Below are 72089 nucleotides of genomic sequence, written 5' to 3'. Positions count from 1 at the left end.
GGACGATAATTGTTTATTTTTTGCGGAGGCATCAGCCCTGTCTCACCAGTGAGACGGAGAGCCTCGCAAAATAAATTCCAATTTTTCTTTATCACGTCGTTCTCCGACGAATCGAAATACCCTTTGTGGATGGTCGCGTATTCTTCGAACGGGTCCATTTCTGCTACGGTTGCAATACGATATCCTGCGCGTGGTTCCACTCTGTCTTGGTGCAATATTGGGCTCCACAGCTTAATTCTCAGGGTTCGCAAGACCTATGGTGATATTAAGAGCTTGCAATTCTTCGAATCCAAAAGCTCTCACTTGTGCTTTACAGCAGTGCTCCCCAAACTTTTTATAGTCGCGAACGGGTCAACGTTTGATAATTTTACCGCGTCCCGTTGAGGACGGGGACGATAATTGTTTATATTTTTTCGGAGGCTTCGTCCCTGTCTCACCAGTGAGACGGAGAGCCTCGCAGAATAAATTCCAACTTTTCTTTATCACGTCGTTCTCCGAAGAATCCAAATGACCCTTTGTGGATGGTCGCGTATTCTTCGAACGGGTCCATCTCTGCTACGGTTGCAGAACGATATCCTGCGCGTGGTGCCACTCTGTCTTGGTGCAATATTGGGCTCCACAGCTTAATTCTCAGGGTTCGCAAGACCTATGGTGATATTAAGAGCTTGCAATGCATCGAATCCCAAAGCTCTCACTTGTGCTGTACAGCAGTGCACCCCAAACTTTTTATAGCCGCGAACCGGTCAACGTTTGATAATTTTACCGCGCCCCGATGGGGGGCGAGACGTTAATTGTTTATATTCTTGCGGAGGCTTCGGCCCCGCCTCGTCAGTGGGACGGGGAGCCTCGCAGAATAAATTCCAATTATTCTTTATCACGTCGTTCTCCGACGAATCGGAATGACCCTTTGTGGATGGTCGCGTATTCTTCGAACGGGTCCATCTCTGCTACGGTTGCAGAACGATATCCTGCGCAAGGTTCCACTCTGTCTTGGTGCAATATTGGGCTCCAAAGCTTAATTCTTAGGGTTTGCAAGACCTATGATGATATTAAGAGCTTGCAATTCTTCGAATCCCAAAGCTCTCACTTGTGCTGTACAGCAGTGCTCCCCAAACTTTTTATAGTCGCGAACCGGTCAACTTTTGATAATTTTACCGCGTCCCGTTGAGGACGGGGACGATAATTGTTTATATTTTTTCGGAGGCTTCGGCCCTGTCTCACCAGTGAGACGGAGAGCCTCGCAGAATAAATTCCAACTTTTCTTTATCACGTCGTTCTCCGAAGAATCCAAATGACCCTTTGTGGATGGTCGCGTATTCTTCGAACGGGTCCATCTCTGCTACGGTTGCAGAACGATATCCTGCGCGTGGTGCCACTCTGTCTTGGTGCAATATTGGGCTCCACAGCTTAATTCTCAGGGTTCGCAAGACCTATGGTGATATTAAGAGCTTGCAATGCATCGAATCCCAAAGCTCTCACTTGTGCTGTACAGCAGTGCACCCCAAACTTTTTATAGCCGCGAACCGGTCAACGTTTGATAATTTTACCGCGCCCCGATGGGGGGCGAGACGTTAATTGTTTATATTCTTGCGGAGGCTTCGGCCCCGCCTCGTCAGTGGGACGGGGAGCCTCGCAGAATAAATTCCAATTTTTCTTTATCACGTCGTCAACCGACGATTCGAAATACCCTTCGTGGATGATCGCGTATTCTTCGAACCCGCCCATCTCTGCTACAGTTGCAGAACGAGATCCTGCGCGTGGTTCCACTCTGCGTTGGTGCAATATTGGGTTGTACAGCTTAATTGTCACGTTTCGCTGGACCAGTGGTGATAATAAGAGCTTGCAATTCTTCGAATCAAAAAGCTTTCACTTGTGGTTTACAGCAGTGCGCACCAACCTTTTGGAGGAGGAGGGGGACGATAATTGTTTATTTTTTGCGGAGGCATCAGCCCTGTCTCACCAGTGAGACGGAGAGCCTCGCAGAATAAATTCCAATTTTTCTTTATCACGTCGTTCTCCGACGAATCGAAATACCCTTTGTGGATGGTCGCGTATTCTTCGAACGGGTCCATTTCTGCTACGGTTGCAGTACGATATCCTGCGCGTGGTTCCACTCTGTCTTGGTGCAATATTGGGCTCCACAGCTTAATTCTCAGGGTTCGCAAGACCTATGGTCATATTAAGAGCTTGCAATGCATCGAATCCAAAAGCTCTCACTTGTGGTGTACAGCAGTGCTCCCCAAACATTTTATAGCCGCGAACCGGTCAACGTTTGATAATTTTACCGCGCCCCGATGGGGGGCGAGACGTTAATTGTTTATATTCTTGCGGGGCCTTCGGCCCCGCCTCGTCAGTGGGACGGGAAGCCTCGCAGAATAAATTCCAATTATTCTTTATCACGTCGTTCTCCGACGAATCGGAATGACCCTTTGTGGATGGTCGCGTATTCTTCGAACGGGTCCATCTCTGCTACGGTTGCAGAACGATATCCTGCGCGAGGTTCCACTCTGTCTTGGTGCAATATTGGGCTCCAAAGCTTAATTCTTAGGGTTTGCAAGACCTATGATGATATTAAGAGCTTGCAATTCTTCGAATCCCAAAGCTCTCACTTGTGCTGTACAGCAGTGCTCCCCAAACTTTTTATAGTCGCGAACCGGTCAACGTTTGATAATTTTACCGCGTCCCGTTGAGGACGGGGACGATAATTGTTTATATTTTTTCGGAGGCTTCGGCCCTGTCTCACCAGTGAGACGGAGAGCCTCGCAGAATAAATTCCAACTTTTCTTTATCACGTCGTTCTCCGACGAATCGAAATGACCCTTTGTGGATGGTCGCGTATTCTTCGAACGGGTCCATCTCTGCTGCGGTTGCAGAACGATATCCTGCGCGTGGTGCCACTCTGTCTTGGTGCAATATTGGGCTCCACAGCTTAATTCTCAGGGTTCGCAAGACCTATGGTGATATTAAGAGCTTGCAATGCATCGAATCCAGAAGCTCTCACTTGTGCTGTACAGCAGTGCACCCCAAACTTTTTATAGCCGCGAACCGGTCAACGTTTGATAATTTTACCGCGCCCCGATGGGGGGAGAGACGTTAATTGTTTATATTCTTGCGGAGGCTTCGGCCCCGCCTCGTCAGTGGGACGGGGAGCCTCGCAGAATAAATTCCAATTTTTCTTTATCACGTCGTCAACCGACGAATCGAAATACCCTTCGTGGATGATCGCGTATTCTTCGAACGCGCCCATCTCTGCTACAGTTGCAGAACGAGATCCTGCGCGTGGTTCCACTCTGCGTTGGTGCAATATTGGGTTGTACAGCTTAATTGTCACGTTTCGCTGGACCAGTGGTGATAATAAGAGCTTGCAATTCTTCGAATCAAAAAGCTTTCACTTGTGCTTTACAGCAGTGCGCACCAACCTTTTGGAGGAGGAGGGGGACGATAATTGTTTATTTTTTGCGGAGGCATCGGCCCTGTCTCACCAGTGAGACGGAGAGCCTCGCAGAATAAATTCCAATTTTTCTTTATCACGTCGTTCTCCGACGAATCGAAATACCCTTTGTGGATGGTCGCGTATTCATCGAACGGGTCCATTTCTGCTACGGTTGCAGAACGATATCCTGCGCGTGGTTCCACTCTGTCTTGGTGCAATATTGGGCTCCACAGCTTAATTCTCAGGGTTCACAAGACCTATGGTGATATTAAGAGCTTGCAATGCATCGAATCCAAAAGCTCTCACTTGTGGTGTACAGCAGTGCTCCCCAAACTTTTTATAGCCGCGAACCGGTCAACGTTTGATAATTTTACCGCGCCCCGATGAGGGGCGAGACGTTAATTGTTTATATTCTTGCGGAGGCTTTGGCCCCGTCTCGTCAGTGGGACGGGGAGCCTCGCAGAATAAATTCCAATTATTCTTTATCACGTCGTTCTCCGACGAATCGGAATGACCCTTTGCGGATGGTCGCGTATTCTTCGAACGGGTCCATCTCTGCTACGGTTGCAGAACGGTATCCTGCGCGAGGTTCCACTCTGTCTTGGTGCAATATTGGGCTCCAAAGCTTAATTCTTAGGGTTTGCAAGACCTATGATGATATTAAGAGCTTGCAATTCTTCGAATCCAAATGCTCTCACTTGTGCTTTACGTCAGTGCTCCCCAAACTTTTTATAGCCGCGAACCGGTCAACGTTTGATAATTTTACCGCGTCCCGTTGAGGACGGGGACGATAATTGTTTATATTTTTTCGGAGGCTTCGGCCCTGTCTCACCAGTGAGACGGAGAGCCTCGCAGAATAAATTCCAACTTTTCTTTATCACGTCGTTCTCCGACGAATCGAAATGACCCTTTGTGGATGGTCGCGTATTCTTCGAACGGGTCCATCTCTGCTACGGTTGCAGAACGATATCCTGCGCGTGGTGCCACTCTGTCTTGGTGCAATATTGGGCTCCACAGCTTAATTCTCAGGGTTCGCAAGACCTATGGTGATATTAAGAGCTTGCAATGCATCGAATCCCAAAGCTCTCACTTGTGCTGTACAGCAGTGCACCCCAAACTTTTTATAGCCGCGAACCGGTCAACGTTTGATAATTTTACCGCGCCCCGATGAGGACGGGGACGATAATTGTTTATATTTTTTCGGAGGCTTCGGCCCTGTCTCACCAGTGAGACGGAGAGCCTCGCAGAATAAATTCCAACTTTTCTTTATCACGTCGTTCTCCGACGAATCGAAATACCCTTTGTGGATGGCCGCGTATTCTTCGAACGGGTCCATCTCTGCTACGGTTGCAGAACGATATCCTGCGCGTGGTGCCACTCTGTCTTGGTGCAATATTGGGCTCCACAGCTTAATTCTCAGGGTTCGCAAGACCTATGGTGATATTAAGAGCTTGCAATGCATCGAATCCAAAAGCTCTCACTTGTAGTGTACAGCAGTGCTCCCCAAACTTTTTATAGCCGCGAACCGGTCAACGTTTGATAATTTTACCGCTCCCCGATGGGGGGCGAGACGTTAATTGTTTATATTCTTGCGGAGGCTTCGGCCCCGCCTCGTCAGTGGGACGGGGAGCCTCGCAGAATAAATTCCAATTATTCTTTATCACGTCGTTCTCCGACGAATCGGAATGACCCTTTGTGGATGGTCGCGTATTCTTCGAACGGGTCCATCTCTGCTACGGTTGCAGAACGATATCCTGCGCGAGGTTCCACTCTGTCTTGGTGCAATATTGGGCTCCAAAGCTTAATTCTTAGGGTTTGCAAGACCTATGATGATATTAAGAGCTTGCAATTCTTCGAATCCCAAAGCTCTCACTTGTGCTGTACAGCAGTGCTCCCCAAACTTTTTATAGTCGCGAACCGGTCAACGTTTGATAATTTTACCGCGTCCCGTTGAGGACGGGGACGATAATTGTTTATATTTTTTCGGAGGCTTCGGCCCTGTCTCACCAGTGAGACGGAGAGCCTCGCAGAATAAATTCCAACTTTTCTTTATCACGTCGTTCTCCGACGAATCGAAATGACCCTTTGTGGATGGTCGCGTATTCTTCGAACGGGTCCATCTCTGCTGCGGTTGCAGAACGATATCCTGCGCGAGGTTCCACTCTGTCTTGGTGCAATATTGGGCTCCAAAGCTTAATTCTTAGGGTTTGCAAGACCTATGATGATATTAAGAGCTTGCAATTCTTCGAATCCCAAAGCTCTCACTTGTGCTGTACAGCAGTGCTCCCCAAACTTTTTATAGTCGCGAACCGGTCAACGTTTGATAATTTTACCGCGTCCCGTTGAGGACGGGGACGATAATTGTTTATATTTTTTCGGAGGCTTCGGCCCTGTCTCACCAGTGAGACGGAGAGCCTCGCAGAATAAATTCCAACTTTTCTTTATCACGTCGTTCTCCGACGAATCGAAATGACCCTTTGTGGATGGTCGCGTATTCTTCGAACGGGTCCATCTCTGCTGCGGTTGCAGAACGATATCCTGCGCGTGGTGCCACTCTGTCTTGGTGCAATATTGGGCTCCACAGCTTAATTCTCAGGGTTCGCAAGACCTATGGTGATATTAAGAGCTTGCAATGCATCGAATCCAGAAGCTCTCACTTGTGCTGTACAGCAGTGCACCCCAAACTTTTTATAGCCGCAAACCGGTCAACGTTTGATAATTTTACCGCGCCCCGATGGGGGGAGAGACGTTAATTGTTTATATTCTTGCGGAGGCTTCGGCCCCGCCTCGTCAGTGGGACGGGGAGCCTCGCAGAATAAATTCCAATTTTTCTTTATCACGTCGTCAACCGACGAATCGAAATACCCTTCGTGGATGATCGCGTATTCTTCGAACGCGCCCATCTCTGCTACAGTTGCAGAACGAGATCCTGCGCGTGGTTCCACTCTGCGTTGGTGCAATATTGGGTTGTACAGCTTAATTGTCACGTTTCGCTGGACCAGTGTTGATAATAAGAGCTTGCAATTCTTCGAATCAAAAAGCTTTCACTTGTGGTTTACAGCAGTGCGCACCAACCTTTTGGAGGAGGAGGGGGACGATAATTGTTTATTTTTTGCGGAGGCATCGGCCCTGTCTCACCAGTGAGACGGTGAGCCTCGCAGAATAAATTCCAATTTTTCTTTATCACGTCGTTCTCCGACGAATCGAAATACCCTTTGTGGATGGTCGCGTATTCATCGAACGGGTCCATTTCTGCTACGGTTGCAGAACGATATCCTGCGCGTGGTTCCACTCTGTCTTGGTGCAATATTGGGCTCCACAGCTTAATTCTCAGGGTTCACAAGACCTATGGTGATATTAAGAGCTTGCAATGCATCGAATCCAAAAGCTCTCACTTGTGGTGTACAGCAGTGCTCCCCAAACTTTTTATAGCCGCGAACCGGTCAACGTTTGATAATTTTACCGCGCCCCGATGGGGGGCGAGACGTTAATTGTTTATATTCTTGCGGAGGCTTTGGCCCCGTCTCGTCAGTGGGACGGGGAGCCTCGCAGAATAAATTCCAATTATTCTTTATCACGTCGTTCTCCGACGAATCGGAATGACCCTTTGCGGATGGTCGCGTATTCTTCGAACGGGTCCATCTCTGCTACGGTTGCAGAACGGTATCCTGCGCGAGGTTCCACTCTGTCTTGGTGCAATATTGGGCTCCAAAGCTTAATTCTTAGGGTTTGCAAGACCTATGATGATATTAAGAGCTTGCAATTCTTCGAATCCAAATGCTCTCACTTGTGCTTTACGTCAGTGCTCCCCAAACTTTTTATAGCCGCGAACCGGTCAACGTTTGATAATTTTACCGCGCCCCGATGGGGGGTGAGACGTTAATTGTTTATATTCTTGCGGAGGCTTCGGCCCCGCCTCGTCAGTGGGACGGGGAGCCTCGCAGAATAAATTCCAATTATTCTTTATCACGTCGTTCTCCGACGAATCGGAATGACCCTTTGTGGATGGTCGCGTATTCTTCGAACGGGTCCATCTCTGCTACGGTTGCAGAACGATATCCTGCGCGAGGTTCCACTCTGTCTTGGTGCAATATTGGGCTCCAAAGCTTAATTCTTAGGGTTTGCAAGACCTATGATGATATTAAGAGCTTGCAATTCTTCGAATCCCAAAGCTCTCACTTGTGCTGTACAGCAGTGCTCCCCAAACTTTTTATAGTCGCGAACCGGTCAACGTTTGATAATTTTACCGCGTCCCGTTGAGGACGGGGACGATAATTGTTTATATTTTTTCGGAGGCTTCGGCCCTGTCTCACCAGTGAGACGGAGAGCCTCGCAGAATAAATTCCAACTTTTCTTTATCACGTCGTTCTCCGACGAATCCAAATGACCCTTTGTGGATGGTCGCGTATTCTTCGAACGGGTCCATCTCTGCTACGGTTGCAGAACGATATCCTGCGCGTGGTGCCACTCTGTCTTGGTGCAATATTGGGCTCCACAGCTTAATTCTCAGGGTTCGCAAGACCTATGGTGATATTAAGAGCTTGCAATGCATCGAATCCCAAAGCTCTCACTTGTGCTGTACAGCAGTGCACCCCAAACTTTTTATAGCCGCGAACCGGTCAACGTTTGATAATTTTACCGCGCCCCGATGAGGACGGGGACGATAATTGTTTATATTTTTTCGGAGGCTTCGGCCCTGTCTCACCAGTGAGACGGAGAGCCTCGCAGAATAAATTCCAACTTTTCTTTATCACGTCGTTCTCCGACGAATCCAAATGACCCTTTGTGGATGGTCGCGTATTCTTCGAACGGGTCCATCTCTGCTACGGTTGCAGAACGATATCCTGCGCGTGGTGCCACTCTGTCTTGGTGCAATATTGGGCTCCACAGCTTAATTCTCAGGGTTCGCAAGACCTATGGTGATATTAAGAGCTTGCAATGCATCGAATCCCAAAGCTCTCACTTGTGCTGTACAGCAGTGCACCCCAAACTTTTTATAGCCGCGAACCGGTCAACGTTTGATAATTTTACCGCGCCCCGATGGGGGGCGAGACGTTAATTGTTTATATTCTTGCGGAGGCTTCGGCCCCGCCTCGTCAGTGGGACGGGGAGCCTCGCAGAATAAATTCCAATTTTTCTTTATCACGTCGTCAACCGACGATTCGAAATACCCTTCGTGGATGATCGCGTATTCTTCGAACGCGCCCATCTCTGCTACAGTTGCAGAACGAGATCCTGCGCGTGGTTCCACTCTGCGTTGGTGCAATATTGGGTTGTACAGCTTAATTGTCACGTTTCGCTGGACCAGTGGTGATAATAAGAGCTTGCAATTCTTCGAATCAAAAAGCTTTCACTTGTGGTTTACAGCAGTGCGCACCAACCTTTTGGAGGAGGAGGGGGACGATAATTGTTTATTTTTTGCGGAGGCATCAGCCCTGTCTCACCAGTGAGACGGAGAGCCTCGCAGAATAAATTCCAATTTTTCTTTATCACGTCGTTCTCCGACGAATCGAAATACCCTTTGTGGATGGTCGCGTATTCTTCGAACGGGTCCATTTCTGCTACGGTTGCAGTACGATATCCTGCGCGTGGTTCCACTCTGTCTTGGTGCAATATTGGGCTCCACAGCTTAATTCTCAGGGTTCGCAAGACCTATGGTGATATTAAGAGCTTGCAATTCTTCGAATCCAAAAGCTCTCACTTGTGCTTTACAGCAGTGCTCCCCAAACTTTTTATAGTCGCGAACGGGTCAACGTTTGATAATTTTACCGCGTCCCGTTGAGGAGGGGGACGATAATTGTTTATTTTTTGCGGAGGCTTCGGCCCTTTCTCACCAGTGAGACGGAGAGCCTCGCAAAATAAATTCCAATTTTTCTTTATCACGTCGTTCTCCGACGAATCGAAATACCCTTTGTGGATGGCCGCGTATTCTTCGAACGGGTCCATCTCTGCTACGGTTGCAGAACGATATCCTGCGCGTGGTGCCACTCTGTCTTGGTGCAATATTGGGCTCCACAGCTTAATTCTCAGGGTTCGCAAGACCTATGGTCATATTAAGAGCTTGCAATGCATCGAATCCAAAAGCTCTCACTTGTGGTGTACAGCAGTGCTCCCCAAACATTTTATAGCCGCGAACCGGTCAACGTTTGATAATTTTACCGCGCCCCGATGGGGGGCGAGACGTTAATTGTTTATATTCTTGCGGAGGCTTCGGCCCCGCCTCGTCAGTGGGACGGGAAGCCTCGCAGAATAAATTCCAATTATTCTTTATCACGTCGTTCTCCGACGAATCGGAATGACCCTTTGTGGATGGTCGCGTATTCTTCGAACGGGTCCATCTCTGCTACGGTTGCAGAACGATATCCTGCGCGAGGTTCCACTCTGTCTTGGTGCAATATTGGGCTCCAAAGCTTAATTCTTAGGGTTTGCAAGACCTATGATGATATTAAGAGCTTGCAATTCTTCGAATCCCAAAGCTCTCACTTGTGCTGTACAGCAGTGCTCCCCAAACTTTTTATAGTCGCGAACCGGTCAACGTTTGATAATTTTACCGCGTCCCGTTGAGGACGGGGACGATAATTGTTTATATTTTTTCGGAGGCTTCGGCCCTGTCTCACCAGTGAGACGGAGAGCCTCGCAGAATAAATTCCAACTTTTCTTTATCACGTCGTTCTCCGACGAATCGAAATGACCCTTTGTGGATGGTCGCGTATTCTTCGAACGGGTCCATCTCTGCTGCGGTTGCAGAACGATATCCTGCGCGTGGTGCCACTCTGTCTTGGTGCAATATTGGGCTCCACAGCTTAATTCTCAGGGTTCGCAAGACCTATGGTGATATTAAGAGCTTGCAATGCATCGAATCCAGAAGCTCTCACTTGTGCTGTACAGCAGTGCACCCCAAACTTTTTATAGCCGCGAACCGGTCAACGTTTGATAATTTTACCGCGCCCCGATGGGGGGAGAGACGTTAATTGTTTATATTCTTGCGGAGGCTTCGGCCCCGCCTCGTCAGTGGGACGGGGAGCCTCGCAGAATAAATTCCAAATTTTCTTTATCACGTCGTCAACCGACGAATCGAAATACCCTTCGTGGATGATCGCGTATTCTTCGAACGCGCCCATCTCTGCTACAGTTGCAGAACGAGATCCTGCGCGTGGTTCCACTCTGCGTTGGTGCAATATTGGGTTGTACAGCTTAATTGTCACGTTTCGCTGGACCAGTGGTGATAATAAGAGCTTGCAATTCTTCGAATCAAAAAGCTTTCACTTGTGCTTTACAGCAGTGCGCACCAACCTTTTGGAGGAGGAGGGGGACGATAATTGTTTATTTTTTGCGGAGGCATCGGCCCTGTCTCACCAGTGAGACGGAGAGCCTCGCAGAATAAATTCCAATTTTTCTTTATCACGTCGTTCTCCGACGAATCGAAATACCCTTTGTGGATGGTCGCGTATTCATCGAACGGGTCCATTTCTGCTACGGTTGCAGAACGATATCCTGCGCGTGGTTCCACTCTGTCTTGGTGCAATATTGGGCTCCACAGCTTAATTCTCAGGGTTCACAAGACCTATGGTGATATTAAGAGCTTGCAATGCATCGAATCCAAAAGCTCTCACTTGTGGTGTACAGCAGTGCTCCCCAAACTTTTTATAGCCGCGAACCGGTCAACGTTTGATAATTTTACCGCGCCCCGATGAGGGGCGAGACGTTAATTGTTTATATTCTTGCGGAGGCTTTGGCCCCGTCTCGTCAGTGGGACGGGGAGCCTCGCAGAATAAATTCTAATTATTCTTTATCACGTCGTTCTCCGACGAATCGGAATGACCCTTTGTGGATGGTCGCGTATTCTTCGAACGGGTCCATCTCTGCTACGGTTGCAGAACGGTATCCTGCGCGAGGTTCCACTCTGTCTTGGTGCAATATTGGGCTCCAAAGCTTAATTCTTAGGGTTTGCAAGACCTATGATGATATTAAGAGCTTGCAATTCTTCGAATCCAAATGCTCTCACTTGTGCTTTACGTCAGTGCTCCCCAAACTTTTTATAGCCGCGAACCGGTCAACGTTTGATAATTTTACCGCGCCCCGATGGGGGGTGAGACGTTAATTGTTTATATTCTTGCGGAGGCTTCGGCCCCGCCTCGTCAGTGGGACGGGGAGCCTCGCAGAATAAATTCTAATTATTCTTTATCACGTCGTTCTCCGACGAATCGGAATGACCCTTTGTGGATGGTCGCGTATTCTTCGAACGGGTCCATCTCTGCTACGGTTGCAGAACGATATCCTGCGCGAGGTTCCACTCTGTCTTGGTGCAATATTGGGCTCCAAAGCTTAATTCTTAGGGTTTGCAAGACCTATGATGATATTAAGAGCTTGCAATTCTTCGAATCCCAAAGCTCTCACTTGTGCTGTACAGCAGTGCTCCCCAAACTTTTTATAGTCGCGAACCGGTCAACGTTTGATAATTTTACCGCGTCCCGTTGAGGACGGGGACGATAATTGTTTATATTTTTTCGGAGGCTTCGGCCCTGTCTCACCAGTGAGACGGAGAGCCTCGCAGAATAAATTCCAACTTTTCTTTATCACGTCGTTCTCCGACGAATCCAAATGACCCTTTGTGGATGGTCGCGTATTCTTCGAACGCGTCCATCTCTGCTACGGTTGCAGAACGATATCCTGCGCGTGGTGCCACTCTGTCTTGGTGCAATATTGGGCTCCACAGCTTAATTCTCAGGGTTCGCAAGACCTATGGTGATATTAAGAGCTTGCAATGCATCGAATCCCAAAGCTCTCACTTGTGCTGTACAGCAGTGCAACCCAAACTTTTTATAGCCGCGAACCGGTCAACGTTTGATAATTTTACCGCGCCCCGATGGGGGGCGAGACGTTAATTGTTTATATTCTTGCGGAGGCTTCGGCCCCGCCTCGTCAGTGGGACGGGGAGCCTCGCAGAATAAATTCCAATTTTTCTTTATCACGTCGTCAACCGACGAATCGAAATACCCTTCGTGGATGATCGCGTATTCTTCGAACGCGCCCATCTCTGCTACAGTTGTAGAACGAGATCCTGCGCGTGGTTCCACTCTGCGTTGGTGCAATATTGGGTTGTACAGCTTAATTGTCACGTTTCGCTGGACCAGTGGTGATAATAAGAGCTTGCAATTCTTCGAATCAAAAAGCTTTCACTTGTGGTTTACAGCAGTGCGCACCAACCTTTTGGAGGATGAGGGGGACGATAATTGTTTATTTTTTGCGGAGGCATCAGCCCTGTCTCACCAGTGAGACGGAGAGCCTCGCAGAATAAATTCCAATTTTTCTTTATCACGTCGTTCTCCGACGAATCGAAATACCCTTTGTGGATGGTCGCGTATTCTTCGAACGGGTCCATTTCTGCTACGGTTGCAGTACGATATCCTGCGCGTGGTTCCACTCTGTCTTGGTGCAATATTGGGCTCCACAGCTTAATTCTCAGGGTTCGCGAGACCTATGGTGATATTAAGAGCTTGCAATTCTTCGAATCCAAAAGCTCTCACTTGTGCTTTACAGCAGTGCTCCCCAAACTTTTTATAGTCGCGAACGGGTCAACGTTTGATAATTTTACCGCGTCCCGTTGAGGAGGGGGACGATAATTGTTTATTTTTTGCGGAGGCTTCGGCCCTTTCTCACCAGTGAGACGGAGAGCCTCGCAAAATAAATTCCAATTTTTCTTTATCACGTCGTTCTCCGACGAATCGAAATACCCTTTGTGGATGGCCGCGTATTCTTCGAACGGGTCCATCTCTGCTACGGTTGCAGAACGATATCCTGCGCGTGGTGCCACTCTGTCTTGGTGCAATATTGGGCTCCACAGCTTAATTCTCAGGGTTCGCAAGACCTATGGTCATATTAAGAGCTTGCAATGCATCGAATCCAAAAGATCTCACTTGTGGTGTACAGCAGTGCTCCCCAAACTTTTTATAGCCGCGAACCGGTCAACGTTTGATAATTTTACCGCGCCCCGATGGGGGGCGAGACGTTAATTGTTTATATTCTTGCGGAGGCTTCGGCCCCGCCTCGTCAGTGGGACGGGGAGCCTCGCAGAATAAATTCCAATTATTCTTTATCACGTCGTTCTCCGACGAATCGGAATGACCCTTTGTGGATGGTCGCGTATTCTTCGAACGGGTCCATCTCTGCTACGGTTGCAGAACGATATCCTGCGCGAGGTTCCACTCTGTCTTGGTGCAATATTGGGCTCCAAAGCTTAATTCTTAGGGTTTGCAAGACCTATGATGATATTAAGAGCTTGCAATTCTTCGAATTCCAAAGCTCTCACTTGTGCTGTACAGCAGTGCTCCCCAAACTTTTTATAGTCGCGAACCGGTCAACGTTTGATAATTTTACCGCGTCCCGTTGAGGACGGGGACGATAATTGTTTATATTTTTTCGGAGGCTTCGGCCCTGTCTCACCAGTGAGACGGAGAGCCTCGCAGAATAAATTCCAACTTTTCTTTATCACGTCGTTCTCCGACGAATCGAAATGACCCTTTGTGGATGGTCGCGTATTCTTCGAACGGGTCCATCTCTGCTGCGGTTGCAGAACGATATCCTGCGCGTGGTGCCACTCTGTCTTGGTGCAATATTGGGCTCCACAGCTTAATTCTCAGGGTTCGCAAGACCTATGGTGATATTAAGAGCTTGCAATGCATCGAATCCAGAAGCTCTCACTTGTGCTGTACAGCAGTGCACCCCAAACTTTTTATAGCCGCGAACCGGTCAACGTTTGATAATTTTACCGCGCCCCGATGGGGGGTGAGACGTTAATTGTTTATATTCTTGCGGAGGCTTCGGCCCCGCCTCGTCAGTGGGACGGGGAGCCTCGCAGAATAAATTCCAATTATTCTTTATCACGTCGTTCTCCGACGAATCGGAATGACCCTTTGTGGATGGTCGCGTATTCTTCGAACGGGTCCATCTCTGCTACGGTTGCAGAACGATATCCTGCGCGAGGTTCCACTCTGTCTTGGTGCAATATTGGGCTCCAAAGCTTAATTCTTAGGGTTTGCAAGACCTATGATGATATTAAGAGCTTGCAATTCTTCGAATCCCAAAGCTCTCACTTGTGCTGTACAGCAGTGCTCCCCAAACTTTTTATAGTCGCGAACCGGTCAACGTTTGATAATTTTACCGCGTCCCGTTGAGGACGGGGACGATAATTGTTTATATTTTTTCGGAGGCTTCGGCCCTGTCTCACCAGTGAGACGGAGAGCCTCGCAGAATAAATTCCAACTTTTCTTTATCACGTCATTCTCCGACGAATCCAAATGACCCTTTGTGGATGGTCGCGTATTCTTCGAACGGGTCCATCTCTGCTACGGTTGCAGAACGATATCCTGCGCGTGGTGCCACTCTGTCTTGGTGCAATATTGGGCTCCACAGCTTAATTCTCAGGGTTCGCAAGACCTATGGTGATATTAAGAGCTTGCAATGCATCGAATCCCAAAGCTCTCACTTGTGCTGTACAGCAGTGCACCCCAAACTTTTTATAGCCGCGAACCGGTCAACGTTTGATAATTTTACCGCGCCCCGATGAGGACGGGGACGATAATTGTTTATATTTTTTCGGAGGCTTCGGCCCTGTCTCACCAGTGAGACGGAGAGCCTCGCAGAATAAATTCCAACTTTTCTTTATCACGTCGTTCTCCGACGAATCCAAATGACCCTTTGTGGATGGTCGCGTATTCTTCGAACGGGTCCATCTCTGCTACGGTTGCAGAACGATATCCTGCGCGTGGTGCCACTCTGTCTTGGTGCAATATTGGGCTCCACAGCTTAATTCTCAGGGTTCGCAAGACCTATGGTGATATTAAGAGCTTGCAATGCATCGAATCCCAAAGCTCTCACTTGTGCTGTACAGCAGTGCACCCCAAACTTTTTATAGCCGCGAACCGGTCAACGTTTGATAATTTTACCGCGCCCCGATGGGGGGCGAGACGTTAATTGTTTATATTCTTGCGGAGGCTTCGGCCCCGCCTCGTCAGTGGGACGGGGAGCCTCGCAGAATAAATTCCAATTTTTCTTTATCACGTCGTCAACCGACGAATCGAAATACCCTTCGTGGATGATCGCGTATTCTTCGAACGCGCCCATCTCTGCTACAGTTGTAGAACGAGATCCTGCGCGTGGTTCCACTCTGCGTTGGTGCAATATTGGGTTGTACAGCTTAATTGTCACGTTTCGCTGGACCAGTGGTGATAATAAGAGCTTGCAATTCTTCGAATCAAAAAGCTTTCACTTGTGGTTTACAGCAGTGCGCACCAACCTTTTGGAGGATGAGGGGGACGATAATTGTTTATTTTTTGCGGAGGCATCAGCCCTGTCTCACCAGTGAGACGGAGAGCCTCGCAGAATAAATTCCAATTTTTCTTTATCACGTCGTTCTCCGACGAATCGAAATACCCTTTGTGGATGGTCGCGTATTCTTCGAACGGGTCCATTTCTGCTACGGTTGCAGTACGATATCCTGCGCGTGGTTCCACTCTGTCTTGGTGCAATATTGGGCTCCACAGCTTAATTCTCAGGGTTCGCAAGACCTATGGTGATATTAAGAGCTTGCAATTCTTCGAATCCAAAAGCTCTCACTTGTGCTTTACAGCAGTGCTCCCCAAACTTTTTATAGTCGCGAACGGGTCAACGTTTGATAATTTTACCGCGTCCCGTTGAGGAGGGGGACGATAATTGTTTATTTTTTGCGGAGGCTTCGGCCCTTTCTCACCAGTGAGACGGAGAGCCTCGCAAAATAAATTCCAATTTTTCTTTATCACGTCGTTCTCCGACGAATCGAAATACCCTTTGTGGATGGCCGCGTATTCTTCGAACGGGTCCATCTCTGCTACGGTTGCAGAACGATATCCTGCGCGTGGTGCCACTCTGTCTTGGTGCAATATTGGGCTCCACAGCTTAATTCTCAGGGTTCGCAAGACCTATGGTGATATTAAGAGCTTGCAATGCATCGAATCCCAAAGCTCTCACTTGTGCTGTACAGCAGTGCACCCCAAACTTTTTATAGCCGCGAACCGGTCAACGTTTGATAATTTTACCGCGCCCCGATGGGGGGCGAGACGTTAATTGTTTATATTCTTGCGGAGGCTTCGGCCCCGCCTCGTCAGTGGGACGGGGAGCCTCGCAGAATAAATTCCAATTTTTCTTTATCACGTCGTCAACCGACGAATCGAAATACCCTTCGTGGATGATCGCGTATTCTTCGAACGCGCCCATCTCTGCTACAGTTGTAGAACGAGATCCTGCGCGTGGTTCCACTCTGCGTTGGTGCAATATTGGGTTGTACAGCTTAATTGTCACGTTTCGCTGGACCAGTGGTGATAATAAGAGCTTGCAATTCTTCGAATCAAAAAGCTTTCACTTGTGGTTTACAGCAGTGCGCACCAACCTTTTGGAGGATGAGGGGGACGATAATTGTTTATTTTTTGCGGAGGCATCAGCCCTGTCTCACCAGTGAGACGGAGAGCCTCGCAGAATAAATTCCAATTTTTCTTTATCACGTCGTTCTCCGACGAATCGAAATACCCTTTGTGGATGGTCGCGTATTCTTCGAACGGGTCCATTTCTGCTACGGTTGCAGTACGATATCCTGCGCGTGGTTCCACTCTGTCTTGGTGCAATATTGGGCTCCACAGCTTAATTCTCAGGGTTCGCAAGACCTATGGTGATATTAAGAGCTTGCAATTCTTCGAATCCAAAAGCTCTCACTTGTGCTTTACAGCAGTGCTCCCCAAACTTTTTATAGTCGCGAACGGGTCAACGTTTGATAATTTTACCGCGTCCCGTTGAGGAGGGGGACGATAATTGTTTATTTTTTGCGGAGGCTTCGGCCCTTTCTCACCAGTGAGACGGAGAGCCTCGCAAAATAAATTCCAATTTTTCTTTATCACGTCGTTCTCCGACGAATCGAAATACCCTTTGTGGATGGCCGCGTATTCTTCGAACGGGTCCATCTCTGCTACGGTTGCAGAACGATATCCTGCGCGTGGTGCCACTCTGTCTTGGTGCAATATTGGGCTCCACAGCTTAATTCTCAGGGTTCGCAAGACCTATGGTCATATTAAGAGCTTGCAATGCATCGAATCCAAAAGATCTCACTTGTGGTGTACAGCAGTGCTCCCCAAACTTTTTATAGCCGCGAACCGGTCAACGTTTGATAATTTTACCGCGCCCCGATGGGGGGCGAGACGTTAATTGTTTATATTCTTGCGGAGGCTTCGGCCCCGCCTCGTCAGTGGGACGGGGAGCCTCGCAGAATAAATTCCAATTATTCTTTATCACGTCGTTCTCCGACGAATCGGAATGACCCTTTGTGGATGGTCGCGTATTCTTCGAACGGGTCCATCTCTGCTACGGTTGCAGAACGATATCCTGCGCGAGGTTCCACTCTGTCTTGGTGCAATATTGGGCTCCAAAGCTTAATTCTTAGGGTTTGCAAGACCTATGATGATATTAAGAGCTTGCAATTCTTCGAATCCCAAAGCTCTCACTTGTGCTGTACAGCAGTGCTCCCCAAACTTTTTATAGTCGCGAACCGGTCAACGTTTGATAATTTTACCGCGTCCCGTTGAGGACGGGGACGATAATTGTTTATATTTTTTCGGAGGCTTCGGCCCTGTCTCACCAGTGAGACGGAGAGCCTCGCAGAATAAATTCCAACTTTTCTTTATCACGTCGTTCTCCGACGAATCGAAATGACCCTTTGTGGATGGTCGCGTATTCTTCGAACGGGTCCATCTCTGCTGCGGTTGCAGAACGATATCCTGCGCGTGGTGCCACTCTGTCTTGGTGCAATATTGGGCTCCACAGCTTAATTCTCAGGGTTCGCAAGACCTATGGTGATATTAAGAGCTTGCAATGCATCGAATCCAGAAGCTCTCACTTGTGCTGTACAGCAGTGCACCCCAAACTTTTTATAGCCGCGAACCGGTCAACGTTTGATAATTTTACCGCGCCCCGATGGGGGGTGAGACGTTAATTGTTTATATTCGTGCGGAGGCTTCGGCCCCGCCTCGTCAGTGGGACGGGGAGCCTCGCAGAATAAATTCCAATTATTCTTTATCACGTCGTTCTCCGACGAATCGGAATGACCCTTTGTGGATGGTCGCGTATTCTTCGAACGGGTCCATCTCTGCTACGGTTGCAGAACGATATCCTGCGCGAGGTTCCACTCTGTCTTGGTGCAATATTGGGCTCCAAAGCTTAATTCTTAGGGTTTGCAAGACCTATGATGATATTAAGAGCTTGCAATTCTTCGAATCCCAAAGCTCTCACTTGTGCTGTACAGCAGTGCTCCCCAAACTTTTTATAGTCGCGAACCGGTCAACGTTTGATAATTTTACCGCGTCCCGTTGAGGACGGGGACGATAATTGTTTATATTTTTTCGGAGGCTTCGGCCCTGTCTCACTAGTGAGACGGAGAGCCTCGCAGAATAAATTCCAACTTTTCTTTATCACGTCATTCTCCGACGAATCCAAATGACCCTTTGTGGATGGTCGCGTATTCTTCGAACGGGTCCATCTCTGCTACGGTTGCAGAACGATATCCTGCGCGTGGTGCCACTCTGTCTTGGTGCAATATTGGGCTCCACAGCTTAATTCTCAGGGTTCGCAAGACCTATGGTGATATTAAGAGCTTGCAATGCATCGAATCCCAAAGCTCTCACTTGTGCTGTACAGCAGTGCACCCCAAACTTTTTATAGCCGCGAACCGGTCAACGTTTGATAATTTTACCGCGCCCCGATGAGGACGGGGACGATAATTGTTTATATTTTTTCGGAGGCTTCGGCCCTGTCTCACCAGTGAGACGGAGAGCCTCGCAGAATAAATTCCAACTTTTCTTTATCACGTCGTTCTCCGACGAATCCAAATGACCCTTTGTGGATGGTCGCGTATTCTTCGAACGGGTCCATCTCTGCTACGGTTGCAGAACGATATCCTGCGCGTGGTGCCACTCTGTCTTGGTGCAATATTGGGCTCCACAGCTTAATTCTCAGGGTTCGCAAGACCTATGGTGATATTAAGAGCTTGCAATGCATCGAATCCCAAAGCTCTCACTTGTGCTGTACAGCAGTGCACCCCAAACTTTTTATAGCCGCGAACCGGTCAACGTTTGATAATTTTACCGCGCCCCGATGGGGGGCGAGACGTTAATTGTTTATATTCTTGCGGAGGCTTCGGCCCCGCCTCGTCAGTGGGACGGGGAGCCTCGCAGAATAAATTCCAATTTTTCTTTATCACGTCGTCAACCGACGAATCGAAATACCCTTCGTGGATGATCGCGTATTCTTCGAACGCGCCCATCTCTGCTACAGTTGTAGAACGAGATCCTGCGCGTGGTTCCACTCTGCGTTGGTGCAATATTGGGTTGTACAGCTTAATTGTCACGTTTCGCTGGACCAGTGGTGATAATAAGAGCTTGCAATTCTTCGAATCAAAAAGCTTTCACTTGTGGTTTACAGCAGTGCGCACCAACCTTTTGGAGGATGAGGGGGACGATAATTGTTTATTTTTTGCGGAGGCATCAGCCCTGTCTCACCAGTGAGACGGAGAGCCTCGCAGAATAAATTCCAATTTTTCTTTATCACGTCGTTCTCCGACGAATCGAAATACCCTTTGTGGATGGCCGCGTATTCTTCGAACGGGTCCATCTCTGCTACGGTTGCAGAACGATATCCTGCGCGTGGTGCCACTCTGTCTTGGTGCAATATTGGGCTCCACAGCTTAATTCTCAGGGTTCGCAAGACCTATGGTCATATTAAGAGCTTGCAATGCATCGAATCCAAAAGATCTCACTTGTGGTGTACAGCAGTGCTCCCCAAACTTTTTATAGCCGCGAACCGGTCAACGTTTGATAATTTTACCGCGCCCCGATGGGGGGCGAGACGTTAATTGTTTATATTCTTGCGGAGGCTTCGGCCCCGCCTCGTCAGTGGGACGGGGAGCCTCGCAGAATAAATTCCAATTATTCTTTATCACGTCGTTCTCCGACGAATCGGAATGACCCTTTGTGGATGGTCGCGTATTCTTCGAACGGGTCCATCTCTGCTACGGTTGCAGAACGATATCCTGCGCGAGGTTCCACTCTGTCTTGGTGCAATATTGGGATCCAAAGCTTAATTCTTAGGGTTTGCAAGACCTATGATGATATTAAGAGCTTGCAATTCTTCGAATCCCAAAGCTCTCACTTGTGCTGTACAGCAGTGCTCCCCAAACTTTTTATAGTCGCGAACCGGTCAACGTTTGATAATTTTACCGCGTCCCGTTGAGGACGGGGACGATAATTGTTTATATTTTTTCGGAGGCTTCGGGCCTGTCTCACCAGTGAGACGGAGAGCCTCGCAAAATAAATTCCAATTTTTCTTTATCACGTCGTTCTCCGACGAATCCAAATGACCCTTTGTGGAAGGTCGCGTATTCTTCGAACGGGTCCATCTCTGCTACGGTTGCAGAACGATATCCTGCGCGTGGTGCCACTCTGTCTTGGTGCAATATTGGGCTCCACAGCTTAATTCTCAGGGTTCGCAAGACCTATGGTGATATTAAGAGCTTGCAATGCATCGAATCCAAAAGCTCTCACTTGTGCTGTACAGCAGTGCACCCCAAACTTTTTATAGCCGCGAACCGGTCAACGTTTGATAATTTTACCGCGCCCCGATGGGGGGCGAGACGTTAATTGTTTATATTCTTGCGGAGGCTTCGGCCCCGCCTCGTCAGTGGGACGGGGAGCCTCGCAGAATAAATTCCAATTTTTCTTTATCACGTCGTCAACCGACGAATCGAAATACCCTCCGTGGATGATCGCGTATTCTTCGAACGCGCCCATCTCTGCTACAGTTGCAGAACGAGATCCTGCGCGTGGTTTCACTCTGCGTTGGTGCAATATTGGGTTGTACAGCTTAATTGTCACGTTTCGCTGGACCAGTGGTGATAATAAGAGCTTGCAATTCTTCGAATCAAAAAGCTTTCACTTGTGGTTTACAGCAGTGCGCACCAACCTTTTGGAGGAGGAGGGGGACGATAATTGTTTATTTTTTGCGGAGGCATCAGCCCTGTCTCACCAGTGAGACGGAGAGCCTCGCAGAATAAATTCCAATTTTTCTTTATCACGTCGTTCTCCGACGAATCGAAATACCCTTTGTGGATGGTCGCGTATTCTTCGAACGGGTCCATTTCTGCTACGGTTGCAGTACGATATCCTGCGCGTGGTTCCACTCTGTCTTGGTGCAATATTGGGCTCCACAGCTTAATTCTCAGGGTTCGCAAGACCTATGGTGATATTAAGAGCTTGCAATGCATCGAATTTAAAAGCTCTCACTTGTGGTGTACAGCAGTGCTCCCCAAACTTTTTATAGCCGCGAACCGGTCAACGTTTGATAATTTTACCGCGCCCCGATGGGGGGCGAGACGTTAATTGTTTATATTCTTGCGGAGGCTTCGGCCCCGCCTCGTCAGTGGGACGGGGAGCCTCGCAGAATAAATTCCAATTATTCTTTATCACGTCGTTCTCCGACGAATCGGAATGACCCTTTGTGGATGGTCGCGTATTCTTCGAACGGGTCCATCTCTGCTACGGTTGCAGAACGGTATCCTGCGCGAGGTTCCACTCTGTCTTGGTGCAATATTGGGCTCCAAAGCTTAATTCTTAGGGTTTGCAAGACCTATGATGATATTAAGAGCTTGCAATTCTTCGAATCCCAAAGCTCTCACTTGTGCTGTACAGCAGTGCTCCCCAAACTTTTTATAGTCGCGAACCGGTCAACGTTTGATAATTTTACCGCGCCCCGATGGGGGGCGAGACGTTAATTGTTTATATTCTTGCGGAGGCTTCGGCCCCGCCTCGTCAGTGGGACGGGGAGCCTCGCAGAATAAATTCCAATTTTTCTTTATCACGTCGTCAACCGACGAATCGAAATACCCTCCGTGGATGATCGCGTATTCTTCGAACGCGCCCATCTCTGCTACAGTTGCAGAACGAGATCCTGCGCGTGGTTTCACTCTGCGTTGGTGCAATATTGGGTTGTACAGCTTAATTGTCACGTTTCGCTGGACCAGTGGTGATAATAAGAGCTTGCAATTCTTCGAATCAAAAAGCTTTCACTTGTGGTTTACAGCAGTGCGCACCAACCTTTTGGAGGAGGAGGGGGACGATAATTGTTTATTTTTTGCGGAGGCATCAGCCCTGTCTCACCAGTGAGACGGAGAGCCTCGCAGAATAAATTCCAATTTTTCTTTATCACGTCGTTCTCCGACGAATCGAAATACCCTTTGTGGATGGTCGCGTATTCTTCGAACGGGTCCATTTCTGCTACGGTTGCAGTACGATATCCTGCGCGTGGTTCCACTCTGTCTTGGTGCAATATTGGGCTCCACAGCTTAATTCTCAGGGTTCGCAAGACCTATGGTGATATTAAGAGCTTGCAATTCTTCGAATCCAAAAGCTCTCACTTGTGCTTTACAGCAGTGCTCCCCAAACTTTTTATAGTCGCGAACGGGTCAACGTTTGATAATTTTACCGCGTCCCGTTGAGGAGGGGGACGATAATTGTTTATTTTTTGCGGAGGCTTCGGCCCTTTCTCACCAGTGAGACGGAGAGCCTCGCAAAATAAATTCCAATTTTTCTTTATCACGTCGTTCTCCGACGAATCGAAATACCCTTTGTGGATGGCCGCGTATTCTTCGAACGGGTCCATCTCTGCTACGGTTGCAGAACGATATCCTGCGCGTGGTGCCACTCTGTCTTGGTGCAATATTGGGCTCCACAGCTTAATTCTCAGGGTTCGCAAGACCTATGGTGATATTAAGAGCTTGCAATGCATCGAATCCAAAAGCTCTCACTTGTGGTGTACAGCAGTGCTCCCCAAACTTTTTATAGCCGCGAACCGGTCAACGTTTGATAATTTTACCGCGCCCCGATGGGGGGCGAGACGTTAATTGTTTATATTCTTGCGGAGGCTGCGGCCCCGCCTCGTCAGTGGGACGGGGAGCCTCGCAGAATAAATTCCAACTTTTCTTTATCACGTCGTTCTCCGACGAATCGAAATGACCCTTTGTGGATGGTCGCGTATTCTTCGAAGGGGTCCATCTCTGCTACGGTTGCAGAACGATATCCTGCGCGTGGTTCCACTCTGTCTTGGTGCAATATTGGGCTCCACAGCTTAATTCTCAGGGTTCGCAAGACCTATGGTGATATTAAGAGCTTGCAATGCATCGAATTTAAAAGCTCTCACTTGTGGTGTACAGCAGTGCTCCCCAAACTTTTTATAGCCGCGAACCGGTCAACGTTTGATAATTTTACCGCGCCCCGATGGGGGGCGAGACGTTAATTGTTTATATTCTTGCGGAGGCTTCGGCCCCGCCTCGTCAGTGGGACGGGGAGCCTCGCAGAATAAATTCCAATTATTCTTTATCACGTCGTTCTCCGACGAATCGGAATGACCCTTTGTGGATGGTCGCGTATTCTTCGAACGGGTCCATCTCTGCTACGGTTGCAGAACGGTATCCTGCGCGAGGTTCCACTCTGTCTTGGTGCAATATTGGGCTCCAAAGCTTAATTCTTAGGGTTTGCAAGACCTATGATGATATTAAGAGCTTGCAATTCTTCGAATCCCAAAGCTCTCACTTGTGCTGTACAGCAGTGCTCCCCAAACTTTTTATAGTCGCGAACCGGTCAACGTTTGATAATTTTACCGCGCCCCGATGGGGGGCGAGACGTTAATTGTTTATATTCTTGCGGAGGCTTCGGCCCCGCCTCGTCAGTGGGACGGGGAGCCTCGCAGAATAAATTCCAATTTTTCTTTATCACGTCGTCAACCGACGAATCGAAATACCCTCCGTGGATGATCGCGTATTCTTCGAACGCGCCCATCTCTGCTACAGTTGCAGAACGAGATCCTGCGCGTGGTTTCACTCTGCGTTGGTGCAATATTGGGTTGTACAGCTTAATTGTCACGTTTCGCTGGACCAGTGGTGATAATAAGAGCTTGCAATTCTTCGAATCAAAAAGCTTTCACTTGTGGTTTACAGCAGTGCGCACCAACCTTTTGGAGGAGGAGGGGGACGATAATTGTTTATTTTTTGCGGAGGCATCAGCCCTGTCTCACCAGTGAGACGGAGAGCCTCGCAGAATAAATTCCAATTTTTCTTTATCACGTCGTTCTCCGACGAATCGAAATACCCTTTGTGGATGGTCGCGTATTCTTCGAACGGGTCCATTTCTGCTACGGTTGCAGTACGATATCCTGCGCGTGGTTCCACTCTGTCTTGGTGCAATATTGGGCTCCACAGCTTAATTCTCAGGGTTCGCAAGACCTATGGTGATATTAAGAGCTTGCAATTCTTCGAATCCAAAAGCTCTCACTTGTGCTTTACAGCAGTGCTCCCCAAACTTTTTATAGTCGCGAACGGGTCAACGTTTGATAATTTTACCGCGTCCCGTTGAGGAGGGGGACGATAATTGTTTATTTTTTGCGGAGGCTTCGGCCCTTTCTCACCAGTGAGACGGAGAGCCTCGCAAAATAAATTCCAATTTTTCTTTATCACGTCGTTCTCCGACGAATCGAAATACCCTTTGTGGATGGCCGCGTATTCTTCGAACGGGTCCATCTCTGCTACGGTTGCAGAACGATATCCTGCGCGTGGTGCCACTCTGTCTTGGTGCAATATTGGGCTCCACAGCTTAATTCTCAGGGTTCGCAAGACCTATGGTGATATTAAGAGCTTGCAATGCATCGAATCCAAAAGCTCTCACTTGTGGTGTACAGCAGTGCTCCCCAAACTTTTTATAGCCGCGAACCGGTCAACGTTTGATAATTTTACCGCGCCCCGATGGGGGGCGAGACGTTAATTGTTTATATTCTTGCGGAGGCTGCGGCCCCGCCTCGTCAGTGGGACGGGGAGCCTCGCAGAATAAATTCCAACTTTTCTTTATCACGTCGTTCTCCGACGAATCGAAATGACCCTTTGTGGATGGTCGCGTATTCTTCGAAGGGGTCCATCTCTGCTACGGTTGCAGAACGATATCCTGCGCGTGGTTCCACTCTGTCTTGGTGCAATATTGGGCTCCACAGCTCAATTCTCAGGGTTCGCAAGACCTATGGTGATATTAAGAGCTTGCAATGCATCGAATTTAAAAGCTCTCACTTGTGGTGTACAGCAGTGCTCCCCAAACTTTTTATAGCCGCGAACCGGTCAACGTTTGATAATTTTACCGCGCCCCGATGGGGGGCGAGACGTTAATTGTTTATATTCTTGCGGAGGCTTTGGCCCCGCCTCGTCAGTGGGACGGGGAGCCTCGCAGAATAAATTCCAATTATTCTTTATCACGTCGTTCTCCGACGAATCGGAATGACCCTTTGTGGATGGTCGCGTATTCTTCGAACGGGTCCATCTCTGCTACGGTTGCAGAACGGTATCCTGCGCGAGGTTCCACTCTGTCTTGGTGCAATATTGGGCTCCAAAGCTTAATTCTTAGGGTTTGCAAGACCTATGATGATATTAAGAGCTTGCAATTCTTCGAATCCCAAAGCTCTCACTTGTGCTGTACAGCAGTGCTCCCCAAACTTTTTATAGTCGCGAACCGGTCAACGTTTGATAATTTTACCGCGTCCCGTTGAGGACGGGGACGATAATTGTTTATATTTTTTCGTAGGCTTCGGCCCTGTCTCACCAGTGAGACGGAGAGCCTCGCAGAATAAATTCCAACTTTTCTTTATCACGTCGTTCTCCGACGAATCGAAATGACCCTTTGTGGATGGTCGCGTATTCTTCGAACGGATCCATCTCTGCTACGGTTGCAGAACGATATCCTGCGCGTGGTGCCACTCTGTCTTGGTGCAATATTGGGCTCCAAAGCTTAATTCTCAGAGTTCGCAAGACCTATGGTGATATTAAGAGCTTGCAATGCATCGAATCCAAAAGCTCTCACTTGTGCTGTACAGCAGTGCTCCCCAAACTTTTTATAGCCGCGAACCTGTCAACGTTTGATAATTTTACCGCTCCCCGATGGGGGGTGAGACGTTAATTGTTTATATTCTTGCGGAGGCTTCGGCCCCGCCTCGTCAGTGGGACGGGGAGCCTCGCAGAATAAATTCCAATTTTTCTTTATCACGTCGTCAACCGACGAATCGAAATACCCTTCGTGGATGATCGCGTATTCTTCGAACGCGCCCATCTCTGCTACAGTTGCAGAACGAGATCCTGCGCGTGGTTCCACTCTGCGTTGGTGCAATATTGGGTTGTACAGCTTAATTGTCACGTTTCGCTGGACCAGTGGTGATAATAAGAGCTTGCAATTCTTCGAATCAAAAAGCTTTCACTTGTGGTTTACAGCAGTGCGCACCAACCTTTTGGAGGAGGAGGGGGACGATAATTGTTTATTTTTTGCGGAGGCATCGGCCCTGTCTCACCAGTGAGACGGAGAGCCTCGCAGAATAAATTCCAATTTTTCTTTATCACGTCGTTCTCCGACGAATCGAAATACCCTTTGTGGATGGTCGCGTATTCTTCGAACGGGTCCATTTCTGCTACGGTTGCAGAACGATATCCTGCGCGTGATTCCACTCTGTCTTGGTGCAATATTGGGCTCCACAGCTTAATTCTCAGGGTTCGCAAGACCTATGGTGATATTAAGAGCTTGCAATGCATCGAATCCAAAAGCTCTCACTTGTGCTGTACAGCAGTGCTCCCCAAACTTTTTATAGCCGCGAACCTGTCAACGTTTGATAATTTTACCGCTCCCCGATGGGGGGTGAGACGTTAATTGTTTATATTCTTGCGGAGGCTTCGGCCCCGCCTCGTCAGTGGGACGGGGAGCCTCGCAGAATAAATTCCAATTTTTCTTTATCACGTCGTCAACCGACGAATCGAAATACCCTTCGTGGATGATCGCGTATTCTTCGAACGCGCCCATCTCTGCTACAGTTGCAGAACGAGATCCTGCGCGTGGTTCCACTCTGCGTTGGTGCAATATTGGGTTGTACAGCTTAATTGTCACGTTTCGCTGGACCAGTGGTGATAATAAGAGCTTGCAATTCTTCGAATCAAAAAGCTTTCACTTGTGGTTTACAGCAGTGCGCACCAACCTTTTGGAGGAGGAGGGGGACGATAATTGTTTATTTTTTGCGGAGGCATCGGCCCTGTCTCACCAGTGAGACGGAGAGCCTCGCAGAATAAATTCCAATTTTTCTTTATCACGTCGTTCTCCGACGAATCGAAATACCCTTTGTGGATGGTCGCGTATTCTTCGAACGGGTCCATTTCTGCTACGGTTGCAGAACGATATCCTGCGCGTGGTTCCACTCTGTCTTGGTGCAATATTGGGCTCCACAGCTTAATTCTCAGGGTTCGCAAGACCTATGGTGATATTAAGAGCTTGCAATGCATCGAATTTAAAAGCTCTGACTTGTGGTGTACAGCAGTGCTCCCCAAACTTTTTATAGCCGCGAACCGGTCAACGTTTGATAATTTTACCGCGCCCCGATGGGGGGCGAGACGTTAATTGTTTATATTCTTGCGGAGGCTTCGGCCCCGCCTCGTCAGTGGGACGGGGAGCCTCGCAGAATAAATTCCAATTATTCTTTATCACGTCGTTCTCCGACGAATCGGAATGACCCTTTGTGGATGGTCGCGTATTCTTCGAACGGGTCCATCTCTGCTACGGTTGCAGAACGATATCCTGCGCGAGGTTCCACTCTGTCTTGGTGCAGTATTGGGCTCCAAAGCTTAATTCTCAGGGTTCGCAAGACCTATGGTGATATTAAGAGCTTGCAATGCATCGAATCGCAAAGCTCTCACTTGTGCTGTACAGCAGTGCACCCCAAACTTTTTATAGCCGCGAACCGGTCAACGTTTGATAATTTTACCGCGCCCCGATGGGGGGCGAGACGTTAATTGTTTATATTCTTGCGGAGGCTTCGGCCCCGCCTCGTCAGTGGGACGGGGAGCCTCGCAGATAAATTCCAATTTTTCTTTATCACGTCGTCAACCGACGAATCGAAATACCCTCCGTGGATGATCGCGTATTCTTCGAACGCGCCCATCTCTGCTACAGTTGCAGAACGAGATCCTGCGCGTGGTTTCACTCTGCGTTGGTGCAATATTGGGTTGTACAGCTTAATTGTCACGTTTCGCTGGACCAGTGGTGATAATAAGAGCTTGCAATTCTTCGTATCAAAAAGCTTTCACTTGTGGTTTACAGCAGTGCGCACCAACCTTTTGGAGGAGGAGGGGGACGATAATTGTTTATTTTTTGCGGAGGCTTCGGCCCTTTCTCACCAGTGAGACGGAGAGCCTCGCAAAATAAATTCCAATTTTCCTTTATCACGTCGTTCTCCGACGAATCGAAATACCCTTTGTGGATGGCCGCGTATTCTTCGAACGGGTCCATCTCTGCTACGGTTGCAGAACGATATCCTGCGCGTGGTGCCACTCTGTCTTGGTGCAATATTGGGCTCCACAGCTTAATTCTCAGGGTTCGCAAGACCTATGGTGATATTAAGAGCTTGCAATGCATCGAATTTAAAAGCTCTCACTTGTGGTGTACAGCAGTGCTCCCCAAACTTTTTATAGCCGCGAACCGGTCAACGTTTGATAATTTTACCGCGCCCCGATGGGGGGCGAGACGTTAATTGTTTATATTCTTGCGGAGGCTTCGGCCCCGCCTCGTCAGTGGGACGGGGAGCCTCGCAGAATAAATTCCAATTATTCTTTATCACGTCGTTCTCCGACGAATCGGAATGACCCTTTGTGGATGGTCGCGTATTCTTCGAACGGGTCCATCTCTGCTACGGTTGCAGAACGGTATCCTGCGCGAGGTTCCACTCTGTCTTGGTGCAATATTGGGCTCCAAAGCTTAATTCTTAGGGTTTGCAAGACCTATGATGATATTAAGAGCTTGCAATTCTTCGAATCCCAAAGCTCTCACTTGTGCTGTACAGCAGTGCTCCCCAAACTTTTTATAGTCGCGAACCGGTCAACGTTTGATAATTTTACCGCGCCCCGATGGGGGGCGAGACGTTAATTGTTTATATTCTTGCGGAGGCTTCGGCCCCGCCTCGTCAGTGGGACGGGGAGCCTCGCAGAATAAATTCCAATTTTTCTTTATCACGTCGTCAACCGACGAATCGAAATACCCTCCGTGGATGATCGCGTATTCTTCGAACGCGCCCATCTCTGCTACAGTTGCAGAACGAGATCCTGCGCGTGGTTTCACTCTGCGTTGGTGCAATATTGGGTTGTACAGCTTAATTGTCACGTTTCGCTGGACCAGTGGTGATAATAAGAGCTTGCAATTCTTCGAATCAAAAAGCTTTCACTTGTGGTTTACAGCAGTGCGCACCAACCTTTTGGAGGAGGAGGGGGACGATAATTGTTTATTTTTTGCGGAGGCATCAGCCCTGTCTCACCAGTGAGACGGAGAGCCTCGCAGAATAAATTCCAATTTTTCTTTATCACGTCGTTCTCCGACGAATCGAAATACCCTTTGTGGATGGTCGCGTATTCTTCGAACGGGTCCATTTCTGCTACGGTTGCAGTACGATATCCTGCGCGTGGTTCCACTCTGTCTTGGTGCAATATTGGGCTCCACAGCTTAATTCTCAGGGTTCGCAAGACCTATGGTGATATTAAGAGCTTGCAATTCTTCGAATCCAAAAGCTCTCACTTGTGCTTTACAGCAGTGCTCCCCAAACTTTTTATAGTCGCGAACGGGTCAACGTTTGATAATTTTACCGCGTCCCGTTGAGGAGGGGGACGATAATTGTTTATTTTTTGCGGAGGCTTCGGCCCTTTCTCACCAGTGAGACGGAGAGCCTCGCAAAATAAATTCCAATTTTTCTTTATCACGTCGTTCTCCGACGAATCGAAATACCCTTTGTGGATGGCCGCGTATTCTTCGAACGGGTCCATCTCTGCTACGGTTGCAGAACGATATCCTGCGCGTGGTGCCACTCTGTCTTGGTGCAATATTGGGCTCCACAGCTTAATTCTCAGGGTTCGCAAGACCTATGGTGATATTAAGAGCTTGCAATGCATCGAATCCAAAAGCTCTCACTTGTGGTGTACAGCAGTGCTCCCCAAACTTTTTATAGCCGCGAACCGGTCAACGTTTGATAATTTTACCGCGCCCCGATGGGGGGCGAGACGTTAATTGTTTATATTCTTGCGGAGGCTGCGGCCCCGCCTCGTCAGTGGGACGGGGAGCCTCGCAGAATAAATTCCAACTTTTCTTTATCACGTCGTTCTCCGACGAATCGAAATGACCCTTTGTGGATGGTCGCGTATTCTTCGAAGGGGTCCATCTCTGCTACGGTTGCAGAACGATATCCTGCGCGTGGTTCCACTCTGTCTTGGTGCAATATTGGGCTCCACAGCTCAATTCTCAGGGTTCGCAAGACCTATGGTGATATTAAGAGCTTGCAATGCATCGAATTTAAAAGCTCTCACTTGTGGTGTACAGCAGTGCTCCCCAAACTTTTTATAGCCGCGAACCGGTCAACGTTTGATAATTTTACCGCGCCCCGATGGGGGGCGAGACGTTAATTGTTTATATTCTTGCGGAGGCTTTGGCCCCGCCTCGTCAGTGGGACGGGGAGCCTCGCAGAATAAATTCCAATTATTCTTTATCACGTCGTTCTCCGACGAATCGGAATGACCCTTTGTGGATGGTCGCGTATTCTTCGAACGGGTCCATCTCTGCTACGGTTGCAGAACGGTATCCTGCGCGAGGTTCCACTCTGTCTTGGTGCAATATTGGGCTCCAAAGCTTAATTCTTAGGGTTTGCAAGACCTATGATGATATTAAGAGCTTGCAATTCTTCGAATCCCAAAGCTCTCACTTGTGCTGTACAGCAGTGCTCCCCAAACTTTTTATAGTCGCGAACCGGTCAACGTTTGATAATTTTACCGCGTCCCGTTGAGGACGGGGACGATAATTGTTTATATTTTTTCGTAGGCTTCGGCCCTGTCTCACCAGTGAGACGGAGAGCCTCGCAGAATAAATTCCAACTTTTCTTTATCACGTCGTTCTCCGACGAATCGAAATGACCCTTTGTGGATGGTCGCGTATTCTTCGAACGGATCCATCTCTGCTACGGTTGCAGAACGATATCCTGCGCGTGGTGCCACTCTGTCTTGGTGCAATATTGGGCTCCAAAGCTTAATTCTCAGAGTTCGCAAGACCTATGGTGATATTAAGAGCTTGCAATGCATCGAATCCAAAAGCTCTCACTTGTGCTGTACAGCAGTGCTCCCCAAACTTTTTATAGCAGCGAACCTGTCAACGTTTGATAATTTTACCGCTCCCCGATGGGGGGTGAGACGTTAATTGTTTATATTCTTGCGGAGGCTTCGGCCCCGCCTCGTCAGTGGGACGGGGAGCCTCGCAGAATAAATTCCAATTTTTCTTTATCACGTCGTCAACCGACGAATCGGAATGACCCTTTGTGGATGGTCGCGTATTCTTCGAACGGGTCCATCTCTGCTACGGTTGCAGAACGGTATCCTGCGCGAGGTTCCACTCTGTCTTGGTGCAATATTGGGCTCCAAAGCTTAATTCTTAGGGTTTGCAAGACCTATGATGATATTAAGAGCTTGCAATTCTTCGAATCCCAAAGCTCTCACTTGTGCTGTACAGCAGTGCTCCCCAAACTTTTTATAGTCGCGAACCGGTCAACGTTTGATAATTTTACCGCGTCCCGTTGAGGACGGGGACGATAATTGTTTATATTTTTTCGGAGGCTTCGGCCCTGTCTCACCAGTGAGACGGAGAGCCTCGCAGAATAAATTCCAACTTTTCTTTATCACGTCGTTCTCCGACGAATCGAAATGACCCTTTGCGGATGGTCGCGTATTCTTCGAACGGGTCCATCTCTGCTACGGTTGCAGAACGATATCCTGCGCGTGGTGCCACTCTGTCTTGGTGCAATATTGGGCTCCAAAGCTTAATTCTCAGGGTTTGCAAGACCTATGGTGATATTAAGAGCTTGCAATTCTTCGAATCCCAAAGCTCTCACTTGTGCTGTACAGCAGTGCTCCCCAAACTTTTTATAGTCGCGAACCGGTCAACGTTTGATAATGTTACCGCGCTCCGATGAGGGGCGAGACATTAATTGTTTATATTCTTGCGGAGGCTTCGGCCCCGCCTCGCCAGTGGGACGGGGAGCCTCGCAGAACTAATACCAATTTTTCTTTATCACGTCGTCAACCGACGAATCGAAATACCCTTTGTGGATGCCCGCGTATTCTTCGATCGGGTCCATTTCTGCTACGGTTGCAGAACGATATCCTGCGCGAGGTTCCACTCTGTCTTGGTGCAATATTGGGCTCCACAGCTTAATTCTCAGGGTTCGCAAGACCTATGGTGATATTAAGAGCTTGCAATTCTTCGAATCCAAATGCTCTCACTTGTGCTTTACGTCAGTGCTCCCCAAACTTTTTATAGTCGCGAACCGGTCAACGTTTGATAATTTTACCGCGCCCCGATGAGGGGCGAGACGTTAATTGTTTATATTCTTGCGGAGGCTTCGGCCCCGCCTCGTCAGTGGGACGGGGAGCCTCGCAGAATAAATTCCAACTTTTCTTTATCACGTCGTTCTCCGACGAATCGGAATGACCCTTTGTGGATGGTCGCGTACTCTTCGAACGGGTCCATTTCTGCTACGGTTGCAGAACGATATCCTGCGCGTGGTGCCACTCTGTCTTGGTGCAATATTGGGCTCCACAGCTTAATTCTCAGGGTTCGCAAGACCTATGGTGATATTAAGAGCTTGCAATGCATCGAATCGCAAAGCTCTCACTTGTGCTGTACAGCAGTGCACCCCAAACTTTTTATAGCCGCGAACCGGTCAACGTTTGATAATTTTACCGCGCCCCGATGGGGGGCGAGACGTTAATTGTTTATATTCTTGCGGAGGCTTCGGCCCCGCCTCGTCAGTGGGACGGGGAGCCTCGCAGATAAATTCCAATTTTTCTTTATCACGTCGTCAACCGACGAATCGAAATACCCTCCGTGGATGATCGCGTATTCTTCGAACGCGCCCATCTCTGCTGCAGTTGCAGAACGAGATCCTGCGCGTGGTTTCACTCTGCGTTGGTGCAATATTGGGTTGTACAGCTTAATTGTCACGTTTCGCTGGACCAGTGGTGATAATAAGAGCTTGCAATTCTTCGAATCAAAAAGCTTTCACTTGTGGTTTACAGCAGTGCGCACCAACCTTATGGAGGAGGAGGGGGACGATAATTGTTTATTTTTTGCGGAGGCTTCGGCCCTTTCTCACCAGTGAGACGGAGAGCCTCGCAAAATAAATTCCAATTTTTCTTTATCACGTCGTTCTCCGACGAATCGAAATACCCTTTGTGGATGATCGCGTATTCTTCGAACGCGCCCATCTCTGCTACAGTTGCAGAACGAGATCCTGCGCGTGGTTCCACTCTGCGTTGGTGCAATATTGGGTTGTACAGCTTAATTGTCACGTTTCGCTGGACCAGTGGTGATAATAAGAGCTTGCAATTCTTCGAATCAAAAAGCTTTCACTTGTGGTTTACAGCAGTGCGCACCAACCTTTTGGAGGAGGAGGGGGACGATAATTGTTTATTTTTTGCGGAGGCATCGGCCCTGTCTCACCAGTGAGACGGAGAGCCTCGCAGAATAAATTCCAATTTTTCTTTATCACGTCGTTCTCCGACGAATCGAAATACCCTTTGTGGATGGTCGCGTATTCTTCGAACGGGTCCATTTCTGCTACGGTTGCAGAACGATATCCTGCGCGTGGTTCCACTCTGTCTTGGTGCAATATTGGGCTCCACAGCTTAATTCTCAGGGTTCGCAAGACCTATGGTCATATTAAGAGCTTGCAATGCATCGAATCCAAAAGCTCTCACTTGTGGTGTACAGCAGTGCTCCCCAAACTTTTTATAGCCGCGAACCGGTCAACGTTTGATAATTTTACCGCGCCCCGATGGGGGGCGAGACGTTAATTGTTTATATTCTTGCGGAGGCTTCGGCCCCGCCTCGTCAGTGGGACGGGGAGCCTCGCAGAATAAATTCCAATTATTCTTTATCACGTCGTTCTCCGACGAATCGGAATGACCCTTTGTGGATGGTCGCGTATTCTTCGAACGGGTCCATCTCTGCTACGGTTGCAGAACGGTATCCTGCGCGAGGTTCCACTCTGTCTTGGTGCAATATTGGGCTCCAAAGCTTAATTCTTAGGGTTTGCAAGACCTATGATGATATTAAGAGCTTGCAATTCTTCGAATCCCAAAGCTCTCACTTGTGCTGTACAGCAGTGCTCCCCAAACTTTTTATAGTCGCGAACCGGTCAACGTTTGATAATTTTACCGCGTCCCGTTGAGGACGGGGACGATAATTGTTTATATTTTTTCGGAGGCTTCGGCCCTGTCTCACCAGTGAGACGGAGAGCCTCGCAGAATAAATTCCAACTTTTCTTTATCACGTCGTTCTCCGACGAATCGAAATGACCCTTTGCGGATGGTCGCGTATTCTTCGAACGGGTCCATCTCTGCTACGGTTGCAGAACGATATCCTGCGCGTGGTGCCACTCTGTCTTGGTGCAATATTGGGCTCCAAAGCTTAATTCTCAGGGTTTGCAAGACCTATGGTGATATTAAGAGCTTGCAATTCTTCGAATCCCAAAGCTCTCACTTGTGCTGTACAGCAGTGCTCCCCAAACTTTTTATAGTCGCGAACCGGTCAACGTTTGATAATGTTACCGCGCTCCGATGAGGGGCGAGACATTAATTGTTTATATTCTTGCGGAGGCTTCGGCCCCGCCTCGCCAGTGGGACGGGGAGCCTCGCAGAACTAATACCAATTTTTCTTTATCACGTCGTCAACCGACGAATCGAAATACCCTTTGTGGATGCCCGCGTATTCTTCGATCGGGTCCATTTCTGCTACGGTTGCAGAACGATATCCTGCGCGAGGTTCCACTCTGTCTTGGTGCAATATTGGGCTCCACAGCTTAATTCTCAGGGTTCGCAAGACCTATGGTGATATTAAGAGCTTGCAATTCTTCGAATCCAAATGCTCTCACTTGTGCTTTACGTCAGTGCTCCCCAAACTTTTTATAGTCGCGAACCGGTCAACGTTTGATAATTTTACCGCGCCCCGATGAGGGGCGAGACGTTAATTGTTTATATTCTTGCGGAGGCTTCGGCCCCGCCTCGTCAGTGGGACGGGGAGCCTCGCAGAATAAATTCCAACTTTTCTTTATCACGTCGTTCTCCGACGAATCGGAATGACCCTTTGTGGATGGTCGCGTACTCTTCGAACGGGTCCATCTCTGCTACGGTTGCAGAACGATATCCTGCGCGAGGTTCCACTCTGTCTTGGTGCAATATTGGGCTCCAAAGCATAATTCTTAGGGTTTGCAAGACCTATGATCATATTAAGAGCTTGCAATTCTTCGAATCCAAATGCTCTCACTTGTGCTTTACGTCAGTGCTCCCCAAACTTTTTATAGTCGCGAACCGGTCAACGTTTGATAATGTTACCGCGCTCCGATGAGGGGCGAGACATTAATTGTTTATATTCTTGCGGAGGCTTCGGCCCCGCCTCGTCAGTGGGACGGGGAGCCTCGCAGAATAAATTCCAACTTTTCTTTATCACGTCGTTCTCCGACGAATCGAAATGACCCTTTGTGGATGGTCGCGTATTCTTCGAAGGGTTCCATCTCTGCTACGGTTGCAGAACGATATCCTGCGCGTGGTTCCACTCTGTCTTGGTGCAATATTGGGCTCCACAGCTTAATTCTCAGGGTTCGCAAGACCTATGGTGATATTAAGAGCTTGCAATGCATCGAATCCAAAAGCTCTCACTTGTGGTGTACAGCAGTGCTCCCCAAACTTTTTATAGCCGCGAACCGGTCAACGTTTGATAATTTTACCGCGCCCCGATAGGGGGCGAGACGTTAATTGTTTATATTCTTGCGGTGGCTTCGGCCCCGCCTCGTCAGTGGGACGGGGAGCCTCGCAGAATAAATTCCAATTATTCTTTATCACGTCGTTCTCCGACGAATCGGAATGACCCTTTGTGGATGGTCGCGTATTCTTCGAACGGGTCCATCTCTGCTACGGTTGCAGAACGGTATCCTGCGCGAGGTTCCACTCTGTCTTGGTGCAATATTGGGCTCCAAAGCTTAATTCTTAGGGTTTGCAAGACCTATGATGATATTAAGAGCTTGCAATTCTTCGAATCCCAAAGCTCTCACTTGTGCTGTACAGCAGTGCTCCCCAAACTTTTTATAGTCGCGAACCGGTCAACGTTTGATAATTTTACCGCGTCCCGTTGAGGACGGGGACGATAATTGTTTATATTTTTTCGGAGGCTTCGGCCCTGTCTCACCAGTGAGACGGAGAGCCTCGCAGAATAAATTCCAACTTTTCTTTATCACGTCGTTCTCCGACGAATCGAAATGACCCTTTGTGGATGGTCGCGTATTCTTCGAACGGGTCCATCTCTGCTACGGTTGCAGAACGATATCCTGCGCGAGGTGCCACTCTGTCTTGGTGCAATATTGGGCTCCAAAGCTTAATTCTCAGGGTTTGCAAGACCTATGGTGATATTAAGAGCTTGCAATTCTTCGAATCCCACAGCTCTCACTTGTGCTGTACAGCAGTGCTCCCCAAACTTTTTATAGTCGCGAACCGGTCAACGTTTGATAATGTTACCGCGCTCCGATGAGGGGCGAGACATTAATTGTTTATATTCTTGCGGAGGCTTCGGCCCCGCCTCGCCAGTGGGACGGGGAGCCTCGCAGAACTAATACCAATTTTTCTTTATCACGTCGTCAACCGACGAATCGAAATACCCTTTGTGGATGCCCGCGTATTCTTCGAACGGGTCCATTTCTGCTACGGTTGCAGAACGATATCCTGCGCGAGGTTCCACTCTGTCTTGGTGCAATATTGGGCTCCACAGCTTAATTCTCAGGGTTCGCAAGACCTATGGTGATATTAAGAGCTTGCAATTCTTCGAATCCAAATGCTCTCACTTGTGCTTTACGTCAGTGCTCCCCAAACTTTTTATAGTTGCGAACCGGTCAACGTTTGATAATTTTACCGCGCCCCGATGAGGGGCGAGACGTTAATTGTTTATATTCTTGCGGAGGCTTCGGCCCCGCCTCGTCAGTGGGACGGGGAGCCTCGCAGAATAAATTCCAACTTTTCTTTATCACGTCGTTCTCCGACGAATCGGAATGACCCTTTGTGGATGGTCGCGTATTCTTCGAACGGGTCCATCTCTGCTACGGTTGCAGAACGGTATCCTGCGCGAGGTTCCACTCTGTCTTGGTGCAATATTGGGCTCCAAAGCATAATTCTTAGGGTTTGCAAGACCTATGATGATATTAAGAGCTTGCAATTCTTCGAATCCAAATGCTCTCACTTGTGCTTTACGTCAGTGCTCCCCAAACTTTTTATAGCCGCGAACCGGTCAACGTTTGATAATTTTACCGCGTCCCGTTGAGGACGGGGACGATAATTGTTTATATTTTTTCGGAGGCTTCGGCCCTGTCTCACCAGGGAGACGGAGAGCCTCGCAGAATAAATTCCAACTTTTCTTTATCACGTCGTTCTCCGACGAATCCAAATGACCCTTTGTGGATGGTCGCGTATTCTTCGAACGGGTCCATTTCTGCTACGGTTGCAGTACGATATCCTGCGCGTGGTTCCACTCTGTCTTGGTGCAATATTGGGCTCCACAGCTTAATTCTCAGGGTTCGCAAGACCTATGGTGATATTAAGAGCTTGCAATTCTTCGAATCCAAAAGCTCTCACTTGTGCTTTACAGCAGTGCTCCCCAAACTTTTTATAGTCGCGAACGGGTCAACGTTTGATAATTTTACCGCGTCCCGTTGAGGAGGGGGACGATAATTGTTTATTTTTTGCGGAGGCTTCGGCCCTTTCTCACCAGTGAGACGGAGAGCCTCGCAAAATAAATTCCAATTTTTCTTTATCACGTCGTTCTCCGACGCATCGAAATACCCTTTGTGGATGGCCGCGTATTCTTCGAACGGGTCCATCTCTGCTACGGTTGCAGAACGATATCCTGCGCGTGGTGCCACTCTGTCTTGGTGCAATATTGGGCTCCACAGCTTAATTCTCAGGGTTCGCAAGACCTATGGTCATATTAAGAGCTTGCAATGCATCGAATCCAAAAGCTCTCACTTGTGGTGTACAGCAGTGCTCCCCAAACTTTTTATAGCCGCGAACCGGTCAACGTTTGATAATTTTACCGCGCCCCGATGGGGGGCGAGACGTTAATTGTTTATATTCTTGCGGAGGCTTCGGCCCCGCCTCGTCAGTGGGACGGGGAGCCTCGCAGAATAAATTCCAATTATTCTTTATCACGTCGTTCTCCGACGAATCGGAATGACCCTTTGTGGATGGTCGCGTATTCTTCGAACGGGTCCATCTCTGCTACGGTTGCAGAACGGTATCCTGCGCGAGGTTCCACTCTGTCTTGGTGCAATATTGGGCTCCAAAGCTTAATTCTTAGGGTTTGCAAGACCTATGATGATATTAAGAGCTTGCAATTCTTCGAATCCCAAAGCTCTCACATGTGCTGTACAGCAGTGCTCCCCAAACTTTTTATAGTCGCGAACCGGTCAACGTTTGATAATTTTACCGCGTCCCGTTGAGGACGGGGACGATAATTGTTTATATTTTTTCGGAGGCTTCGGCCCTGTCTCACCAGTGAGACTAAGAGCCTCGCAGAATAAATTCCAACTTTTCTTTATCACGTCGTCAACCGACGAATCGAAATACCCTTTGTGGATGCCCGCGTATTCTTCGATCGGGTCCATTTCTGCTACGGTTGCAGAACGATATCCTGCGCGAGGTTCCACTCTGTCTTGGTGCAATATTGGGCTCCACAGCTTAATTCTCAGGGTTCGCAAGACCTATGGTGATATTAAGAGCTTGCAATTCTTCGAATCCAAATGCTCTCACTTGTGCTTTACGTCAGTGCTCCCCAAACTTTTTATAGTCGCGAACCGGTCAACGTTTGATAATTTTACCGCGCCCCGATGAGGGGCGAGACGTTAATTGTTTATATTCTTGCGGAGGCTTCGGCCCCGCCTCGTCAGTGGGACGGGGAGCCTCGCAGAATAAATTCCAACTTTTCTTTATCACGTCGTTCTCCGACGAATCGGAATGACCCTTTGTGGATGGTCGCGTACTCTTCGAACGGGTCCATCTCTGCTACGGTTGCAGAACGATATCCTGCGCGTGGTTCCACTCTGTCTTGGTGCAATATTGGGCTCCACAGCTTAATTCTCAGGGTTCGCAAGACCTATGGTGATATTAAGAGCTTGCAATTCTTCGAATCCAAAAGCTCTCACTTGTGCTTTACAGCAGTGCTCCCCAAACTTTTTATAGTCGCGAACCGGTCAACGTTTGATAATTTTACCGCGCCCCGATGAGGGGCGAGACGTTAATTGTTTATATTCTTGCTGAGGCTTCGGCCCCGCCTCGCCAGTGGGACGGGGAGCCCCGCAGAACAAATACCAACTTTTCTTTATCACGTCGTTCTCCGACGAATCGAAATGACCCTTTGTGGATGGTCGCGTATTCTTCGAAGGGGTCCATCTCTGCTACGGTTGCAGAACGATATCCTGCGCGTGGTTCCACTCTGTCTTGGTGCAATATTGGGCTCCACAGCTTAATTCTCAGGGTTCGCAAGACCTATGGTGATATTAAGAGCTTGCAATGCATCGAATCCAAAAGCTCTCACTTGTGGTGTACAGCAGTGCTCCCCAAATTTTTTATAGCCGCGAACCGGTCAACGTTTGATAATTTTACCGCGCCCCGATGGGGGGCGAGACGTTAATTGTTTATATTCTTGCGGAGGCTTCGGCCCCGCCTCGTCAGTGGGACGGGGAGCCTCGCAGAATAAATTCCAACTTTTCTTTATCACGTCGTTCTCCGACGAATCGAAATGACCCTTTGTGGATGGTCGCGTATTCTTCGAAGGGGTCCATCTCTGCTACGGTTGCAGAACGATATCCTGCGCGTGGTTCCACTCTGTCTTGGTGCAATATTGGGCTCCACAGCTTAATTCTCAGGGTTCGCAAGACCTATGGTGATATTAAGAGCTTGCAATGCATCGAATTTAAAAGCTCTCACTTGTGGTGTACAGCAGTGCTCCCCAAACTTTTTATAGCCGCGAACCGGTCAACGTTTGATAATTTTACCGCGCCCCGATGGGGGGCGAGACGTTAATTGTTTATATTCTTGCGGAGGCTTCGGCCCCGCCTCGTCAGTGGGACGGGGAGCCTCGCAGAATAAATTCCAACTTTTCTTTATCACGTCGTTCTCCGACGAATCGGAATGACCCTTTGTGGATGGTCGCGTATTCTTCGAACGGGTCCATCTCTGCTACGGTTGCAGAACGGTATCCTGCGCGAGGTTCCACTCTGTCTTGGTGCAATATTGGGCTCCAAAGCATAATTCTTAGGGTTTGCAAGACCTATGATGATATTAAGAGCTTGCAATTCTTCGAATCCAAATGCTCTCACTTGTGCTTTACGTCAGTGCTCCCCAAACTTTTTATAGCCGCGAACCGGTCAACGTTTGATAATTTTACCGCGTCCCGTTGAGGACGGGGACGATAATTGTTTATATTTTTTCGGAGGCTTCGGCCCTGTCTCACCAGGGAGACGGAGAGCCTCGCAGAATAAATTCCAACTTTTCTTTATCACGTCGTTCTCCGACGAATCCAAATGACCCTTTGTGGATGGTCGCGTATTCTTCGAACGGGTCCATTTCTGCTACGGTTGCAGTACGATATCCTGCGCGTGGTTCCACTCTGTCTTGGTGCAATATTGGGCTCCACAGCTTAATTCTCAGGGTTCGCAAGACCTATGGTGATATTAAGAGCTTGCAATTCTTCGAATCCAAAAGCTCTCACTTGTGCTTTACAGCAGTGCTCCCCAAACTTTTTATAGTCGCGAACGGGTCAACGTTTGATAATTTTACCGCGTCCCGTTGAGGAGGGGGACGATAATTGTTTATTTTTTGCGGAGGCTTCGGCCCTTTCTCACCAGTGAGACGGAGAGCCTCGCAAAATAAATTCCAATTTTTCTTTATCACGTCGTTCTCCGACGCATCGAAATACCCTTTGTGGATGGCCGCGTATTCTTCGAACGGGTCCATCTCTGCTACGGTTGCAGAACGATATCCTGCGCGTGGTGCCACTCTGTCTTGGTGCAATATTGGGCTCCACAGCTTAATTCTCAGGGTTCGCAAGACCTATGGTCATATTAAGAGCTTGCAATGCATCGAATCCAAAAGCTCTCACTTGTGGTGTACAGCAGTGCTCCCCAAACTTTTTATAGCCGCGAACCGGTCAACGTTTGATAATTTTACCGCGCCCCGATGGGGGGCGAGACGTTAATTGTTTATATTCTTGCGGAGGCTTCGGCCCCGCCTCGTCAGTGGGACGGGGAGCCTCGCAGAATAAATTCCAATTATTCTTTATCACGTCGTTCTCCGACGAATCGGAATGACCCTTTGTGGATGGTCGCGTATTCTTCGAACGGGTCCATCTCTGCTACGGTTGCAGAACGGTATCCTGCGCGAGGTTCCACTCTGTCTTGGTGCAATATTGGGCTCCAAAGCTTAATTCTTAGGGTTTGCAAGACCTATGATGATATTAAGAGCTTGCAATTCTTCGAATCCCAAAGCTCTCACATGTGCTGTACAGCAGTGCTCCCCAAACTTTTTATAGTCGCGAACCGGTCAACGTTTGATAATTTTACCGCGTCCCGTTGAGGACGGGGACGATAATTGTTTATATTTTTTCGGAGGCTTCGGCCCTGTCTCACCAGTGAGACTAAGAGCCTCGCAGAATAAATTCCAACTTTTCTTTATCACGTCGTCAACCGACGAATCGAAATACCCTTTGTGGATGCCCGCGTATTCTTCGATCGGGTCCATTTCTGCTACGGTTGCAGAACGATATCCTGCGCGAGGTTCCACTCTGTCTTGGTGCAATATTGGGCTCCACAGCTTAATTCTCAGGGTTCGCAAGACCTATGGTGATATTAAGAGCTTGCAATTCTTCGAATCCAAATGCTCTCACTTGTGCTTTACGTCAGTGCTCCCCAAACTTTTTATAGTCGCGAACCGGTCAACGTTTGATAATTTTACCGCGCCCCGATGAGGGGCGAGACGTTAATTGTTTATATTCTTGCGGAGGCTTCGGCCCCGCCTCGTCAGTGGGACGGGGAGCCTCGCAGAATAAATTCCAACTTTTCTTTATCACGTCGTTCTCCGACGAATCGGAATGACCCTTTGTGGATGGTCGCGTACTCTTCGAACGGGTCCATCTCTGCTACGGTTGCAGAACGATATCCTGCGCGTGGTTCCACTCTGTCTTGGTGCAATATTGGGCTCCACAGCTTAATTCTCAGGGTTCGCAAGACCTATGGTGATATTAAGAGCTTGCAATTCTTCGAATCCAAAAGCTCTCACTTGTGCTTTACAGCAGTGCTCCCCAAACTTTTTATAGTCGCGAACCGGTCAACGTTTGATAATTTTACCGCGCCCCGATGAGGGGCGAGACGTTAATTGTTTATATTCTTGCTGAGGCTTCGGCCCCGCCTCGCCAGTGGGACGGGGAGCCCCGCAGAACAAATACCAACTTTTCTTTATCACGTCGTTCTCCGACGAATCGAAATGACCCTTTGTGGATGGTCGCGTATTCTTCGAAGGGGTCCATCTCTGCTACGGTTGCAGAACGATATCCTGCGCGTGGTTCCACTCTGTCTTGGTGCAATATTGGGCTCCACAGCTTAATTCTCAGGGTTCGCAAGACCTATGGTGATATTAAGAGCTTGCAATGCATCGAATCCAAAAGCTCTCACTTGTGGTGTACAGCAGTGCTCCCCAAATTTTTTATAGCCGCGAACCGGTCAACGTTTGATAATTTTACCGCGCCCCGATGGGGGGCGAGACGTTAATTGTTTATATTCTTGCGGAGGCTTCGGCCCCGCCTCGTCAGTGGGACGGGGAGCCTCGCAGAATAAATTCCAACTTTTCTTTATCACGTCGTTCTCCGACGAATCGAAATGACCCTTTGTGGATGGTCGCGTATTCTTCGAAGGGGTCCATCTCTGCTACGGTTGCAGAACGATATCCTGCGCGTGGTTCCACTCTGTCTTGGTGCAATATTGGGCTCCACAGCTTAATTCTCAGGGTTCGCAAGACCTATGGTGATATTAAGAGCTTGCAATGCATCGAATTTAAAAGCTCTCACTTGTGGTGTACAGCAGTGCTCCCCAAACTTTTTATAGCCGCGAACCGGTCAACGTTTGATAATTTTACCGCGCCCCGATGGGGGGCGAGACGTTAATTGTTTATATTCTTGCGGAGGCTTCGGCCCCGCCTCGTCAGTGGGACGGGGAGCCTCGCAGAATAAATTCCAATTATTCTTTATCACGTCGTTCTCCGACGAATCGGAATGACCCTTTGTGGATGGTCGCGTATTCTTCGAACGGGTCCATCTCTGCTACGGTTGCAGAACGGTATCCTGCGCGAGGTTCCACTCTGTCTTGGTGCAATATTGGGCTCCAAAGTTTAATTCTTAGGGTTTGCAAGACCTATGATGATATTAAGAGCTTGCAATTCTTCGAATCCCAAAGCTCTCACTTCTGCTGTACAGCAGTGCTCCCCAAACTTTTTATAGTCGCGAACCGGTCAACGTTTGATAATTTTACAGCGTCCCGTTGAGGACGGGGACGATAATTGTTTATATTTTTTCGTAGGCTTCGGCCCTGTCTCACCAGTGAGACGGAGAGCCTCGCAGAATAAATTCCAACTTTTCTTTATCACGTCGTTCTCCGACGAATCGAAATGACCCTTTGTGGATGGTCGCGTATTCTTCGAACGGATCCATCTCTGCCACGGTTGCAGAACGATATCCTGCGCGTGGTGCCACTCTGTCTTGGTGCAATATTGGGCTCCAAAGCTTAATTCTCAGGGTTTGCAAGACCTATGGTGATATTAAGAGCTTGCAATTCTTCGAATCCCAAAGCTCTCACTTGTGCTGTACAGCAGTGCTCCCCAAACTTTTTATAGTCGCGAACCGGTCAACGTTTGATAATGTTACCGCGCTCCGATGAGGGGCGAGACATTAATTGTTTATATTCTTGCGGAGGCTTCGGCCCCGCCTCGCCAGTGGGACGGGGAGCCTCGCAGAACTAATACCAATTTTTCTTTATCACGTCGTCAACCGACGAATCGAAATACCCTTTGTGTATGCCCGCGTATTCTTCGAACGGGTCCATTTCTGCTACGGTTGCAGAACGATATCCTGCGCGAGGTTCCACTCTGTCTTGGTGCAATATTGGGCTCCACAGCTTAATTCTCAGGGTTCGCAAGACCTATGGTGATATTAAGAGCTTGCAATTCTTCGAATCCAAATGCTCTCACTTGTGCTTTACGTCAGTGCTCCCCAAACTTTTTATAGTCGCGAACCGGTCAACGTTTGATAATTTTACCGCGCCCCGATGAGGGGCGAGACGTTAATTGTTTATATTCTTGCGGAGGCTTCGGCCCCGCCTCGTCAGTGGGACGGGGAGCCTCGCAGAATAAATTCCAACTTTTCTTTATCACGTCGTTCTCCGACGAATCGGAATGACCCTTTGTGGATGGTCGCGTATTCTTCGAACGGGTCCATCTCGGCTACGGTTGCAGAACGATATCCTGCGCGAGGTTCCACTCTGTCTTGGTGCAGTATTGGGCTCCAAAGCATAATTCTTAGGGTTTGCAAGACCTATGATGATATTAAGAGCTTGCAATTCTTCGAATCCAAATGCTCTCACTTGTGCTTTACGTCAGTGCTCCCCAAACTTTTTATAGTCGCGAACCGGTCAACGTTTGATAATGTTACCGCGCTCCGATGAGGGGCGAGACATTAATTGTTTATATTCTTGCGGAGGCTTCGGCCCCGCCTCGCCAGTGGGACGGGGAGCCTCGCAGAACTAATACCAATTTTTCTTTATCACGTCGTCAACCGACGAATCGAAATACCCTTTGTGGATGCCCGCGTATTCTTCGAACGGGTCCATTTCTGCTACGGTTGCAGAACGATATCCTGCGCGTGGTTCCACTCTGCCTTGGTGCAATATTGGGCTCCACAGCTTAATTCTCAAGGTTCGCAAGACCTATGGTGATATTAAGAGCTTGCAATGCATCGAATCCAAAAGCTCTCACTTGTGGTGTACAGCAGTGCTCCCCAAACTTTTTATAGCCGCGAACCGGTCAACGTTTGATAATTTTACCGCGCCCCGATGGGGGGCGAGACGTTAATTGTTTATATTCTTGCGGAGGCTTCGGCCCCGCCTCGTCAGTGGGACGGGGAGCCTCGCAGAATAAATTCCAACTTTTCTTTATCACGTCGTTCTCCGACGAATCGGAATGACCCTTTGTGGATGGTCGCGTATTCTTCGAACGGGTCCATCTCTGCTACGGTTGCAGAACGATATCCTGCGCGAGGTTCCACTCTGTCTTGGTGCAGTATTGGGCTCCAAAGCATAATTCTTAGGGTTTGCAAGACCTATGATGATATTAAGAGCTTGCAATTCTTCGAATCCAAATGCTCTCACTTGTGCTTTACGTCAGTGCTCCCCAAACTTTTTATAGTCGCGAACCGGTCAACGTTTGATAATGTTACCGCGCTCCGATGAGGGGCGAGACATTAATTGTTTATATTCTTGCGGAGGCTTCGGCCCCGCCTCGCCAGTGGGACGGGGAGCCTCGCAGAACTAATACCAATTTTTCTTTATCACGTCGTCAACCGACGAATCGAAATACCCTTTGTGGATGCCCGCGTATTCTTCGAACGGGTCCATTTCTGCTACGGTTGCAGAACGATATCCTGCGCGTGGTTCCACTCTGCCTTGGTGCAATATTGGGCTCCACAGCTTAATTCTCAGGGTTCGCAAGACCTATGGTGATATTAAGAGCTTGCAATGCATCGAATCCAAAAGCTCTCACTTGTGGTGTACAGCAGTGCTCCCCAAACTTTTTATAGCCGCGAACCGGTCAACGTTTGATAATTTTACCGCGCCCCGATGGGGGGCGAGACGTTAATTGTTTATATTCTTGCGGAGGCTTCGGCCCCGCCTCGTCAGTGGGACGGGGAGCATCGCAGAATAAATTCCAATTATTCTTTATCACGTCGTTCTCCGACGAATCGGAATGACCCTTTGTGGATGGTCGCGTATTCTTCGAACGGGTCCATCTCTGCTACGGTTGCAGAACGATATCCTGCGCGAGGTTCCACTCTGTCTTGGTGCAATATTGGGCTCCAATGCTTAATTCTTAGGGTTTGCAAGACCTATGATGATATTAAGAGCTTGCAATTCTTCGAATCCAAATGCTCTCACTTGTGCTTTACGTCAGTGCTCCCCAAACTTTATATAGCCGCGAACCGGTCAACGTTTGATAATTTTACCGCGTCCCGTTGAGGACGGGGACGATAATTGTTTATATTTTTTCGGAGGCTTCGGCCCTGTCTCACCAGTGAGACGGAGAGCCTCGCAGAATAAATTCCAACTTTTCTTTATCACGTCGTTCTCCGACGAATCCAAATGACCCTTTGTGGATGGTCGCGTATTCTTCGAACGGGTCCATCTCTGCTACGGTTGCAGAACGATATCCTGCGCGTGGTGCCACTCTGTCTTGGTGCAATATTGGGCTCCACAGCTTAATTCTCAGGGTTCGCAAGACCTATGGTGATATTAAGAGCTTGCAATGCATCCAATCCCAAAGCTCTCACTTGTGCTGTACAGCAGTGCACCCCAAACTTTTTATAGCCGCGAACCGGTCAACGTTTGATAATTTTACCGCGCCCCGATGGGGGGCGAGACGTTAATTGTTTATATTCTTGCGGAGGCTTCGGCCCCGCCTCGTCAGTGGGACGGGGAGCCTCGCAGAATAAATTCCAATTTTTCTTTATCACGTCGTCAACCGACGAATCGAAATACCCTTCGTGGATGATCGCGTATTCTTCGAACGCGCCCATCTCTGCTACAGTTGCAGAACGAGATCCTGCGCGTGGTTCCACTCTGCGTTGGTGCAATATTGGGTTGTACAGCTTAATTGTCACGTTTCGCTGGACCAGTGGTGATAATAAGAGCTTGCAATTCTTCGAATCAAAAAGCTTTCACTTGTGGTTTACAGCAGTGCGCACCAACCTTTTGGAGGAGGAGGGGGACGATAATTGTTTATTTTTTGCGGAGGCATCAGCCCTGTCTCACCAGTGAGACGGAGAGCCTCGCAGAATAAATTCCAATTTTTCTTTATCACGTCGTTCTCCGACGAATCGAAATACCCTTTGTGGATGGTCGCGTATTCTTCGAACGGGTCCATTTCTGCTACGGTTGCAGTACGATATCCTGCGCGTGGTTCCACTCTGTCTTGGTGCAATATTGGGCTCCACAGCTTAATTCTCAGGGTTCGCAAGACCTATGGTGATATTAAGAGCTTGCAATTCTTCGAATCCAAAAGCTCTCACTTGTGCTTTACAGCAGTGCTCCCCAAACTTTTTATAGTCTCGAACGGGTCAACGTTTGATAATTTTACCGCGTCCCGTTGAGGAGGGGGACGATAATTGTTTATTTTTTGCGGAGGCTTCGGCCCTTTCTCACCAGTGAGACGGAGAGCCTCGCAAAATAAATTCCAATTTTTCTTTATCACGTCGTTCTCCGACGAATCGAAATACCCTTTGTGGATGGCCGCGTATTCTTCGAACGGGTCCATCTCTGCTACGGTTGCAGAACGATATCCTGCGCGTGGTGCCACTCTGTCTTGGTGCAATATTGGGCTCCACAGCTTAATTCTCAGGGTTCGCAAGACCTATGGTCATATTAAGAGCTTGCAATGCATCGAATCCAAAAGCTCTCACTTGTGGTGTACAGCAGTGCTCCCCAAACTTTTTATAGCCGCGAACCGGTCAACGTTTGATAATTTTACCGCGCCCCGATGGGGGGCGAGACGTTAATTGTTTATATTCTTGCGGAGGCTTCGGCCCCGCCTCGTCAGTGGGACGGGGAGCCTCGCAGAATAAATTCCAATTATTCTTTATCACGTCGTTCTCCGACGAATCGGAATGACCCTTTGTGGATGGTCGCGTATTCTTCGAACGGGTCCATCTCTGCTACGGTTGCAGAACAGTATCCTGCGCGAGGTTCCACTCTGTCTTGGTGCAATATTGGGCTCCAAAGCTTAATTCTTAGGGTTTGCAAGACCTATGATGATATTAAGAGCTTGCAATTCTTCGAATCCCAAAGCTCTCACATGTGCTGTACAGCAGTGCTCCCCAAACTTTTTATAGTCGCGAACCGGTCAACGTTTGATAATTTTACCGCGTCCCGTTGAGGACGGGGACGATAATTGTTTATATTTTTTCGGAGGCTTCGGCCCTGTCTCACCAGTGAGACGGAGAGCCTCGCAGAATAAATTCCAACTTTTCTTTATCACGTCGTTCTCCGACGAATCGAAATGACCCTTTGCGGATGGTCGCGTATTCTTCGAACGGGTCCATCTCTGCTACGGTTGCAGAACGATATCCTGCGCGTGGTGCCACTCTGTCTTGGTGCAATATTGGGCTCCAAAGCTTAATTCTCAGGGTTTGCAAGACCTATGGTGATATTAAGAGCTTGCAATTCTTCGAATCCAAATGCTCTCACTTGTGCTTTACGTCAGTGCTCCCCAAACTTTTTATAGTCGCGAACCGGTCAACGTTTGATAATTTTACCGCGCCCCGATGAGGGGCGAGACGTTAATTGTTTATATTCTTGCGGAGGCTTCGGCCCCGCCTCGTCAGTGGGACGGGGAGCCTCGCAGAATAAATTCCAACTTTTCTTTATCACGTCGTTCTCCGACGAATCGGAATGACCCTTTGTGGATGGTCGCGTACTCTTCGAACGGGTCCATCTCTGCTACGGTTGCAGAACGATATCCTGCGCGAGGTTCCACTCTGTCTTGGTGCAATATTGGGCTCCAAAGCATAATTCTTAGGGTTTGCAAGACCTATGATGATATTAAGAGCTTGCAATTCTTCGAATCCAAATGCTCTCACTTGTGCTTTACGTCAGTGCTCCCCAAACTTTTTATAGTCGCGAACCGGTCAACGTTTGATAATGTTACCGCGCTCCGATGAGGGCGAGACATTAATTGTTTATATTCTTGCGGAGGCTTCGGCCCCGCCTCGTCAGTGGGACGGGGAGCCTCGCAGAATAAATTCCAACTTTTCTTTATCACGTCGTTCTCCGACGAATCGAAATGACCCTTTGTGGATGGTCGCGTATTCTTCGAAGGGTTCCATCTCTGCTACGGTTGCAGAACGATATCCTGCGCGTGGTTCCACTCTGTCTTGGTGCAATATTGGGCTCCACAGCTTAATTCTCAGGGTTCGCAAGACCTATGGTGATATTAAGCGCTTGCAATGCATCGAATCCAAAAGCTCTCACTTGTGGTGTACAGCAGTGCTCCCCAAACTTTTTATAGCCGCGAACCGGTCAACGTTTGATAATTTTACCGCGCCCCGATGGGGGGCGAGACGTTAATTGTTTATATTCTTGCGGTGGCTTCGGCCCCGCCTCGTCAGTGGGACGGGGAGCCTCGCAGAATAAATTCCAATTATTCTTTATCACGTCGTTCTCCGACGAATCGGAATGACCCTTTGTGGATGGTCGTGTATTCTTCGAACGGGTCCATCTCTGCTACGGTTGCAGAACGGTATCCTGCGCGAGGTTCCACTCTGTCTTGGTGCAATATTGGGCTCCAAAGCTTAATTCTTAGGGTTTGCAAGACCTATGATGATATTAAGAGCTTGCAATTCTTCGAATCCCAAAGCTCTCACTTGTGCTGTACAGCAGTGCTCCCCAAACTTTTTATAGTCGCGAACCGGTCAACGTTTGATAATTTTACCGCGTCCCGTTGAGGACGGGGACGATAATTGTTTATATTTTTTCGGAGGCTTCGGCCCTGTCTCACCAGTGAGACGGAGAGCCTCGCAGAATAAATTCCAACTTTTCTTTATCACGTCGTTCTCCGACGAATCGAAATGACCCTTTGTGGATGGTCGCGTATTCTTCGAACGGGTCCATCTCTGCTACGGTTGCAGAACGATATCCTGCGCGAGGTGCCACTCTGTCTTGGTGCAATATTGGGCTCCAAAGCTTAATTCTCAGGGTTTGCAAGACCTATGGTGATATTAAGAGCTTGCAATTCTTCGAATCCAAAAGCTCTCACTTGTGCTGTACAGCAGTGCTCCCCAAACTTTTTATAGCCGCGAACCGGTCAACGTTTGATAATTTTACCGCGCGACGATGGGGGGTGAGACGTTAATTGTTTATATTCTTGCGGAGGCTTCGGCCCCGCCTCGTCAGTGGGACGGGGAGCCTCGCAGAATAAATTCCAATTTTTCTTTATCACGTCGTCAACCGACGAATCGAAATACCCTTCGTGGATGATCGCGTATTCTTCGAACGGGCCCATCTCTGCTACAGTTGCAGAACGAGATCCTGCGCGTGGTTCCACTCTGCGTTGGTGCAATATTGGGTTGTACAGCTTAATTGTCACGTTTCGCTGGACCAGTGGTGATAATAAGAGCTTGCAATTCTTCGAATCAAAAAGCTTTCACTTGTGATTTACAGCAGTGCGCACCAACCTTTTGGAGGAGGAGGGGGACGATAATTGTTTATTTTTTGCGGAGGCATCGGCCCTGTCTCACCAGTGAGACGGAGAGCCTCGCAGAATAAATTCCAATTTTTCTTTATCACGTCGTTCTCCGACGAATCGAAATATCCTTTGTGGATGGTCGCGTATTCTTCGAACGGGTCCATTTCTGCTACGGTTGCAGAACGATATCCTGCGCGTGGTTCCACTCTGTCTTGGTGCAATATTGGGCTCCACAGCTTAATTCTCAGGGTTCGCAAGACCTATGGTGATATTAAGAGCTTGCAATTCTTCGAATCCAAAAGCTCTCACTTGTGCTTTACAGCAGTGCTCCCCAAACTTTTTATAGTCGCGAACCGGTCAACGTTTGATAATTTTACCGCGCCCCGATGAGGGGCGAGACGTTAATTGTTTATATTCTTGCTGAGGCTTCGGCCCCGCCTCGCCAGTGGGACGGGGAGCCCCGCAGAACAAATACCAACTTTTCTTTATCACGTCGTTCTCCGACGAATCGAAATGACCCTTTGTGGATGGTCGCGTATTCTTCGAAGGGGTCCATCTCTGCTACGGTTGCAGAACGATATCCTGCGCGTGGTTCCACTCTGTCTTGGTGCAATATTGGGCTCCACAGCTTAATTCTCAGGGTTCGCAAGACCTATGGTGATATTAAGAGCTTGCAATGCATCGAATCGAAAAGCTCTCACTTGTGCTGTACAGCAGTGCTCCCCAAACTTTTTATAGTCGCCAACCGGTCAACGTTTGATAATTTTACCGCGTCCCGTTGAGGAGGGGGACGATAATTGTTTATATTTTTGCGGAGGCTTCGGTCCTGCCTCACCAGTGAGACGGAGAGCCTCGCAGAATAAATTCCAACTTTTCTTTATCACGTCGTCAACCGACGAATCGAAATGACCCTTTGTGGATGGCCGCGTATTCTTCGAACAGGTCCATTTCTGCTACGGTTGCAGAACGATATCCTGCGCGTGGTTCCACTCTGTCTTGGTGCAATATTGGGCTCCACAGCTTAATTCTCAGGGTTCGCAAGACCTATGATGATATTAAGCGATTGCAATTCTTCGAATCCAAAAGCTCTCACTTGTGCTGTACAGCAGTGCTCCCCAAACTTTTTATAGTCGCGAACCGGTCAACGTTTGATAATTTTACCGCGTCCCGTTGAGGACGGGGACGATAATTGTTTATATTTTTTCGGAGGCTTCGGCCCTGTCTCACCAGTGAGACGGAGAGCCTCGCAGAATAAATTCCAACTTTTCTTTATCACGTCGTTCTCCGACGAATCGAAATGACCCTTTGTGGATGGTCGCGTATTCTTCGAACGGGTCCATCTCTGCTACGGTTGCAGAACGATATCCTGCGCGAGGTGCCACTCTGTCTTGGTGCAATATTGGGCTCCAAAGCTTAATTCTCAGGGTTTGCAAGACCTATGGTGATATTAAGAGCTTGCAATTCTTCGAATCCAAAAGCTCTCACTTGTGCTGTACAGCAGTGCTCCCCAAACTTTTTATAGCCGCGAACCGGTCAACGTTTGATAATTTTACCGCGCGACGATGGGGGGTGAGACGTTAATTGTTTATATTCTTGCGGAGGCTTCGGCCCCGCCTCCTCAGTGGGACGGGGAGCCTCGCAGAATAAATTCCAATTTTTCTTTATCACGTCGTCAACCGACGAATCGAAATACCCTTCGTGGATGATCGCGTATTCTTCGAACGGGCCCATCTCTGCTACAGTTGCAGAACGAGATCCTGCGCGTGGTTCCACTCTGCGTTGGTGCAATATTGGGTTGTACAGCTTAATTGTCACGTTTCGCTGGACCAGTGGTGATAATAAGAGCTTGCAATTCTTCGAATCAAAAAGCTTTCACTTGTGATTTACAGCAGTGCGCACCAACCTTTTGGAGGAGGAGGGGGACGATAATTGTTTATTTTTTGCGGAGGCATCGGCCCTGTCTCACCAGTGAGACGGAGAGCCTCGCAGAATAAATTCCAATTTTTCTTTATCACGTCGTTCTCCGACGAATCGAAATACCCTTTGTGGATGGTCGCGTATTCTTCGAACGGGTCCATTTCTGCTACGGTTGCAGAACGATATCCTGCGCGTGGTTCCACTCTGTCTTGGTGCAATATTGGGCTCCACAGCTTAATTCTCAGGGTTCGCAAGACCTATGGTGATATTAAGAGCTTGCAATTCTTCGAATCCAAAAGCTCTCACTTGTGCTTTACAGCAGTGCTCCCCAAACTTTTTATAGTCGCGAACCGGTCAACGTTTGATAATTTTACCGCGCCCCGATGAGGGGCGAGACGTTAATTGTTTATATTCTTGCTGAGGCTTCGGCCCCGCCTCGCCAGTGGGACGGGGAGCCCCGCAGAACAAATACCAACTTTTCTTTATCACGTCGTTCTCCGACGAATCGAAATGACCCTTTGTGGATGGTCGCGTATTCTTCGAAGGGGTCCATCTCTGCTACGGTTGCAGAACGATATCCTGCGCGTGGTTCCACTCTGTCTTGGTGCAATATTGGGCTCCACAGCTTAATTCTCAGGGTTCGCAAGACCTATGGTGATATTAAGAGCTTGCAATGCATCGAATCCAAAAGCTCTCACTTGTGGTGTACAGCAGTGCTCCCCAAATTTTTTATAGCCGCGAACCGGTCAACGTTTGATAATTTTACCGCGCCCCGATGGGGGGCGAGACGTTAATTGTTTATATTCTTGCGGAGGCTTCGGCCCCGCCTCGTCAGTGGGACGGGGAGCCTCGCAGAATAAATTCCAACTTTTCTTTATCACGTCGTTCTCCGACGAATCGAAATGACCCTTTGTGGATGGTCGCGTATTCTTCGAAGGGGTCCATCTCTGCTACGGTTGCAGAACGATATCCTGCGCGTGGTTCCACTCTGTCTTGGTGCAATATTGGGCTCCACAGCTTAATTCTCAGGGTTCGCAAGACCTATGGTGATATTAAGAGCTTGCAATGCATCGAATTTAAAAGCTCTCACTTGTGGTGTACAGCAGTGCTCCCCAAACTTTTTATAGCCGCGAACCGGTCAACGTTTGATAATTTTACCGCGCCCCGATGGGGGGCGAGACGTTAATTGTTTATATTCTTGCGGAGGCTTCGGCCCCGCCTCGTCAGTGGGACGGGGAGCCTCGCAGAATAAATTCCAATTATTCTTTATCACGTCGTTCTCCGACGAATCGGAATGACCCTTTGTGGATGGTCGCGTATTCTTCGAACGGGTCCATCTCTGCTACGGTTGCAGAACGGTATCCTGCGCGAGGTTCCACTCTGTCTTGGTGCAATATTGGGCTCCAAAGCTTAATTCTTAGGGTTTGCAAGACCTATGATGATATTAAGAGCTTGCAATTCTTCGAATCCCAAAGCTCTCACTTCTGCTGTACAGCAGTGCTCCCCAAACTTTTTATAGTCGCGAACCGGTCAACGTTTGATAATTTTACAGCGTCCCGTTGAGGACGGGGACGATAATTGTTTATATTTTTTCGTAGGCTTCGGCCCTGTCTCACCAGTGAGACGGAGAGCCTCGCAGAATAAATTCCAACTTTTCTTTATCACGTCGTTCTCCGACGAATCGAAATGACCCTTTGTGGATGGTCGCGTATTCTTCGATCGGATCCATCTCTGCCACGGTTGCAGAACGATATCCTGCGCGTGGTGCCACTCTGTCTTGGTGCAATATTGGGCTCCAAAGCTTAATTCTCAGGGTTTGCAAGACCTATGGTGATATTAAGAGCTTGCAATTCTTCGAATCCCAAAGCTCTCACTTGTGCTGTACAGCAGTGCTCCCCAAACTTTTTATAGTCGCGAACCGGTCAACGTTTGATAATGTTACCGCGCTCCGATGAGGGGCGAGACATTAATTGTTTATATTCTTGCGGAGGCTTCGGCCCCGCCTCGCCAGTGGGACGGGGAGCCTCGCAGAACTAATACCAATTTTTCTTTATCACGTCGTCAACCGACGAATCGAAATACCCTTTGTGTATGCCCGCGTATTCTTCGAACGGGTCCATTTCTGCTACGGTTGCAGAACGATATCCTGCGCGAGGTTCCACTCTGTCTTGGTGCAATATTGGGCTCCACAGCTTAATTCTCAGGGTTCGCAAGACCTATGGTGATATTAAGAGCTTGCAATTCTTCGAATCCAAATGCTCTCACTTGTGCTTTACGTCAGTGCTCCCCAAACTTTTTATAGTCGCGAACCGGTCAACGTTTGATAATTTTACCGCGCCCCGATGAGGGGCGAGACGTTAATTGTTTATATTCTTGCGGAGGCTTCGGCCCCGCCTCGTCAGTGGGACGGGGAGCCTCGCAGAATAAATTCCAACTTTTCTTTATCACGTCGTTCTCCGACGAATCGGAATGACCCTTTGTGGATGGTCGCGTATTCTTCGAACGGGTCCATCTCTGCTACGGTTGCAGAACGATATCCTGCGCGAGGTTCCACTCTGTCTTGGTGCAGTATTGGGCTCCAAAGCATAATTCTTAGGGTTTGCAAGACCTATGATGATATTAAGAGCTTGCAATTCTTCGAATCCAAATGCTCTCACTTGTGCTTTACGTCAGTGCTCCCCAAACTTTTTATAGTCGCGAACCGGTCAACGTTTGATAATGTTACCGCGCTCCGATGAGGGGCGAGACATTAATTGTTTATATTCTTGCGGAGGCTTCGGCCCCGCCTCGCCAGTGGGACGGGGAGCCTCGCAGAACTAATACCAATTTTTCTTTATCACGTCGTCAACCGACGAATCGAAATACCCTTTGTGGATGCCCGCGTATTCTTCGAACGGGTCCATTTCTGCTACGGTTGCAGAACGATATCCTGCGCGTGGTTCCACTCTGCCTTGGTGCAATATTGGGCTCCACAGCTTAATTCTCAGGGTTCGCAAGACCTATGGTGATATTAAGAGCTTGCAATGCATCGAATCCAAAAGCTCTCACTTGTGGTGTACAGCAGTGCTCCCCAAACTTTTTATAGCCGCGAACCGGTCAACGTTTGATAATTTTACCGCGCCCCGATGGGGGGCGAGACGTTAATTGTTTATATTCTTGCGGAGGCTTCGGCCCCGCCTCGTCAGTGGGACGGGGAGCATCGCAGAATAAATTCCAATTATTCTTTATCACGTCGTTCTCCGACGAATCGGAATGACCCTTTGTGGATGGTCGCGTATTCTTCGAACGGGTCCATCTCTGCTACGGTTGCAGAACGATATCCTGCGCGAGGTTCCACTCTGTCTTGGTGCAATATTGGGCTCCAAAGCTTAATTCTTAGGGTTTGCAAGACCTATGATGATATTAAGAGCTTGCAATTCTTCGAATCCAAATGCTCTCACTTGTGCTTTACGTCAGTGCTCCCCAAACTTTTTATAGCCGCGAACCGGTCAACGTTTGATAATTTTACCGCGTCCCGTTGAGGACGGGGACGATAATTGTTTATATTTTTTCGGAGGCTTCGGCCCTGTCTCACCAGTGAGACGGAGAGCCTCGCAGAATAAATTCCAACTTTTCTTTATCACGTCGTTCTCCGACGAATCCAAATGACCCTTTGTGGATGGTCGCGTATTCTTCGAACGGGTCCATCTCTGCTACGGTTGCAGAACGATATCCTGCGCGTGGTGCCACTCTGTCTTGGTGCAATATTGGGCTCCACAGCTTAATTCTCAGGGTTCGCAAGACCTATGGTGATATTAAGAGCTTGCAATGCATCGAATCCCAAAGCTCTCACTTGTGCTGTACAGCAGTGCACCCCAAACTTTTTATAGCCGCGAACCGGTCAACGTTTGATAATTTTACCGCGCCCCGATGGGGGGCGAGACGTTAATTGTTTATATTCTTGCGGAGGCTTCGGCCCCGCCTCGTCAGTGGGACGGGGAGCCTCGCAGAATAAATTCCAATTTTTCTTTATCACGTCGTCAACCGACGAATCGAAATACCCTTCGTGGATGATCGCGTATTCTTCGAACGCGCCCATCTCTGCTACAGTTGCAGAACGAGATCCTGCGCGTGGTTCCACTCTGCGTTGGTGCAATATTGGGTTGTACAGCTTAATTGTCACGTTTCGCTGGACCAGTGGTGATAATAAGAGCTTGCAATTCTTCGAATCAAAAAGCTTTCACTTGTGGTTTACAGCAGTGCGCACCAACCTTTTGGAGGAGGAGGGGGACGATAATTGTTTATTTTTTGCGGAGGCATCAGCCCTGTCTCACCAGTGAGACGGAGAGCCTCGCAGAATAAATTCCAATTTTTCTTTATCACGTCGTTCTCCGACGAATCGAAATACCCTTTGTGGATGGTCGCGTATTCTTCGAACGGGTCCATTTCTGCTACGGTTGCAGTACGATATCCTGCGCGTGGTTCCACTCTGTCTTGGTGCAATATTGGGCTCCACAGCTTAATTCTCAGGGTTCGCAAGACCTATGGTGATATTAAGAGCTTGCAATTCTTCGAATCCAAAAGCTCTCACTTGTGCTTTACAGCAGTGCTCCCCAAACTTTTTATAGTCTCGAACGGGTCAACGTTTGATAATTTTACCGCGTCCCGTTGAGGAGGGGGACGATAATTGTTTATTTTTTGCGGAGGCTTCGGCCCTTTCTCACCAGTGAGACGGAGAGCCTCGCAAAATAAATTCCAATTTTTCTTTATCACGTCGTTCTCCGACGAATCGAAATACCCTTTGTGGATGGCCGCGTATTCTTCGAACGGGTCCATCTCTGCTACGGTTGCAGAACGATATCCTGCGCGTGGTGCCACTCTGTCTTGGTGCAATATTGGGCTCCACAGCTTAATTCTCAGGGTTCGCAAGACCTATGGTCATATTAAGAGCTTGCAATGCATCGAATCCAAAAGCTCTCACTTGTGGTGTACAGCAGTGCTCCCCAAACTTTTTATAGCCGCGAACCGGTCAACGTTTGATAATTTTACCGCGCCCCGATGGGGGGCGAGACGTTAATTGTTTATATTCTTGCGGAGGCTTCGGCCCCGCCTCGTCAGTGGGACGGGGAGCCTCGCAGAATAAATTCCAATTATTCTTTATCACGTCGTTCTCCGACGAATCGGAATGACCCTTTGTAGATGGTCGCGTATTCTTCGAACGGGTCCATCTCTGCTACGGTTGCAGAAGGGTATCCTGCGCGAGGTTCCACTCTGTCTTGGTGCAATATTGGGCTCCAAAGCTTAATTCTTAGGGTTTGCAAGACCTATGATGATATTAAGAGCTTGCAATTCTTCGAATCCCAAAGCTCTCACTTGTGCTGTACAGCAGTGCTCCCCAAACTTTTTATAGTCGCGAACCGGTCAACGTTTGATAATTTTACCGCGTCCCGTTGAGGACGGGGACGATAATTGTTTATATTTTTTCGGAGGCTTCGGCCCTGTCTCACCAGTGAGACGGAGAGCCTCGCAGAATAAATTCCAACTTTTCTTTATCACGTCGTTCTCCGACGAATCGAAATGACCCTTTGTGGATGGTCGCGTATTCTTCGAACGGGTCCATCTCTGCTACGGTTGCAGAACGATATCCTGCGCGTGGTGCCACTCTGTCTTGGTGCAATATTGGGCTCCAAAGCTTAATTCTCAGGGTTTGCAAGACCTATGGTGATATTAAGAGCTTGCAATTCTTCGAATCCCAAAGCTCTCACTTGTGCTGTACAGCAGTGCTCCCCAAACTTTTTATAGTCGCGAACCGGTCAACGTTTGATAATGTTACCGCGCTCCGATGAGGGGCGAGACATTAATTGTTTATATTCTTGCGGAGGCTTCGGCCCCGCCTCGCCAGTGGGACGGGGAGCCTCGCAGAACTAATACCAATTTTTCTTTATCACGTCGTCAACCGACGAATCGAAATACCCTTTGTGGATGCCCGCGTATTCTTCGATCGGGTCCATTTCTGCTACGGTTGCAGAACGATATCCTGCGCGAGGTTCCACTCTGTCTTGGTGCAATATTGGGCTCCACAGCTTAATTCTCAGGGTTCGCAAGACCTATGGTGATATTAAGAGCTTGCAATTCTTCGAATCCAAATGCTCTCACTTGTGCTTTACGTCAGTGCTCCCCAAACTTTTTATAGTCGCGAACCGGTCAACGTTTGATAATTTTACCGCGCCCCGATGAGGGGAGAGACGTTAATTGTTTATATTCTTGCGGAGGCTTCGGCCCCGCCTCGTCAGTGGGACGGGGAGCCTCGCAGAATAAATTCCAACTTTTCTTTATCACGTCGTTCTCCGACGAATCGGAATGACCCTTTGTGGATGGTCGCGTACTCTTCGAACGGGTCCATCTCTGCTACGGTTGCAGAACGATATCCTGCGCGAGGTTCCACTCTGTCTTGGTGCAATATTGGGCTCCAAAGCATAATTCTTAGGGTTTGCAAGACCTATGATGATATTAAGAGCTTGCAATTCTTCGAATCCAAATGCTCTCACTTGTGCTTTACGTCAGTGCTCCCCAAACTTTTTATAGTCGCGAACCGGTCAACGTTTGATAATGTTACCGCGCTCCGATGAGGGGCGAGACATTAATTGTTTATATTCTTGCGGAGGCTTCGGCCCCGCCTCGTCAGTGGGACGGGGAGCCTCGCAGAATAAATTCCAACTTTTCTTTATCACGTCGTTCTCCGACGAATCGAAATGACCCTTTGTGGATGGTCGCGTATTCTTCGAAGGGTTCCATCTCTGCTACGGTTGCAGAACGATATCCTGCGCGTGGTTCCACTCTGTCTTGGTGCAATATTGGGCTCCACAGCTTAATTCTCAGGGTTCGCAAGACCTATGGTGATATTAAGAGCTTGCAATTCTTCGAATCCAAATGCTCTCACTTGTGCTTTACGTCAGTGCTCCCCAAACTTTTTATAGCCGCGAACCGGTCAACGTTTGATAATTTTACCGCGCCCCGATGGGGGGCGAGACGTTAATTGTTTATATTCTTGCGGTGGCTTCGGCCCCGCCTCGTCAGTGGGACGGGGAGCCTCGCAGAATAAATTCCAATTATTCTTTATCACGTCGTTCTCCGACGAATCGGAATGACCCTTTGTGGATGGTCGTGTATTCTTCGAACGGGTCCATCTCTGCTACGGTTGCAGAACGGTATCCTGCGCGAGGTTCCACTCTGTCTTGGTGCAATATTGGGCTCCAAAGCTTAATTCTCAGGGTTTGCAAGACCTATGGTGATATTAAGAGCTTGCAATTCTTCGAATCCCACAGCTCTCACTTGTGCTGTACAGCAGTGCTCCCCAAACTTTTTATAGTCGCGAACCGGTCAACGTTTGATAATGTTACCGCGCTCCGATGAGGGGCGAGACATTAATTGTTTATATTCTTGCGGAGGCTTCGGCCCCGCCTCGCCAGTGGGACGGGGAGCCTCGCAGAACTAATACCAATTTTTCTTTATCACGTCGTCAACCGACGAATCGAAATACCCTTTGTGGATGCCCGCGTATTCTTCGAACGGGTCCATTTCTGCTACGGTTGCAGAACGATATCCTGCGCGAGGTTCCACTCTGTCTTGGTGCAATATTGGGCTCCACAGCTTAATTCTCAGGGTTCGCAAGACCTATGGTGATATTAAGAGCTTGCAATTCTTCGAATCCAAATGCTCTCACTTGTGCTTTACGTCAGTGCTCCCCAAACTTTTTATAGTCGCGAACCGGTCAACGTTTGATAATCTTACCGCGCCCCGATGAGGGGCGAGACGTTAATTGTTTATATTCTTGCGGAGGCTTCGGCCCCGCCTCGTCAGTGGGACGGGGAGCCTCGCAGAATAAATTCCAATTATTCTTTATCACGTCGTTCTCCGACGAATCGGAATGACCCTTTGTGGATGGTCGCGTATTCTTCGAACGGGTCCATCTCTGCTACGGTTGCAGAAGGGTATCCTGCGCGAGGTTCCACTCTGTCTTGCTGCAATATTGGGCTCCACAGCTTAATTCTCAGGGTTCGCAAGACCTATGGTGATATTAAGAGCTTGCAATGCATCGAATCCCAAAGCTCTCACTTGTGCTGTACAGCAGTGCACCCCAAACTTTTTATAGCCGCGAACCGGTCAACGTTTGATAATTTTACCGCGCCCCGATGGGGGGCGAGACGTTAATTGTTTATATTCTTGCGGAGGCTTCGGCCCCGCCTCGTCAGTGGGACGGGGAGCCTCGCAGAATAAATTCCAATTTTTCTTTATCACGTCGTCAACCGACGAATCGAAATACCCTTCGTGGATGATCGCGTATTCTTCGAACGCGCCCATCTCTGCTACAGTTGCAGAACGAGATCCTGCGCGTGGTTCCACTCTGCGTTGGTGCAATATTGGGTTGTACAGCTTAATTGTCACGTTTCGCTGGACCAGTGGTGATAATAAGAGCTTGCAATTCTTCGAATCAAAAAGCTTTCACTTGTGGTTTACAGCAGTGCGCACCAACCTTTTGGAGGAGGAGGGGGACGATAATTGTTTATTTTTTGCGGAGGCATCAGCCCTGTCTCACCAGTGAGACGGAGAGCCTCGCAGAATAAATTCCAATTTTTCTTTATCACGTCGTTCTCCGACGAATCGAAATACCCTTTGTGGATGGTCGCGTATTCTTCGAACGGGTCCATTTCTGCTACGGTTGCAGTACGATATCCTGCGCGTGGTTCCACTCTGTCTTGGTGCAATATTGGGCTCCACAGCTTAATTCTCAGGGTTCGCAAGACCTATGGTGATATTAAGAGCTTGCAATTCTTCGAATCCAAAAGCTCTCACTTGTGCTTTACAGCAGTGCTCCCCAAACTTTTTATAGTCTCGAACGGGTCAACGTTTGATAATTTTACCGCGTCCCGTTGAGGAGGGGGACGATAATTGTTTATTTTTTGCGGAGGCTTCGGCCCTTTCTCACCAGTGAGACGGAGAGCCTCGCAAAATAAATTCCAATTTTTCTTTATCACGTCGTTCTCCGACGAATCGAAATACCCTTTGTGGATGGCCGCGTATTCTTCGAACGGGTCCATCTCTGCTACGGTTGCAGAACGATATCCTGCGCGTGGTGCCACTCTGTCTTGGTGCAATATTGGGCTCCACAGCTTAATTCTCAGGGTTCGCAAGACCTATGGTCATATTAAGAGCTTGCAATGCATCGAATCCAAAAGCTCTCACTTGTGGTGTACAGCAGTGCTCCCCAAACTTTTTATAGCCGCGAACCGGTCAACGTTTGATAATTTTACCGCGCCCCGATGGGGGGCGAGACGTTAATTGTTTATATTCTTGCGGAGGCTTCGGCCCCGCCTCGTCAGTGGGACGGGGAGCCTCGCAGAATAAATTCCAATTATTCTTTATCACGTCGTTCTCCGACGAATCGGAATGACCCTTTGTGGATGGTCGCGTATTCTTCGAACGGGTCCATCTCTGCTACGGTTGCAGAACGGTATCCTGCGCGAGGTTCCACTCTGTCTTGGTGCAATATTGGGCTCCAAAGCTTAATTCTTAGGGTTTGCAAGACCTATGATGATATTAAGAGCTTGCAATTCTTCGAATCCCAAAGCTCTCACATGTGCTGTACAGCAGTGCTCCCCAAACTTTTTATAGTCGCGAACCGGTCAACGTTTGATAATTTTACCGCGTCCCGTTGAGGACGGGGACGATAATTGTTTATATTTTTTCGGAGGCTTCGGCCCTGTCTCACCAGTGAGACGGAGAGCCTCGCAGAATAAATTCCAACTTTTCTTTATCACGTCGTTCTCCGACGAATCGAAATGACCCTTTGCGGATGGTCGCGTATTCTTCGAACGGGTCCATCTCTGCTACGGTTGCAGAACGATATCCTGCGCGTGGTGCCACTCTGTCTTGGTGCAATATTGGGCTCCAAAGCTTAATTCTCAGGGTTTGCAAGACCTATGGTGATATTAAGAGCTTGCAATTCTTCGAATCCCAAAGCTCTCACTTGTGCTGTACAGCAGTGCTCCCCAAACTTTTTATAGTCGCGAACCGGTCAACGTTTGATAATGTTACCGCGCTCCGATGAGGGGCGAGACATTAATTGTTTATATTCTTGCGGAGGCTTCGGCCCCGCCTCGCCAGTGGGACGGGGAGCCTCGCAGAACTAATACCAATTTTTCTTTATCACGTCGTCAACCGACGAATCGAAATACCCTTTGTGGATGCCCGCGTATTCTTCGATCGGGTCCATTTCTGCTACGGTTGCAGAACGATATCCTGCGCGAGGTTCCACTCTGTCTTGGTGCAATATTGGGCTCCACAGCTTAATTCTCAGGGTTCGCAAGACCTATGGTGATATTAAGAGCTTGCAATTCTTCGAATCCAAATGCTCTCACTTGTGCTTTACGTCAGTGCTCCCCAAACTTTTTATAGTCGCGAACCGGTCAACGTTTGATAATTTTACCGCGCCCCGATGAGGGGCGAGACGTTAATTGTTTATATTCTTGCGGAGGCTTCGGCCCCGCCTCGTCAGTGGGACGGGGAGCCTCGCAGAATAAATTCCAACTTTTCTTTATCACGTCGTTCTCCGACGAATCGGAATGACCCTTTGTGGATGGTCGCGTACTCTTCGAACGGGTCCATCTCTGCTACGGTTGCAGAACGATATCCTGCGCGAGGTTCCACTCTGTCTTGGTGCAATATTGGGCTCCAAAGCATAATTCTTAGGGTTTGCAAGACCTATGATGATATTAAGAGCTTGCAATTCTTCGAATCCAAATGCTCTCACTTGTGCTTTACGTCAGTGCTCCCCAAACTTTTTATAGTCGCGAACCGGTCAACGTTTGATAATGTTACCGCGCTCCGATGAGGGCGAGACATTAATTGTTTATATTCTTGCGGAGGCTTCGGCCCCGCCTCGTCAGTGGGACGGGGAGCCTCGCAGAATAAATTCCAACTTTTCTTTATCACGTCGTTCTCCGACGAATCGAAATGACCCTTTGTGGATGGTCGCGTATTCTTCGAAGGGTTCCATCTCTGCTACGGTTGCAGAACGATATCCTGCGCGTGGTTCCACTCTGTCTTGGTGCAATATTGGGCTCCACAGCTTAATTCTCAGGGTTCGCAAGACCTATGGTGATATTAAGGGCTTGCAATGCATCGAATCCAAAAGCTCTCACTTGTGGTGTACAGCAGTGCTCCCCAAACTTTTTATAGCCGCGAACCGGTCAACGTTTGATAATTTTACCGCGCCCCGATGGGGGGCGAGACGTTAATTGTTTATATTCTTGCGGTGGCTTCGGCCCCGCCTCGTAAGTGGGACGGGGAGCCTCGCAGAATAAATTCCAATTATTCTTTATCACGTCGTTCTCCGACGAATCGGAATGACCCTTTGTGGATGGTCGTGTATTCTTCGAACGGGTCCATCTCTGCTACGGTTGCAGAACGGTATCCTGCGCGAGGTTCCACTCTGTCTTGGTGCAATATTGGGCTCCAAAGCTTAATTCTTAGGGTTTGCAAGACCTATGATGATATTAAGAGCTTGCAATTCTTCGAATCCCAAAGCTCTCACTTGTGCTGTACAGCAGTGCTCCCCAAACTTTTTATAGTCGCGAACCGGTCAACGTTTGATAATTTTACCGCGTCCCGTTGAGGACGGGGACGATAATTGTTTATATTTTTTCGGAGGCTTCGGCCCTGTCTCACCAGTGAGACGGAGAGCCTCGCAGAATAAATTCCAACTTTTCTTTATCACGTCGTTCTCCGACGAATCGAAATGACCCTTTGTGGATGGTCGCGTATTCTTCGAACGGGTCCATCTCTGCTACGGTTGCAGAACGATATCCTGCGCGAGGTGCCACTCTGTCTTGGTGCAATATTGGGCTCCAAAGCTTAATTCTCAGGGTTTGCAAGACCTATGGTGATATTAAGAGCTTGCAATTCTTCGAATCCAAAAGCTCTCACTTGTGCTGTACAGCAGTGCTCCCCAAACTTTTTATAGCCGCGAACCGGTCAACGTTTGATAATTTTACCGCGCGACGATGGGGGGTGAGACGTTAATTGTTTATATTCTTGCGGAGGCTTCGGCCCCGCCTCGTCAGTGGGACGGGGAGCCTCGCAGAATAAATTCCAATTTTTCTTTATCACGTCGTCAACCGACGAATCGAAATACCCTTCGTGGATGATCGCGTATTCTTCGAACGGGCCCATCTCTGCTACAGTTGCAGAACGAGATCCTGCGCGTGGTTCCACTCTGCGTTGGTGCAATATTGGGTTGTACAGCTTAATTGTCACGTTTCGCTGGACCAGTGGTGATAATAAGAGCTTGCAATTCTTCGAATCAAAAAGCTTTCACTTGTGATTTACAGCAGTGCGCACCAACCTTTTGGAGGAGGAGGGGGACGATAATTGTTTATTTTTTGCGGAGGCATCGGCCCTGTCTCACCAGTGAGACGGAGAGCCTCGCAGAATAAATTCCAATTTTTCTTTATCACGTCGTTCTCCGACGAATCGAAATACCCTTTGTGGATGGTCGCGTATTCTTCGAACGGGTCCATTTCTGCTACGGTTGCAGAACGATATCCTGCGCGTGGTTCCACTCTGTCTTGGTGCAATATTGGGCTCCACAGCTTAATTCTCAGGGTTCGCAAGACCTATGGTGATATTAAGAGCTTGCAATTCTTCGAATCCAAAAGCTCTCACTTGTGCTTTACAGCAGTGCTCCCCAAACTTTTTATAGTCGCGAACCGGTCAACGTTTGATAATTTTACCGCGCCCCGATGAGGGGCGAGACGTTAATTGTTTATATTCTTGCTGAGGCTTCGGCCCCGCCTCGCCAGTGGGACGGGGAGCCCCGCAGAACAAATACCAACTTTTCTTTATCACGTCGTTCTCCGACGAATCGAAATGACCCTTTGTGGATGGTCGCGTATTCTTCGAAGGGGTCCATCTCTGCTACGGTTGCAGAACGATATCCTGCGCGTGGTTCCACTCTGTCTTGGTGCAATATTGGGCTCCACAGCTTAATTCTCAGGGTTCGCAAGACCTATGGTGATATTAAGAGCTTGCAATGCATCGAATCCAAAAGCTCTCACTTGTGGTGTACAGCAGTGCTCCCCAAATTTTTTATAGCCGCGAACCGGTCAACGTTTGATAATTTTACCGCGCCCCGATGGGGGGCGAGACGTTAATTGTTTATATTCTTGCGGAGGCTTCGGCCCCGCCTCGTCAGTGGGACGGGGAGCCTCGCAGAATAAATTCCAACTTTTCTTTATCACGTCGTTCTCCGACGAATCGAAATGACCCTTTGTGGATGGTCGCGTATTCTTCGAAGGGGTCCATCTCTGCTACGGTTGCAGAACGATATCCTGCGCGTGGTTCCACTCTGTCTTGGTGCAATATTGGGCTCCACAGCTTAATTCTCAGGGTTCGCAAGACCTATGGTGATATTAAGAGCTTGCAATGCATCGAATTTAAAAGCTCTCACTTGTGGTGTACAGCAGTGCTCCCCAAACTTTTTATAGCCGCGAACCGGTCAACGTTTGATAATTTTACCGCGCCCCGATGGGGGGCGAGACGTTAATTGTTTATATTCTTGCGGAGGCTTCGGCCCCGCCTCGTCAGTGGGACGGGGAGCCTCGCAGAATAAATTCCAATTATTCTTTATCACGTCGTTCTCCGACGAATCGGAATGACCCTTTGTGGATGGTCGCGTATTCTTCGAACGGGTCCATCTCTGCTACGGTTGCAGAACGGTATCCTGCGCGAGGTTCCACTCTGTCTTGGTGCAATATTGGGCTCCAAAGCTTAATTCTTAGGGTTTGCAAGACCTATGATGATATTAAGAGCTTGCAATTCTTCGAATCCCAAAGCTCTCACTTCTGCTGTACAGCAGTGCTCCCCAAACTTTTTATAGTCGCGAACCGGTCAACGTTTGATAATTTTACAGCGTCCCGTTGAGGACGGGGACGATAATTGTTTATATTTTTTCGTAGGCATCGGCCCTGTCTCACCAGTGAGACGGAGAGCCTCGCAGAATAAATTCCAACTTTTCTTTATCACGTCGTTCTCCGACGAATCGAAATGACCCTTTGTGGATGGTCGCGTATTCTTCGAACGGATCCATCTCTGCCACGGTTGCAGAACGATATCCTGCGCGTGGTGCCACTCTGTCTTGGTGCAATATTGGGCTCCAAAGCTTAATTCTCAGGGTTTGCAAGACCTATGGTGATATTAAGAGCTTGCAATTCTTCGAATCCCAAAGCTCTCACTTGTGCTGTACAGCAGTGCTCCCCAAACTTTTTATAGTCGCGAACCGGTCAACGTTTGATAATGTTACCGCGCTCCGATGAGGGGCGAGACATTAATTGTTTATATTCTTGCGGAGGCTTCGGCCCCGCCTCGCCAGTGGGACGGGGAGCCTCGCAGAACTAATACCAATTTTTCTTTATCACGTCGTCAACCGACGAATCGAAATACCCTTTGTGTATGCCCGCGTATTCTTCGAACGGGTCCATTTCTGCTACGGTTGCAGAACGATATCCTGCGCGAGGTTCCACTCTGTCTTGGTGCAATATTGGCTCCACAGCTTAATTCTCAGGGTTCGCAAGACCTATGGTGATATTAAGAGCTTGCAATTCTTCGAATCCAAATGCTCTCACTTGTGCTTTACGTCAGTGCTCCCCAAACTTTTTTTAGTCGCGAACCGGTCAACGTTTGATAATTTTACCGCGCCCCGATGAGGGGCGAGACGTTAATTGTTTATATTCTTGCGGAGGCTTCGGCCCCGCCTCGTCAGTGGGACGGGGAGCCTCGCAGAATAAATTCCAACTTTTCTTTATCACGTCGTTCTCCGACGAATCGGAATGACCCTTTGTGGATGGTCGCGTATTCTTCGAACGGGTCCATCTCTGCTACGGTTGCAGAACGATATCCTGCGCGAGGTTCCACTCTGTCTTGGTGCAGTATTGGGCTCCAAAGCATAATTCTTAGGGTTTGCAAGACCTATGATGATATTAAGAGCTTGCAATTCTTCGAATCCAAATGCTCTCACTTGTGCTTTACGTCAGTGCTCCCCAAACTTTTTATAGTCGCGAACCGGTCAACGTTTGATAATGTTACCGCGCTCCGATGAGGGGCGAGACATTAATTGTTTATATTCTTGCGGAGGCTTCGGCCCCGCCTCGCCAGTGGGACGGGGAGCCTCGCAGAACTAATACCAATTTTTCTTTATCACGACGTCAACCGACGAATCGAAATACCCTTTGTGGATGCCCGCGTATTCTTCGAACGGGTCCATTTCTGCTACGGTTGCAGAACGATATCCTGCGCGTGGTTCCACTCTGCCTTGGTGCAATATTGGGCTCCACAGCTTAATTCTCAGGGTTCGCAAGACCTATGGTGATATTAAGAGCTTGCAATGCATCGAATCCAAAAGCTCTCACTTGTGGTGTACAGCAGTGCTCCCCAAACTTTTTATAGCCGCGAACCGGTCAACGTTTGATAATTTTACCGCGCCCCGATGGGGGGCGAGACGTTAATTGTTTATATTCTTGCGGAGGCTTCGGCCCCGCCTCGTCAGTGGGACGGGGAGCATCGCAGAATAAATTCCAATTATTCTTTATCACGTCGTTCTCCGACGAATCGGAATGACCCTTTGTGGATGGTCGCGTATTCTTCGAACGGGTCCATCTCTGCTACGGTTGCAGAACGATATCCTGCGCGAGGTTCCACTCTGTCTTGGTGCAATATTGGGCTCCAAAGCTTAATTCTTAGGGTTTGCAAGACCTATGATGATATTAAGAGCTTGCAATTCTTCGAATCCAAATGCTCTCACTTGTGCTTTACGTCAGTGCTCCCCAAACTTTTTATAGCCGCGAACCGGTCAACGTTTGATAATTTTACCGCGTCCCGTTGAGGACGGGGACGATAATTGTTTATATTTTTTCGGAGGCTTCGGCCCTGTCTCACCAGTGAGACGGAGAGCCTCGCAGAATAAATTCCAACTTTTCTTTATCACGTCGTTCTCCGACGAATCCAAATGACCCTTTGTGGATGGTCGCGTATTCTTCGAACGGGTCCATCTCTGCTACGGTTGCAGAACGATATCCTGCGCGTGGTGCCACTCTGTCTTGGTGCAATATTGGGCTCCAAAGCTTAATTCTTAGGGTTTGCAAGACCTATGATGATATTAAGAGCTTGCAATTCTTCGAATCCCAAAGCTCTCACTTGTGCTGTACAGCAGTGCTCCCCAAACTTTTTATAGTCGCGAACCGGTCAACGTTTGATAATTTTACCGCGTCCCGTTGAGGACGGGGACGATAATTGTTTATATTTTTTCGGAGGCTTCGGCCCTGTCTCACCAGTGAGACGGAGAGCCTCGCAGAATAAATTCCAACTTTTCTTTATCACGTCGTTCTCCGACGAATCGAAATGACCCTTTGTGGATGGTCGCGTATTCTTCGAACGGGTCCATCTCTGCTACGGTTGCAGAACGATATCCTGCGCGTGGTGCCACTCTGTCTTGGTGCAATATTGGGCTCCAAAGCTTAATTCTCAGGGTTTGCAAGACCTATGGTGATATTAAGAGCTTGCAATTCTTCGAATCCCAAAGCTCTCACTTGTGCTGTACAGCAGTGCTCCCCAAACTTTTTATAGTCGCGAACCGGTCAACGTTTGATAATGTTACCGCGCTCCGATGAGGGGCGAGACATTAATTGTTTATATTCTTGCGGAGGCTTCGGCCCCGCCTCGCCAGTGGGACGGGGAGCCTCGCAGAACTAATACCAATTTTTCTTTATCACGTCGTCAACCGACGAATCGAAATACCCTTTGTGGATGCCCGCGTATTCTTCGATCGGGTCCATTTCTGCTACGGTTGCAGAACGATATCCTGCGCGAGGTTCCACTCTGTCTTGGTGCAATATTGGGCTCCACAGCTTAATTCTCAGGGTTCGCAAGACCTATGGTGATATTAAGAGCTTGCAATTCTTCGAATCCAAATGCTCTCACTTGTGCTTTACGTCAGTGCTCCCCAAACTTTTTATAGTCGCGAACCGGTCAACGTTTGATAATTTTACCGCGCCCCGATGGGGGGCGAGACGTTAATTGTTTATATTCTTGCGGAGGCTTCGGCCCCGCCTCGTCAGTGGGACGGGGAGCCTCGCAGAATAAATTCCAACTTTTCTTTATCACGTCGTTCTCCGACGAATCGGAATGACCCTTTGTGGATGGTCGCGTACTCTTCGAACGGGTCCATCTCTGCTACGGTTGCAGAACGATATCCTGCGCGAGGTTCCACTCTGTCTTGGTGCAATATTGGGCTCCAAAGCATAATTCTTAGGGTTTGCAAGACCTATGATGATATTAAGAGCTTGCAATTCTTCGAATCCAAATGCTCTCACTTGTGCTTTACGTCAGTGCTCCCCAAACTTTTTATAGTCGCGAACCGGTCAACGTTTGATAATGTTACCGCGCTCCGATGAGGGGCGAGACATTAATTGTTTATATTCTTGCGGAGGCTTCGGCCCCGCCTCGTCAGTGGGACGGGGAGCCTCGCAGAATAAATTCCAACTTTTCTTTATCACGTCGTTCTCCGACGAATCGAAATGACCCTTTGTGGATGGTCGCGTATTCTTCGAAGGGTTCCATCTCTGCTACGGTTGCAGAACGATATCCTGCGCGTGGTTCCACTCTGTCTTGGTGCAATATTGGGCTCCACAGCTTAATTCTCAGGGTTCGCAAGACCTATGGTGATATTAAGAGCTTGCAATTCTTCGAATCCAAATGCTCTCACTTGTGCTTTACGTCAGTGCTCCCCAAACTTTTTATAGCCGCGAACCGGTCAACGTTTGATAATTTTACCGCGCCCCGATGGGGGGCGAGACGTTAATTGTTTATATTCTTGCGGTGGCTTCGGCCCCGCCTCGTCAGTGGGACGGGGAGCCTCGCAGAATAAATTCCAATTATTCTTTATCACGTCGTTCTCCGACGAATCGGAATGACCCTTTGTGGATGGTCGTGTATTCTTCGAACGGGTCCATCTCTGCTACGGTTGCAGAACGGTATCCTGCGCGAGGTTCCACTCTGTCTTGGTGCAATATTGGGCTCCAAAGCTTAATTCTCAGGGTTTGCAAGACCTATGGTGATATTAAGAGCTTGCAATTCTTCGAATCCCACAGCTCTCACTTGTGCTGTACAGCAGTGCTCCCCAAACTTTTTATAGTCGCGAACCGGTCAACGTTTGATAATGTTACCGCGCTCCGATGAGGGGCGAGACATTAATTGTTTATATTCTTGCGGAGGCTTCGGCCCCGCCTCGCCAGTGGGACGGGGAGCCTCGCAGAACTAATACCAATTTTTCTTTATCACGTCGTCAACCGACGAATCGAAATACCCTTTGTGGATGCCCGCGTATTCTTCGAACGGGTCCATTTCTGCTACGGTTGCAGAACGATATCCTGCGCGAGGTTCCACTCTGTCTTGGTGCAATATTGGGCTCCACAGCTTAATTCTCAGGGTTCGCAAGACCTATGGTGATATTAAGAGCTTGCAATTCTTCGAATCCAAATGCTCTCACTTGTGCTTTACGTCAGTGCTCCCCAAACTTTTTATAGTCGCGAACCGGTCAACGTTTGATAATCTTACCGCGCCCCGATGAGGGGCGAGACGTTAATTGTTTATATTCTTGCGGAGGCTTCGGCCCCGCCTCGTCAGTGGGACGGGGAGCCTCGCAGAATAAATTCCAACTTTTCTTTATCACGTCGTTCTCCGACGAATCGGAATGACCCTTTGTGGATGGTCGCGTATTCTTCGAACGGGTCCATCTCTGCTACGGTTGCAGAACGATATCCTGCGCGAGGTTCCACTCTGTCTTGGTGCAATATTGGGCTCCAAAGCTTAATTCTTAGGGTTTGCAAGACCTATGATGATATTAAGAGCTTGCAATTCTTCGAATCCCAAAGCTCTCACATGTGCTGTACAGCAGTGCTCCCC

This window comes from Lasioglossum baleicum, unplaced genomic scaffold (genome assembly GCF_051020765.1).
Source record: "Lasioglossum baleicum unplaced genomic scaffold, iyLasBale1 scaffold0025, whole genome shotgun sequence".
Lineage (NCBI taxonomy): Eukaryota > Metazoa > Arthropoda > Insecta > Hymenoptera > Halictidae > Lasioglossum > Lasioglossum baleicum.
This window is presented reverse-complemented; position numbering follows the sequence as displayed.